A 72089-nucleotide genomic window follows, 5' to 3' on the forward strand; every position below is an offset into this window, starting at 1 on the left:
ACCAGCGAGTTGCAAACTTTGTACTGCACGAGGTGCTGAGCAGGTAGTGAACTGAAAACAGCTGCACCTAGAAACTATGTTAATGAGAGCAGTGAGAATGAATCAAAGCAATGGAATTTTGGGGTCTTACATAAAGACGCTGAGTTAAAAGATGCTGAAATGCTCCATAAAGCTGAAAGGAAACAAAAACTTGGGGTGATAATACTTTGTTGTCTAATATTGACGACCACTTCCACATAGACATAGTCTTTTGATCCAATGTTAATATGAAAATATTGGTTGTAGCAGATTTAATTTGCGAAGAATTGAGTTCTAGTCCACTAAGGTCAACCTACTTCATATTCATCTCCTCTTACACTACATCAAAGTACAAAATTCTTCTTAAATAACAATTTCAGACAAGCCATAGCGTTAAAATAATAGCTACAGGCTGGTGGCCTCTTTGAGAATATCCATGCACTCATAAGTCCTACTTCATATAACTCAAACATCTTCTCCTTCAATATTATAATTCATCACTGGCTGTGCTTTTATTCTCCCTTTAGCAGAAACAGCTCCAGAAAATTAATCCTAACAAAACTTCAGCTTTGACACTGTATGTCTGTCTGTATGTGGTCATTACACAACACAGAGGAAAAAAAAAAACATCTCAGTGTGCTGTACTTATCAGGATCAGATATAAAATGTCTACAGAAACAACAACTGAACCAGTTTCAAATCAAATGAAAGAGAAAGCGAAAGGTTTTAATATCTGGTGTTAACCTTTCTTCGCAAAACATCTGCCAAAAACCTACCTGAGCATTAGACCAACCAAAAAAGAAAATACCAAAACCTGTTATGTGATACAATACTGCCGGTTTAATCAAGTTATAGCACTGGATTTACTGACTATAATCAAACCAATAAAAAAAGGCTTGTGTCTTTCACTGGACTGGAGGACAGGTTGGCATTTCTGAGTTGCAAGACGGGTAACACGAAAACATACGCTGACACAAACTTCAAGACTCAAAGCATGCAGCTCTCGCACACTGACCATCACCACATTTCACACAGTTACCATGGACACAGGAGGAGTAAGCTCCAACAGCAGGCTTTTACCTCCCTCTCTGATCATACAGTGATCACAAATTTGGAAACGTTTATGACCTGAACTATGCAGAAATACATGTTTTTATTAATGTGTTTTAAAATCATTAACATCTCAAATATAAAAACTGAACTGTCTATGTAACTACAGTGATTGGTTTTGGTAGATTATTAAGGATTCAAGCATCCAGATAAAATCTAGGGAGAACAGTGCAGCTGGCCCTTCTGTTTTTATTCCTTATCTGTGTCACTCAAATTTACATAGCACCGCGCCGACTTTAAATTCAAACACTGTCAGCACCAATGTCATCCTTGTGAGGGCTTTCAACACATGTTTGTCTTTCAGCATGAGGCCAACAGAGATTTAGCGTGCAGATTTTTGCAGAATATAAATGATGGAAGGGGTTGAGATTCATCCCTAATGAAATGCACATGCTGTAAAGTAGTAAGTCCAAGGTTGTAATGCGCCATGTTTTGGATCCATAAATGTGTCATATTACATTTTGGTGGACAGCGAAATAAATATATAAATAAAGAAGACACTGTGGGTTTGTCCCTGTCAACTTAACATCAGAATTCATGACAAATATTGGCCATGAGCCCGTTTGACACACTCAAGGTTGTATTTGATGGATGATCAGAAATAGTGTTTGCATGCATACATCTTAGTCTCTGTGTCCACACACTACGTGAGATTACACACATTAATCAGATTCTCTTCCCATGCAAAAAGCAAAGTTCTCCACATTTTTAAGACACTCTGGGTTCATTATCGCCTTTAATTTATGTTATGTTTAAACAGCAGAGACTAGTCAGTGTGCAATGGTCCCAATTATCACAAACTACATGTTGTTTGTCAGGGAAAAGTTGGCCTTGCTGTGTCTTGCTGAACAGTACAATACCATTATTTTTCCCACCCTCAGATTCTATATCTAAAGCCATTCTCCTTCTCCATCAATTACAAGGTGCCAGAGCAGCAGCAGGGAGGTATTTGCCAGTGAGCCTCTAACCTGTCACTCTGGGCACTGATGTCCAATTAATGAGAATTCAGCTGGGGATTTTCTCCCTATAAGAGATTATGGAGAGAGGCAGGAGCCATCACTCTCCTACCTTGGGTGTTCTTCACTGAGAAAGACAGCTATTGTCACAACATGCCTGCCTCAAGCTGCTCTGCTCCACAGCCTGATAAGCGGCTGTTTGATCCTCCTGCATCAGACCATAGCAGGTGTTTTAATGCAGACATTCTGGCTGTTTCAGACAGCAAGCCTGAGAAACCATTTCATGCTTTAATAAATGCTGACCGTGTCTAAGTCACTTCTAAACTACAGTACATTCATTCTGTATGTAGTGGCACAGATCACTCCAGTAGTCACTTGAGGAACAACAGGGGCCATAATTATTTGTTAATGGAACATTTATCAGTTTATCAAAAATATGTCACAGAACATAGCAAAGCAAGAGAAGGAAAAAGCAAAAGTTTAAGCTAAAATTGTATTGTGCTTTCTTGACAAGTGACCTCTTATGGTTGGGAAAGTATTGATTATTCCTTAAACCTTATTCTGAAGGTTTATGGTAATTTATTAGTTTAGGGTAGCCTATAGTTAATTTTTGTTTGCTGAGCTACATACAGTACTGGGCACACTACTTCCTGCATTGTCACTGAACAGTGACATTGGATATAGATTGTAACTTACATGCAATGTGGAGTCATAAGATATATACAAAATGTCTGGGAATAGTAGGCTGATCTTCGCCCAACTTTGACTATGTGGTTTTAGTTTCCTAAACTTTAATAAACCTTAACCTTAAAACAGGTTTCCATCTACCTGATTTTCTGTGCACGCGTGGAAAAGTGCAGCAAACAAGCTCAGCAAACTCATCATATAAATCCACTGAAGCTTCACTGAGGGGGTGAAAACCATCAGATCTGTGTGGAAGCACTGACTGTAACATTTCTCAAGTTTATACCCAAAGAAAATATATAGACCATCTTCCCCATAATGTTTTCACATCTTTATCTTTTGTTTGATGTTCAATTGATGCCCTTTTATTTATGTCATCTGGTTGTCTCTCTTTTGACAATGGTTTAATGGCACCCGACTGGAGAATTAGCTCCACCAGCTCTAAATCTCAAGCCGCCCCAACTCCTAATATTTGCAGAACAGTAGTGGATGGACACGCGCATTAACTCACATTTTGTTTTGCTAGTTTTATTGAAATTAGGGTAAAATTTGCATAGATCAGATGACGTTAATATGAATTGTGTTTGCAAAGGTTACAAGGGTTTGTGGTTGCCGCAATGCTCCTGCCAAAGAATCTCAGGCTGAAACTTGGCTCAAAAAGATTTGACCATAGAAATGTAACCAGGATACAGTTTCTGTTACGCCTAAGTTTATTTTCAGTGTTGAAATTCACTCTAAAGTGCACTGGCACTAGTGGGAACAGGGAGTGATGAACGCTTGGATGCCTTTGTTGAAAAAAGACTGCAGTGCTTGTATTCTGACTTTTGCAAAAGTTGATGAAATGAACAGTGCCATGGAAAAACAGCCAAATCTGTCACATGTTCGTCTTTAAATAGCAATGAACAAACAGGAAGAAGCTAAACATGCCAAGTAACACTCCTACAATGTAGCCCTGTCTACAGAGGCATCACAGCTACAGTCTAGTCAGAAACATGACTCCGAGAGTTGCAGTTGTTTTAAGGTGTGAAGGAAGGGCGGATATTTCATGTGGTAAACTCTTACAGTACTCTTGGCTGCCTCCCTCTCACCCCTCCTTCCGTTTCCTCCCTCCTCCTTCCCAGACAGTTGAGGATGAGTGTAGTCTAGATGTGGAGTGGGTGGGCGATCAGCGAACGCTTGCCAAGCTGGCGAAAGATTGTGCCAGCCGAGCATGGAGTATTCCAGCCTCGAGCTGTCCACCCACTCCAGAGCCTGTTCTTCTGTGACTAGCCTGCAGCCTCAGCCGCCTCCTTTACCCTTTATTCAGATGCTCTCTCCGACTCAGGTGCAAAGTCTGATTTCCATACAACTTTTTTTTCTCTATGTGATGTCCATCCACATTAGCTGTGTGTAATGAACCAATGCATTTCATTTGGGCAGCATCCAGGCGGGGCACCAGGCTAGTTAAGGGATTATCATCTTTGCTTTAGTTTGTCTTGCCTCAGGTTGATGAAATGTCAGAAGCTGTACTTATTAGTTGTGCGAATGCTCCGTGGAATCCCCACTCTTTATGAGTAAATCTTTTAAGCCCAAGGCGAGACATTTCTCATAACTCCACGTGCTTCCTAAATGCCAGAGACAACATGTGTTGAAACTTTTGTCTTTTTTTTCCAATTTAACTTAAAGAAAAATCTTCTTAGCTAAAGAAAATATGGTTTTAATCAGTTTGACTCCTGGCTTTGGGCTTTGCTATTGTCTTCTTCTCCATCAGCTGCTGTAGTCATGTCTGTGAGAGAGAAAGGGAGAGAGAGAGAGAATGAGAGAGAGAATAAGGGAGAGAAAAAGCTTCATGAGGAACAGACAGTGCTGATGTGATGAGCTGTGACATACGGGGCAGCGCTCCATCCCTGTGTTGGAACATGCCTGGATGCTCCACAGAGAGTTTTTTCGGTTAAATTTCAGACTCGCTTGTTAATGTGTAAATTACGGCAAAGTCCAAAGAGGTCTTGGCTAAAACAAAAATAGCCTCAGAAAATGTGGCAGCTTGAAGAGGAGCAACAAGTTAATTATCTTTCCCTAGTAAAGGGAAATCATGTGGTATTATAATAAGTGCACTTTTACTGAAAGCTGTGCATCCAGTGATCTACAGCTCAAACTGAAAAGGTTCAGATCACAGCCTGTGGTTTTGTGCACACTTTCTGCACAACCCATACATGGATCAGGAGTCTTGCCTCTGCTTCTCCTCTGGATACAAAGAATTGTAAGCTGGTTAGGAGCTGTTTAAGTCCCCGTGTTGATTCCCCCGCAGGAAAGAGGAAACTTTCCTCTGGTTAGAGCAGCGCTTGCCCCAGACAGAGTGGGAGGAGATGGAGATGAAAGCAGATCCTCAATGTGTCAATGCATGTTTCCCAGAGAGGTTTCTATCCCTGTTTCACTTCTGCCCACACCAATAAAATCACTGCAATGTGTCAGCAGCGTGGAGTTGTTTGAATCAAAAAGAGATCATGAAAAAAGGTTTCTTTTTGAGTCACCTGCCTGCATCTAAAGGAGAGAAGTCAATCTGTCTCCCTGCCTCTTCCCTCTCCCTCATCTCCTGCTCTCTGTGCTTCTCCCTCCCTCACTGCATTTTTCCCAGGCTGAGGCGTCCATGGACCCTCTGGCTCCACTGCTTTCGTCAGTGACTTGGAGCGCTCTGAGAACTTTGTGAACTCTCTGTGTTGGAGTGGGAAGGGAGAGGAAGGGGAGCAGTTGATGGGACGCAGCCCGGCAGCAGCAGCAGGCTCCTCTGGAGACAGCATCAGGACTCTCTGCTGGAGATAATCCCCCGGGTCATGACAAGACAGCGCCTCAGCCTCCTAACCCCCCTGGCTCTGCTGGGACTCCTTGTGGGGCTTGCAGACCTCAGCTATGGGTCTACTGGGGAGGATGAGGATTACTACATGCAGGAGCTGCTGACAAGAGAACAGTACAACCGGGTCCAAATGCTGGAGAAGCCTGTGGCCTCGATACCTGACAGGCATGAGCACCCTGCCCATAACCCTGCCAAGAAAGTGCCCAAGGTGAAGGCAGACAGGCAGATGGACAAAACCACAGCTGATGCAAAATCAGGTAAAAGCTTTTCCATCTCTTTGCAGCACAACTTTACAGTTGAAGCCTCAAACCTTCTTGTGCATTCAGTCATAAAACTCCATATCATCATTACCCAGTGCAATCAATGAGCAATATTGTTTCACCTAGATTGACAGTTTTTTTTCTTTTTCGCAGAACAGGAAACGTTTAAGTTAGAAAACTCAAGTTCCGCTTAAACTTTTAAATGAAGTAGATAAAAGTAAATTTAATTTCAGTCATTGTTGCCACTAGATGAGTCGTCTCAGCTTAAGGCAAGTTTTGGGTTAAGCTTTCAATAAAATAAACATGACGGTATTGCGTGTATAGATAAAAAAGGGTTTGGTATTAGGTAACAACAACAACTACATTCAAAATATCACATGGTTTGGTTTTATTTTGCAGTAGTTGAAGTTTTTCATGTGAAAAGCTGAAATTATTTTTCAGAAGTTGTTGCTCAGAAAGCTACTGTTTAATTACCTTCTCCTAACAAATGTGCCTCAGACACAATTTGATCAATTTAAATGGAAAATTTGAGAGTCCAGATTGAACCTTGCTGTCCTCTGGGACTTCAGAGGAGCAGCTGAATACAATTCACATGGTGATGGAAGTGCAGAGAAAAAAACCCCCCACAACAACAACCATGAGCTCCTCAGGTAGTCCTCCTCCTCACTCTCTCGTATGCATAGATCTGAGCCATGTGTCTGTGTGTGGCTCCTGCAGAACAGCAGGATTAACAACCTCACGCACAGCAGAGGTCAGGACTGCATTTCATGTCAGAGCCAGAACACATGTGAAATCCACGTTTTCCCAAAAGCAGTGAGACCCAGCAGTGCTGTCCTCTTATAGTCCGCGTGGAAATGTCTGTGGGACTTTCAGCACATGCAGTGGCAGGTGTGTAGGTAGGTTTAAAATCCCAGCCAGGTGATTGGAGGACTAGGAAGCATGAGGGTTTCTATTGGTTGGTGGCAGATAATTTACAGCAGCTGCGTTGACAGTGACCTCATGTTTCAGGCATCTGGCTTCACATGTCTGAGCAGAGATACCTGCTGCAGGTGGAACTCGAGGAGGAATAGTAACAGTGAAACACACTGAAGTTGCTGCTTCCTTTCGACGAGAGTTGTTTGTTTTACATCACACTGCATCCTATTAACAAAATAAATTGTTGTTTTTATGCACCTACAAGAACTGACTGCCGATGCTTTCAAGTAAAATTAGTGACAGCATTTTAGCCTAATAAAAAGTGGAGAATCTTAAGGGAGCTATTTGTAAGTTTTGCAATTGCTGCAAAGCTAACATTAGCATTAAAAGCTGTTTACTTACCAGTCTAAAAAAACGTTGCAAATTCAGCACCAAACTTCATTACTTTACTCACCAAGCGCTGGCACCAGCGGTGGGAGGAAATGCCAATTTTAACTCCATCACGTCTTTTCTTCTACTGAAGTTAGCATGCTAACCAGCTAGCCGCGGCCAAACTCATCACTTTCTGATAGGGACTCTGTGTGGCCTCCAATCTGCTCTGAAAACGTAGCAATGCCCAGAGGGCGTGTTATGAACTCTTGCCTTGTAGACGCAAAGATGGCGGAAAGCTCTTGTCATGCGACAATCACAACCACTGCCCTCATACTGTAAATCTCTCCAATTCCATGCAAGCAAATATGAGTAAAAGTGCATGTTTATTGTGTTATTACTCATTGCAATGAGCACTTTACTACAACAACGTCTAAATGATCGTATCTCTGTGCTCTCTAAATCCGTTGTGCTGAACCACATTCCCAGCCCGGAGCATTGTAGAGGATTTAACCTGTCCCCTGAATGAGACGCGGATAAAGACTTTCAGATGTGAGAAGGATTGTTATCACGTGGGGCCTATCCTGACCTGACACCCGGTCAGATAAAAAGCACACGCCTCACTTCCATCCTCAGTCCCTGGAATGTGACTCCCCGCCCCCACCCTGCTTCTTGTACAGGGTATTTTCATGATTGATTTCAACCTTAAGGCTATTATCTCATAAATATTATCAGTGTATTAAATGAGAGGGCAAATTAAATTGCGTCATCGACTTAGCTACTGTGAGTGGGTCATACTGTACACTGTAAGTGAATGTAAGAGTTAAACGTTTTTAAATCCTGTGCCTAGGGATCATCTCTTGGTTCAGTCCCCAGTCCTGAATCCATCCATATGTGTAGGCTTGAATCCAGCCAATGTTTTTTTTTTTTCCTTTCTGTGTCAACACTGGTGCTTTCCCTCTCTATGTTGACAACAGTGAATCAGCAATTTTGAATGTGATTCAACCTTTTACAGTTCCCCTTTTAAAAAAGGCAAAATATATATGTTTCTCTTCCTGTATTCATGTAATTCCTTCCTCAGTGAAAACACCCAACAAAAAGGCAGAGAAGAACAAGAAGAACACCCTGAAGAGCCCAAACAGCATCACAGAAGGAAGACAATACACAGCAATAAAAGAAGGTGAGTGATGAACCAATGACACTCATTTGTTATGCGAAATTCATGATCTCATAAAAATCCATCGTCCCTCCAATGCGCAGGGATCGTCTCTCCGCTTTCACAGGAGCTGTTAGGATGGGAAAAAGGAAACAAACTCTCTCAGAGATGACAAATATTTTGGAGAGGTAAAGAGTTTTCAGAAAGCAATATTTTTTTTCCCTGAGAGGAAAAGTCTGGCAATATAAGATGATGCTCTCAGAAGTGGAGTCAGGCCACAGAGGCACTGATGTCCTCTTTGCCTATGAAGCATTGTGTTTGGTTTCCATGGATCACAGTATATTTGCTAAACTGAACCCAAGATGCCCCAGTAGCCTTCCTGTCACGTCAGATGACAGATTAAACTTGCTTGACTAAAAGCGTGATTTAGGGCAAAGTGTGTGTACTTCGACCTCAGACTTTCCACTGCTCTGAGCATGCTAATGTTGCCCATATTATTTCGCACAGTATGAGACATTTGGCAGAACTGGAAACTGTATTTAATAATGCTCGGAGGTTAAGATTGGGGCGTGGGGGCCAATTGATAATTGATGTGTTTATGTTGAAACTATTGTAAGGAACCTACTGAGGCAGACAGCGAGGCTGCCATCTTTCATTTGCCACTGGGGGAAAGGAAGCAGAAAGTTGGCTATACTTGCATGTAGGAAACTGGGAACTCCATGCCGACATGCCTGGCACAAAGAAGCCCACACAGTTGAGATCTGGATGGCTCAGACTCCCAAAATCATGTTTTCATGGTTAAAACTGTGACTCAACACCAATCTGTATTCCGAATTTGTTCCAGCGTCTCCTGGTAGCAGCTGATTTATCAAGGTCGCACTGTGGGCGCCTCAACAATGTACAAATCACACACTCTCTATACATCAAGGGCTCCTTTATTGAGCTTAAGAAATTATTAAGCCTTAAAAATTGTAATTATTTGGCCATTGTTGAAGGTGTAGCAGAGGCGCAGTGCCTGCCACATCCACACATACCAACACAATAGGGAATTCATTAAACAGGATTCTAAGACAAGCAGGGATTTTCAAAGTCTGATTCAGCGGATGTTTCAGCAGCTCATTTATTATTCCCATCAGACGTGACAGAAATGTGTTGAAACAAGATGTTTCCGCTGAGATATGACAGACAGTTTGTCTCGTGGACAGTCAAGCAACAAAGGCTGAGGCTGACAAAATGCTATTGAGGTTTTTGAAAGATTGGTCTGTTGCAAAGTAAAAATTGGATCAAGGGTTGTTGTGCAGCTGTCTGATGATTTGCAATGTGATTTGTCTCTTAAAGCAAGACTGTGTAACTTTTGAAAAAAAACAAAAAAACAATCTTCTTCCAAATGAAAAGCTGAACTCATAATCAATAAAATGCTCAATCACACACACTCAGGAAATCTGCTGTCACAGCCTTTTGGTTTGGTTTGACTGATTGCCCATTGAGGCTAATGTGAGCTGACGTTTTAAGCTTTAGTTAGTTCACTGCTCAGCAAAAGTTAAGTTGCTGTAATATTTAAGGTTTACAGAACACTTCTGTTTTGATTTTTGCGACAGTGTTCAAAGTGTAAAAAAAAAAGTTCAAGAGCTCTTTGTTTGGGAGCTTACAGTACATAAACCCTTGCTGTAATATGAATAAATTACACACCACCAGATGTGAAATAAGAATTCAGTCTGACTAAACTTTGATCCCAGAATTGGTTTTGGCCTTTAACAGCAACACATGACTGCCTGTTTTATCATTCCTATTATACATTTTTGTTGAATCCAGATGCTGTGTTCCTGTGTGGGTCCTCTTGCAAAGGATTGCATGCAGATGGTGATAATGATTTAGGGCTTTGCAACATGGCAAACACCCATTTTTTATTTTTTATTTTTTTTTGTGTGTCCTGCTAACCTTGATCCTTTGGCTGCTTCAAGGGCTGGGTTGCATGTTGTGATCGCTCCACTCAGAAAGCCTCTGGACTTACAGTATGTGGCTAATTTTAAATATAGACATACAGAGTCACAAGTAAAGCAGCACATATTTTATTGCTATATAGAGTTACTGTGATTACTCCACTAGCTGGTCCTACCAGTGGCTTTGCCTGTGGCTTGTTAATCAACTTTAACACCTCAGTTTTAAAGGCGGAGTTAATTTTGGTCTCAGGCAATGTTTTCTTTATGCACCACGCATAAATTCCCTCATGCATGTTTGGATTTTGGAAGCTGATCTTCTTTGTCTGTGGCGTCTCTAAAAATCTTTGTGCACGTGATTGATGATCTTCAGTGCCTCAGACATATCAGGGTGATGGAACAGTTATAAAATGAAAAGACAGCTTCCTCTATGGACATAAATATTTACTGCCAACTTCACATGCATATATGCAGTAAAAGCCAATGTCCAGCTCTACAGTATTCTTAAGGAAAATTCCTTTGTCCTCTTTGTGCCTGTTACACCTCTGAGTGTTCATTGTGAAGCCAGTCCTGGCTGTACGACAGCGACATGGGAAGCATATGTCCAAACAGACCGGTGCCCAGTCGGAAATTCTTGCTCTGAAATTCCATTGCTGTGGTCCAGGGAAGTCTGCACACCGCTTGATCTGACCCAAAGAGCCACTGGGCAGCAGGGATTTCACACGTCAGCCTTGATTTGCCCATCTGGCTCTCGCTGGGCAATATCCATTGTGGTGTGAAAGATGGGCCAATCTCACACAAAGAGCTCTATTTAGTGACCACCATCTCAGTTACTGCAATCACTTAAAGGCAGGCATTTGTTCAGATGAACTGCAAACTCCCTCCAGCAGCAAATGAAAACATTCTTAAGTGATGTGCAGCTTTCTCTCTTTTAAAGTCTGTGTTTTTCCAAAATAAAGGCAGAGTGCCTTGAATAAAGCTGCCCGCCTGACAAACCACTGCTGTCACATCAGTGGCTGTTGCTTGACAATTGGCACGCTTGAGGAGTTAATTGCATTATGATTATATATATTGATGACGCTAAGTGCCATCATCAGTATGGCCAGTAAAGATATGAGCCATGGGTGTTACATTTTGGCAAGCAGAGGACCCACATGCAGACAAAAGCAGAAGTCTGGAAAAAGGGTGTTTTAATGAGAAAAAAAAGGTGAACTTACAAACAGGTGAAAACTCAGGGAACTTAAAACCCAGACAAAACTGAAAACAGGAAACATCCAGGGAACACTGGGGAAAAAACAGGCACAAGAATCCCTGGAGCAAAACCAAAGAAAAACTGGAGCGAGAGACACTGGGGCATGACTCAGGGAAAAAGAACAAATGAACTGATGAAGACAAAGGCGAGGACAGAGACTTAAATACATGAGGAAGGCAAGGGCAACTGAACACAGGTGTAACACACTGGGGCGGGGTCGACAATCAGCAACAGGGAAACAGGACAAAGACAGGACGTAAATAAACTTGAAACACAAGGGAAGATCCTACAAAATAAATCAGGAAATAACAAAAAAGTCCAACTCAAGAGTCCAAACATAAAGAGTTCTACAGGGCAGACCATGACAATGGGACTCATTGCATTGATCGCTCAAGTTCATATGGTTCTGATTTAGAATTAAAATTCAGCTCTAAAACAAAAAGTCAAGATCATTTAACCTTTTAACAACAGTTTTGTAAGAGCGTGGCAACATAGGACAAATCACACAGCTTCACTACTTGAAACAACTTGATTCTGAGTGTCATTTGAAAAAGGTTGATTATGATCTTATGCTGCTGGCTAAATCTTTCAAAACAAACATACGGCAAAGCAAGGCTAAAAAAAACAAACTATCATTCAATGACATATCCCATGATAAGACGAGTATTGTTTGCATTGCAGCATTTCTGCACGACTAAGCACAACATGCCTACAGGAAGACATCAAGGTCACACACACTGCAGTCTGAAACACAGCTCCCAGGCATCACATACAGTGGCTGTCCCCACTTTAGGTGTCCCCAGCTAACTCCACATCACAATAACTTACACATCACAGTCAGTTTACTCGTCATGGGGAGTACTACCCAGCCAGTCGAAACAGGTCTGAGGCTGTGTCTGAAAGCACTCTCTTTTTATTTACTATATCATGCGCTACATCCCACCTTTTTATCTGGGTGTCTGAATCCTGAGCGTGTAAATTCATCCACCATATAATAGTGCGTATCATGTAGACTGCCTTCTGCTACCAATCCCACTTGGCAATGCACCACATTTTACACTATAGATGCAACTTACTGTTGCGCAGCTCAACAGCTCGAGATTTAGTGTCGATTCGGTAGGGAATGGTGAATGAGTGAGTGCAGGAATGATTTCAGACTCAGCATGAGAGTCAAGTCTGAGAAAATAACCCAATTACCCAGATGAGGTCACAATTATGTCGTCAGGGTTATATCAGCTCAGGCGTGGAGACTTTAAAAAGCAGGTTATAGCAGGAGACATGGAGTTAGGACAACACGGGCGTTTATGACAGTGAGAGTCAGACAAAAAGACATTATTAGGTTGCATTATGGGAACTGTAGAATCCACCATCCACTTGACCCTCACAAGAAAGTAAAGGTCAGGATTTTTCTACCTCTGCTCTAATCTTTCTGCCTTTCAACCATATGGGAGTGCAGGTCAAAATCGCTGTGATTGTTCTAAAGGAGCTACAGATTGTCTGGCTTAGATCTCACAGGAATTTGTGCAAAAACTCTTGCAGGATCACACAACTTTTTTGTGTTTTTGACCTGTTTGTCACCTTATGTGTTGCTACAACAGCACCAGTGTTTGAGAATACAATGACCTGTGTTAAGTAAATGTATGGCGATGTATGACAATCAACCTTTTAGTAATCTAACCTTTCTATTTCTTTATTTTATGTATAAAATTCATAATAATAATACAATCTGTGGATTACTAACTTCTGAAAAACAAAATCAAAATCTTCGTCCATTATCTAATCACAGCTAAAAATAGTAATAGTACCTTTCTGACCTCTCATTTTATGGTTTAATCAAAACTTTTAAAAACACTCATAAAGTTCCCATTTTCTCTCTTTCAGAATAATGATATTGCTTTAGTCATTTTTAAACAATTTAATCATGTATTCAGGGTGCAGTTAGATGACTATGATAGGTGTGCATTCCAAAATTACAAAAAAAAAGGAAGCGTTCATAGCGTATAGTCATTAATCACCCATGAAGCTTGTCACATTTTGAAATTCATAGCAGTTTAGACATCAAAGTCTCCGTCACACTTTTAAAGCTCCATCTCATTCATTCAGGCTCTCCTTTTGTTGTTTGATGTACTGGGTTTTTAGAGAATGAGTTATTCATACACAAAATTCAATTAATGTTGGATGCACATGCAGTGCAGTTTTGTTGCTTGTGTTTGTGTATTGTTGAGAGGCAGAACAAAGAAACATCAACACAGATGATGGTCGTTATGATAGCAATCACATTCTGCTTTAATTTGGGCGTTTTACATTATCACATAAAGCTGTTTACTGCTCGCTATGTGTTGACTGCATTAGCCTTTCTAAATAAAGCACATATTATTAGATCTTCTCAGTTACAAACAGAGTGCAGCTGCTGTCTTGTTTGCTTCACACATTTGAGCTCACTCTGAAAAGTCTAAATTGTTCATTACTGTTGAGTCATTTTATCAAGCTATTAACGAATGCATTGGCCCTGACTCAGGAGCTATATGCTGTGCAAAAAAGCAATGCTCCCGGAGCAATGCAACACATGATACATAACATTACCATCACATGCCACTTTATCATTCTCATTACCCAGAATGCCCTCCTATGGGATTGGAGACGCTGAAGATTGATGATTTCCAGCTTCATGCCTCAACTACGAAACGCTACGGCCTTGGGGCACACAGAGGTCGTCTCAACATCCAGGTAAGACGGGAATATTAAGTGCTGGCATGGCTTGAGCAAGCTTACCAGAAATATTGGGGCTCGTGTTACACCCTGGCCAATCTCACCTTTCCTTGGAAACCTACAGAAGAAATACGGCCGGGAGACAGTATCTTTTAATTTTAAGATGTGTTTAAGTTCATATTTATGCTCCTTGGAAATATGTCTGCTGTGATAACTTGCTTTTCCTCAGTTGAATGTGGATGACATTATCATTCTATTTCAGCTCACAGCATATTTTTAATACTTCAAAAGCTAACTCAACAGAGAAAGTAATAGTGTTGCCATCAAACCAGGGGCACATCCCCAAACCTAATAAAAAGGACTGGCATCTGAGAGAAGAGGTATTTCCTGTTAGTGCAAGCTGTGCTTTGAGGGTATTAGCCCGCGTACAGTCTACAGCGAGCCTCATCTTCTGCAGGCTGTACCACGCTGAATCCAACGGCACAATTAATGAAACATACACACACACATGCTGTTAATTCACTCAAGACAGCAGGGCATTATGTTTCAGGAAACCAGCAAAACAAAGGATTTATTGTTTGCTGTGCATGCACCCCCCGTGCATGTGGGGAATCATGGAGGGGCAGAGATAGTGTCCACTCTGGAGCACAATTATCTGTAAATCAGGAGAAGCACATCAAAAGCAGATGTTGCCTGTTGAATCAGGCCTGTGGCCAGTGAACTTGGTTTATTTCCACTTTTGTAGCAGCGACAGTTTGTTTAGATTCCAGACACCGACAGTACTGGGATGAATTGAACTTTCTCTTGACATCAGGAGATGCATACTTACAGGAAAGCATGAACAAGTTAAATATTAGAAAGTACAGTGATTGTATGTATCCTATAAAATTGTAATAATTGCAATAGAAATGGTAATGAAAGAAAGTTACCCCACAGCAAAATACATACATAGTAATAGAAAATGATGGGATACATGTGCCAGATTTTTTTCAGTTAAGCAAGTAGTTCTGGGTCTGCACCTGAATCTGGATTGGCACCAAACTGTAATCACTTGTTTCATGGCCAAACCTTTGTCCATATTTCACTGAAATCTGCTTTCAAAAAATGTTCGACATGTTCTGCTATAGTAACTGACAGCGTACGAGAACATAAAACAGACGCAATCATTTGCAACTCCTGTACATGATTCAACAATAAACTTAGTGTGTGCATTTTCGTTCTAGGAATCTGGTTCAGGGAAAGCTGAACACTGACGTCTTATAACTGGAACATGCATCTCCTAGCTGCAGGTTAATGAAAAGAACAGGATTTTTCATGTGACATATTTTTTCCTTTTCCATTTTCCATTTCTTTGACACACAGAGCTACGCAACATGTTAAGATTTGGAGGGTGTGTGTGTGTCAGCCTTTGGGACCTACGAGAGGTTTATGTTGAAGTCTGCAGAAGTGTAATTACAGCCTTAGTTACAATTATCCAAAAGTCCTTCAAAATCCAAAATTGAATTCATTAACTTTTTTAATTCATACAGCACGTAGGACCAATTTCAGTGGAGGAATGCCTTAATCAACTCCTAACACATTTAAAAAAAGAATGTACAATTAATTAAACACAATACAATGATGTTAAATATTAACCTAATATAGTTTACAAAACCTCAGATGTGTTAGAGCATCAGTTTGGACATGCAGTAATTGTACAATGATTTCACCCCAATTCCAATCTTAATTTACATAATGTACCCTGAACTCATCTTTGAAGTGATGATATGTAAATCTAGATGTAATGTAGGCATAATAGGAGAGGTGTACTTCAAAGAGACTTGGTAGTTATGCTAAAGAGGCAGCGACATTATACAATCAGCATGTACAGAACTGTATGTCAACAGAATGTTTAAGTTTGAATGAATTAGACGAACAATGTGGCCTGTCAGCATCCAGCATGTGCGTGACGGTTCACACCATCTCGCTCTGAGCCAACATCGTCAACTGGTGCAGCACAAGGCTTTACGGATGAAGGAGCATTTAATGCATTATAATTAGTTTAACATTTTCAGCTGTTGAACCCAGCGAGCGTCAAGAAAACGTGTCCTCACATTACATCAGTAAAAGGCACACTAAAACTGTTGCAGAAAATTGAGGAATGCTTGGGGTTTGGAAAAAGGCAGCCCTGTCTCACAGATGTGTCCAGAGTTCATTTCTGTAATTCAGCTTCACTGGGTTTGTTTTGCAAACTCCCTTTAGCCTAGTATGAGTTATGTAGGCTGCACCTGTTTTATAGCCTTTACAGTCAATATACTGTCTTCAACATCATGTTAGAAAACACATTTATCTAGCCTTGCTGATTCTTATCTAGACAGCATATTTTAGGATCAAATCTAAACATGTCGACCTTTTTGCATACTTCACCCTCTCCACTGTCAAACACTTGAATAGTAATGTTTCATAAATTTGCAACAAAGCCAAATAGAGGCTGCCAGGATTACTAGTCAGTGTGCTGTACCATGTATAGACTGTGTGTGTTTGTGTGTGTGAGTCAACATGTACATCTGGAATAAAAGTGTGCTCCATGCGGCTGTCTTTGGCCTGCAGGCAGGCCTTTATGAAGATGACCTCTATGACGGGGCCTGGTGCGCGGGGAGAGATGACCCTCTCCAGTGGTTCGAAGTGGATGCCAGGAGGCTGACAAAGTTCACAGGGGTCATCACACAAGGCAGGAGCTCCCTCTGGTCGTGAGTAGGAACCCTGCAGACATGCACAGAGAGTTGCAGATGGTTAGCACTGTGAGGATGAGGATTTTCTTGTTGTCCAAGCTGACTTGAAAGGATAATTGTGGGGGATGGGTTTTGTGGCAGTTTTCCAAAGTTGCCTCAAATCCTGGTGATGTGTGCCTTGAAGTTGTTTTTACATATTTGTAGAACCAGGAAAGCAATTTCCACAGAGCCAAATAATCCAAGATATTTAATATGATTCTCCTTTTAAGCTTTGTCTTTTTTTTTTTTTTTTTGCTGTGCAAAGGTTGGTCAGTGCAGGAATTATGCTCCATACATTGACTCAACTTATTTTTGACCAACACCATAGTGCATATGAGAAGAATAAAAGAGAAGAAAGATAAAATATTATAATAAAATATGCAAAAAATATACAGATTATTATTATTTAGATATTATTTTATGCTTATTGTCTGACAAGTCACTTTGAATTTGCAAGAAAAAATTGAAGTTCCCACATGGAAATAGACTGGCTTCCTGTCTTTTTATTAGTAGCAGATTTAGATTAGCAGTTAATCTTGTCAAGTTTGTAGGATTCATCTTCTCTGGCATAACTGTCTGAACAAAATGGACCAACTGACAAACCATCATTGTCATCCATAGAGTCAAACCAGTACAGCCACTTGGCTAATTCCAACTCCAAAACATGTACATGGCCAAATTAAATATGGCATAGGTTTCATAATGACTATGGGAAATGAAAACTGGAAGTAGACAGGCAGCAATAATTGCTCCAAAGCTCCAAATGTCTCTTGGATTTTCCATTAAACCCAACTGGAAAGTTTGACTCCACAAATATAAACAAAACAAGCTTTTCAATCTCGTCCACATGACGCCGATCCTTCACTGGTGTTTGCCCTTTTCACAAGTCCTTTCTGATCCCCTCACTGTGGGATTAAGGATTTATTGATTGGAGTGCAGCCTCATTCTTTCATGTCTCTTAAAAGGTCACCACATTATAAAAATAACACTGGAGAAAATAGATTTTACCGAACTGTAAGCTGGTTCACCACACTCAGATGAAGGGTAAAAAAAGGGGGATATGACAAGTAGGGATTATTTTTGAAGTATCTTGAAGACTTTCATTATATTTGCAGGAAATCTTAAGTGAGCATGGATTGAGTTATACAGCTGTGTGCCACTGACAGTGTCTGGAAAGCTTGTTAAGAGAAATTTTCTTTAACATATAAATTTGGAAATCACCTACATATCCTTGTCACTTCAATAGGTGTGCCAGAGTGTAATTAATAATTTAGGAAAAATTTAACTTAAGGAAAAATTAGGTTGAGTCAACTCAATTTCAGTACGTAATTTATTTTTCCCAAAAAATTACGTTGAGTCAACTCAATTTCGGGAAAATATTTTGTTTCGGCGAAAAATTAAGTCGTGTCAACCCAATTTCGGGGTACAATTTTTTTCCCCAAAAAATTTAGTTGAGTCAACTCAATTTCGGGAAAATATTTTCGACCAAAAATTAAGTTGAGTCAACTCAATTTCGGTACATAAATTATTTTTGCCAAAAATTTTATTTAAGTCAACTCAATTTCAGTACATAAATTATTTCCAAGGAAAAATTAAGTTGAGTCACCTACATTTTGGGAAAATATTTATTTTCAGTGAAAAATTAAATTGAGTCAACTCAATTTCGGGGTAATATTTTTTTTCAAAGGAAAATTAAGTTGAGTCAACTCAATTTTGGGAAATTATTTATTTTTCCCAAAAATTTAGTTGAGTCAACTCAATTTCAGTACATAAATTATTTTCAAGGAAAAACTCAATTTTGGGAAATTAATAATTTTTGACAAAAAATTTAATTTAGTCAACTCAATTTAGGGAAAATATTTATTTTCAGAGAAAAATGAAGTTGAGTCAACTCAATTTCGGTACATAAATTATTTTCAAGGAAAAATGAAGTTCAGTCAACTCAATTTCGGGTTATTAATACTTTTCATCTGAAAATGAAGTTGAGTCAACTCAATTTCGGGAAAATATTTTTGACCAAAAATTAAGTTGAGTAAACTCCATTTTGGGAATATTATGTATTTTCGGCAAAAAATTATGTTGAGTCAACTCAATGTTGGGGAAATATTTATTTTCAGAGAAAAATTTAGTAGAGTCAACTCAATTTCGGGAAATGAATAGTTTTCCACAAAAAATTAAGCTGAGTCAACTCAATTTTGGGAAATTCATAATTTTCCACTGAAAATTAAGTTGAGTCAACACAAGTTGGGGAAAATATTCATTTCTGACAAAAAATTTAGTTCGGTCAACTCAATTTTGGGAAATTATTTATCTTCAGAGAAAAATAAATTATATTTATAAGTATTATATCAATTTTCCCCTGCTGTTAGAGTCTGTTAGAGGTGTGTTTTTCACTCAAAATAAAATATAGTTATTTTGGCCCAATGACTGCTGCCACTACACTCTCATAGGTGGTATGAGAGGGAGGCGACAAATGTGGGATTGGTTATTTAGGTTGAAGGTGAATAACAATAACACTGGGTTAAAACATTCTTGGCTACTTTTGGTGACACAATGGTTTTCTGCCTAATATACACAGAGAAAGTATTATGTTGATGCTTGATGGAATTTTTGTCAATTCTGTGCTTACATGCACACAGATAACACATGCTGTACAGTACATATTTGAGCTCTTCATGAGCTCTGTAGAAATCCACTCTAGGTTCACAAAGGATTAGGTGTGCGTGTATTGTTATGGAGAAAGGTACCTGTCGTCATAGTACTTCACCTTGAATTAATCAGCCCACACTTTTCAGCAAGACTGGATTCTCCATTATGCTCCTTCGACCTGGCTGTAAGCTCCTATTGTGTCAGGGAACAATACAGAAGCCAATATTTTGAATAAGGACTGTTGTCTATTGTTTTATAGGTTAGTGGAGGAGTAATGGATTTAATCATGTTCATAAAGTAATTTACCTTTGCTTAAGAAATTTGTGATAATTCACTAACAACAACAACGTAAGGGTTGCCAGGATGTACAGTATGCATTTGGCTGGAGACCAAAACATGGCATTAAATTAGTTCTTGGTTCTGCAGTTACATGTCAACCACTCATCAATAAAAGGTTATTCCACTACAATAATGGATTTTGATGTTACACACCCAACTTTAACAAAATATTTAAAAAAGCATAATAAAATAGTTGATTTATAGCATCTTTCATACAGATCAGAGCTATGTAAATAGAAGTCATTAATGTGACCTTAATTATATCAATCCATTTTTCAGAACCTGGCAGCCCAAATGTTTTTTTAACAACATCTTCTTTTTGATCTTTTATTAACCGATAATAAAGCCGTTAGGAACGGGTATAAAACACCTTTTTAGAGAGGGTACAGGCTATGCTAATAGGAAATAGTCATACTTTTTTCTTTTTTTACAATACAAGAACGAAGTGTTAAACTGAGGGGAAAGGTTGTACTTGGATTTAAGCCGGTCCTCTGTTCACAAAAGAAACGAAACCTAACAACTCCTTCTGTTCACATTTTTCTGCACCATCTACCTATTCTGACTTTGCTCTGTAATAATATTTGACAACTTTTGGCCTTTGTACTTCTTAATTGGGAAGGGTGGCACAGGCTTCTGGAAACTGCTGCGTAGTTACAGAGCACAGGGAGATACTTTATCAGCCTGAATTTTCCTTCATGGCCAGCATGATCTAAGGGCGCAAGAAGACATTGATTCCTGAGACAGAATTTCTCCTCAATTAGCTCTGTAGGGCATGTAGCTGTCTGTGGTGCCAGCTCGGGGGCTTCTGTGTATAACAGTGCTTTAATTAGCAGAACTGGGAATTCTTGCCAGACTGTACCAGCTCAGCACTGATGTCTTTATCCAAAAGCATTGGAGTCACTGCCAGCCTATACACTGCAGACTCTGGGTAGAGCTCAGTCCGGCATGATGGGACATTAAGTCATCAGTAAACTCCCTTGGCACATAGACATAAAAAGCACTGTTAATGTTTTGATGTATCACCTCTCTGTGCTCTACATATGCAACTTCTAACCATACCAGTGTGTTTGTAAGTTGTAGCTCCTTAACTGCAACTCCTGTACCCTTAACATTTGTGGTAACAGCCCCCCCCCCTCCCAATTTTTGCTAAAACATCAAACTTTCTAGGAAACTGTCCTCAATGCTGATATATGATAGCCACATATGTGCTACACTATAACTTTAATATTTACTGAATGTGATAATACATCAATGCTGGTTTGAGGCAATGCCCATATTTCTGATTTGTTCAGCCATTCAAACGACTGAATGAAGTGAAACAAAATGGTGAATCATTCTGATTATTGTCAGACTGAAGTTTCCTGAATCTAGAGGAAAACTCCAACTAGTTAAGATAAAAAGCATCTGCATGACAAACTTCACTTTTGCTCTGATTCCAAAACTGAAAATGATAAAAGGCTGAAGTGACACTTCTAATATAAATTCTTTGACCTCTTCTCCAATTTTCCTACTTTTAAAATGGACTTCCACCCTGTGAGATTTAATGTCTGGATGTGCGCTGAGCGACTTCCTCACAGTCACCTCTGTGCTCCATTTGCATTGAATTCAGCCTGACAGGATATTTCTTTCCCCCCTCTCATATCAGAAGTGACTGGGTGACCTCATACAAGGTCATGGTGAGCAACGACAGCCACACCTGGATAACTCTGAAGAACGGCTCGGGAGACTTGGTGAGTAACAGCCATGACATTTAAAAATGAGCAATTCCTGACATACAACATCTACAAAGTAGGCTATTCTTATCGCTCTGTAAAGCTTTTGAGCTCAAACATTATTATTCTTGCTCTCTGTAAACTAGCTTCATGAGGAGTCTTGTTTTGTGTGTCCCTGACTGACTGGAAGCAGATAGAAAAATTAATTCTTGCTTGAGAGCAATTACAGAGGGAGCTTTGGGTGTCTGCTTATTTCCAAGCTTAATGAGCTGAGAGGGAATAGTAAATACTGATGATCCTCAAGCAGATGGGGACCTCATCTTGTGTTTCTTTTCTACTTGAAGTAACTGAGTAGACAGAAACCAAACACAGTGACGCCCTTAAAACAAACTACAGCAATGTAAAATAACAATGATATTAATAATCCCATCATCAATGAACAGATCTGATTAAGTTGATATTTTTCAGGAGAATCTTATCTCTGTTGCTCCCCACCGTGGTTCACATCCCCACAAATTCAATTTTGGTGTAACTGTAGACTCCCTTGGCTGGTGATGTCATCAATGTGGGAGATAATGCCCCTACAGTAATTTAGTCTCAGCTGAGCTTCTCGTTCAATTCCCCCCCCCCCCCCCCACCCACCCACCCGTTTTCATTTCAAAATGCCAGAAGGTGCAGAGTGGAACTCCAACTGCGGTCGTTGGAATTTACAATAAACTCCCAGTGGTATCAAAGTTTAATGGCACCGAACAGGTGCATGAATGTGTATTTGTTTATTATATGGACCAAGCCATGCACACAAATTTCTCTTTTCTTTGTCCTGTGCATGCTTGAAGTGAATTCATTCTGTTTCCAAAAGCGTCTTTAAAGTTTTCTGTATGTTTTATTATGTATGCATGGTGACTTTGTTATTATGTCAGATTTTTAGGCTGCGTTTTAACATCTAGGATAATTGGTAACAATTAGCATTCTAGGCTACATTTGGCCCATTTACAGCTGTTGATCAAAAGCCATTGCATTCTGAGAAATAAGCTAATAGATTAAATTAAATAGAATTTAAAAAAAAATCTATTCTTCAGTGTTTATTCACCATTGGGCTGACTGTGTTTGCCTCAGTAGATCTTCACTGCCAACAGGGAAAAGGAGATCCCGGTCCGGAACATCTTCCCAGCACCAGTGGTTGCCCGGTACATCCGAGTGAACCCCCGCTCTTGGTTCCACAGCGGCAGCATCTGTATGAGAGTGGAGATTCTTGGCTGTCCTATGCCAGGTGACGGGTTTGTATGGACAAAGGAGACACAGGAATTATTCCAAATGAATGAAAGAACAAAATGAAACCAGATTATTTATTTGAACAAGGCCACTACATTGACACAGTGAGGCTGAGGGCTCTGGAAAAAAAAAAAACAAGAATCTGACAAAAATCTGGTTCAACTTAAGCAATATAAGGTCATCTGGCAAAGCACTGCATTGTTTTGGCCATTTAAATAAACTGAAGCTCAGGTAGATTACTTTGTGAGGTAAAAAGCAAAATCCTGAAGTTTACCTTGTGATCAATGTGAAATGTAAAATGATCATCCAACAAGTCTTCCGAATAAAACAACAAAATAGGTGTTTGGTCCGGGGTCTCCAGAACGTCAGTGTTTGAAAAATAAAACCATCGTCTGATCTTACACTGCTATGGTTAATGTTTGGGTAGGTTCAGGCAGAAAAACGACTTGGTTAGGTTTAGAGAAGAATGATGGCTTAGATTAAAATAATAACTTAGGGTAGGGGACCTTTGTCGTCATGGTAACAATAATAAAAAACAGTCAGGGAAAGACTGCTGTGTACTGCTGAGGAAACTGTAAATGAACAGCTGTTTCCTGTGCTAAAGTCTTACGTTTTGTTGACCCAACCATCCACTCTGACCCGCGTGGACTTTGCAGCTCTATAACAACATCAAATTATTTACTTTCCTGTTTCATAGTATTATAAACTCCTGTGCCATGTTTTGGCTCTAGACCTCTTGGATTTCAGTGACTCACCAGTGCCTGAAGCCACACGCCCTCGCTAACGAAACCACTTTTTTTTTTTTTTTTAACTGCAGGGCTGTTTTCAGTCTGAAAGCCCACATAGACATGTGATCCATTTAAAAAGCATACCTTTTTAATTGACTTAAATGTTTGCACTGGTTTGCACTGAAGATTTCCTACTTAACTCTACTGACATTAATCAATGCAGTTTTTTCTTTTATGAGGTGCAGGTTTTGAAACAGTTTTCACTGAAACATTTTCCTCTGAAAAAATAGTCCCTCTGAAAACTTGGCACAACAACGTGTGTCGAGATTATCCAAGGTAACTGGGACATTGTTTCTATAAAGCCAGGTTGCTGTTGAGTTATTAATGTGTAACTTTTGAGCGCTGGGAGCACAGCACATTAAATTAAATTTAACTTCCTTTGTGTTGGATTGCCGGCAGAAACCTCAAAGGCAGTTATCCTGAAACCTTGGCACAACATACCAAAACTTTATGCAAGGTTAGACACCACTATGGGTAATAGAGAAAATATGTTTCCTAGTAATATGGCGCTCAGTTGCTCAGCACACACTTGGTATGACTGATCATTCCTTTTCTTAGATATCATCACAAACTAATCATCCTTCTTTCATTTCTAAATATCAATAACTATTTTCTGATTCCCTGCAGACCCAAATAATTATTACCACAGACGCAATGAAGTCATAACAACAGATGACTTGGATTTCAGACACCACAGCTACAAAGAGATGAGGCAGGTGAGTCACAGTAAACAGGAAACAACAGCCTACTCAGGGAGGCCCAGCTCTTATTTCTTATTCAGCAAAGAGACCAGAGCATGGAGCAATAAAACATCCTGCGTAACTGCGAGCCAACACCAGGCATGTTGTGTCCTTTGCAAGAACAAAGTGTGCAACAGCAACAAATGAACCCAGCGCCGCCAGCCACGTGAAAATGCATACAGCATCTCCTCAGTTGTGCCATTACTTATTCATATAGTTGTCATGAACAGTAGCCCGTTTGTACCAACAAGGACAGCTGTATTTGTCACTGTGTACCCTGTGACTGAGTGATAGTGAAGGTACAAGTGCTGTGAATTGTAATCGTTTCTAATATAGCAGCCCATCTGTGCCGAACAGTTAACTAGCCTACTGGTGTCCTAACCTGCTGTTATGACCCACAGTAAGACTCCAGGTCCAATTAATGCTCACTCTGTATAGCTCACTGTAACACAATGGCCTACTCCGGCTGTATAAAAATGAATTAAAAAGACTTGTCTTTTCTTTCTATTTTTTTGTTACCTTTGAGGCTAATGTGTGTCACACAGGGTGTCCAGCCTCTATAGGCCTTCACAAAGAAAGGAAGGACTATTTTTAAAACTCAGCTTCTAAAGCCTTTTCACCCTTGGCATTTCTTTTCTCCATCCATGTACCTGGTACCATATCTCCCTCTTGTCCACAGCCGTTTAAATAGTGGAAAGGACCTCAGAGTGGAAATAGCCCATTGTGGCTTTTCAAATAAAGTACATATCCCATGAGAGGAGTGAGAAAGATATCTCTTAAGGACTGTCTTTTCACAGATCACAATTGATTGTAATGTAGTAGCCTTGGGAATTCTGATATTGCCAGAGCATGGACCGTTGAAATCCATTTTAAAGGAGGTGAAAAGAAAGAACATTTTCCACATTCTTCAAAGAGGGAGATGGCACATTACCTCGCCATTACCGTGGCACATCCCAGCCAAGAAGCCTCCTTTAATGACAGCATTAGCTTAAGTATATAGCTGCTATAAGCAGATTAAAACACTGTCAGCACCATTCAGTTTCATAAGAAAAAATAAAAACTGACTAGGTTGTGTGATGTTAAAAGACCTTTAAGACAGAATCTTCTAAAATGATTCTGCTAAATACGATCTAGATACATTTATCAAGGGAATACTGCGCCTTAGTAAACCAGATGTAATCTTTTGTTTAATGAACAAAAGCAGATGTTTGCGTACTTGGTTAGAATAGTCAAGATTCAACCCAGACTTAATTAAAACCCCATCCCTGCTGACTGGTTAATGTCTTCTGCAGCAGCTGGAAGAGTGAGTAAACACAGATTTCTGACATTAATGCAGTCGCTCTACTTAACAGCTTGTTAGTCTTTTTCCTGCTGCACTTCTTCTTCTTTGTGTCTCCACTCATGCCCATATGGGTAAATGATAGTCGCTGCTATTTTAATCAGCTCCTCTACAAGCCTGTCTTCATAATTACCTTGACTGCTTCTCACACAGCCTCCCTCACTTGCTAGAGTGATATTGAATTATATTAAAGGTCTGTGTCACAGCACTTTCCAATAACATGGAGATTATTTTGTACTATTTTGAGGCTACAAATACCCAGAATTTAAAGTAGCAATACCTACAGCTTCTGAAAATTTGGCATCAAATTTTAAGTATTTATTTTATTCATGACTAAATAAAAAACAGTAAGTAAAAAAAAAAATCTATATACATATTTAGGTATTATTTATTCTCTCAAAAACTAAGCTTTTCATGTTCATCAGGATTGTGACATGTGCTCTCATGAAGAATAGACACTTTTCAGATTAAATTATTTATTGATTAACTGGTAAAATGCATAAAATAATGAATCAGTTCATTTTTGACTGACGAGCTCATCCATCTTAAATCCATCTTTATGACCTCTTGTCCACATGGTGACAACCTCATCGGCTGGTGAAGCCCATGAAATATGGTAAAAGGTCCCAGAACAAGTGAGAAAGTATACAATTTATATAGTGTTAAGTACCTTAATTTGCCACAACTTGCTATAGTCTTTGAGCTTATCATAATTTTGGCTCAAAAAATGTAGTCATGCACAATATTTTCCTTTTATATATAGGTTGCAGTGCAGAGGTTGCAAAACATGAAAATATCTCAAATTGAATCTCTTAATGTTTGAATAAATGTACGTTGTGATTTTCTACCTCTGGAAGCTGAGGTAATGTAAATGCTGCAGGAAATTAACACCGTAGGTAAAATTTTATATAATCTATCACAAGCTAATGCTTCATTGATTGCCTTCCACAGCTTATGAAGGTGGTAAATGAGATGTGCCCCAACATCACCCGGATCTATAACATAGGAAAGAGCCACAGTGGCCTCAAGCTGTATGCGATAGAGATTTCTGACAACCCAGGAGAGCATGAAGTTGGTGAGTGTATTAAAGGCAACAATGAGTTTTGATGCAACAGGACGTGATTGCTCAATTTAATGTACAATAATAACAACATCAGAGACATCACACTGTGTTCCTCAGAGTGTTTTTCTCCGTGTGGCTGTACATGTAGTCACAGTGATTGCATATTTAATCCTCCTCTACCCCCCCACCCCCTTCCCCCATCTCTCCCTTTGTATGAACCTGTTGACCAGGTGAACCAGAGTTTCGTTACACAGCAGGTTCCCATGGTAACGAGGTGCTGGGACGGGAGCTGCTCCTCCTGCTGATGCAGTTCATGTGTCTGGAGTATCTGTCTGGCAACCAGCGGATACGTCACCTGGTGGAAGAGACCAGAATCCATCTGCTGCCATCTGTCAACCCCGATGGGTACGAGAAAGCCTTTGAAGTGGTAGGTCTGCAAGACGGCCATTAGTGACCTCATATCACGCACTGGCCTCGGGTGAAAACGGCACCATATCTGCTTGGCAGGTCTTCTCCCGATAACCGCACATGTGGTGCAGGTGCATGCTAGAAAATTGGTTAGAATGATCTGGTGTCCTGATGAACCATAGAGTGAGGTCCTAAAGTCTGTTTATGTGGTATACGTCTGAACAGAAGTGGACGTGGGCCGCCTGTTCTGCTGGAAAGTACCGCTGAAGCACATGTTGTCGGGTATCGGTCTTAAATCAGCTGCAGGCCTGTGAGATTCAAAGCCCAGTATTAATGAAAAGCAAATACATGAAGACAAGCAAGGGAGGACATAAGCAAGTCTGACAGTGCTTGGCTTCAGCACAGTCAATGACATCATGTCATTTGGTGACCTGAGTGCGTAGTATGTCCTGTAATGCTCTGTTTCACAAGCGCTAATGGTGCTAATCTCATACATACACAGTTAAAAGAGATAAGGCTGTTCAAAACTATGAGGCCTATGAAAGGGCAGCTCAAACAATCACATTTTATCATGGCTGATAAAATGATTAGAGCTTTATTAAGCTATATTACATAGAATCAAAAGACTATGTGTAATGAAAAAGGGTCATCGGTAGTGTTGCACCCACTCAGAATAAAAGCATCACTACACAGTTTAGCAGCTTTTAGCCCGTTTTGGCTCATTGTTTGAGTTCCCCAGCTGCGCATAGCTTTTAATGCTGAGTTGGCTCTCACCGTCCCTGCATATGAAACCACGGCCAGTTCCAGCAAACACGCTAGGCGCCACAGACACAGTTAATGAGTGGCTGGCTCGAAAAAGCATAAGATTTTTTTTTTTGCAAAACAGTACTGAAAGAATATTGGATGTATGCATGTGACCAAAAACACTGTGACGTCTGTGTGAGCACATAAGCAGTGTTTTGCTAAAAGTTAGCCATAGCAACTTGTTAAGTCAACAGTGCATCCAGGCTGTGTTTATGTGGGTTTGTCCTAAAGTGTTTCTGCCCCCTCATGATCCCAAATTACTCCAAAATGGAGCTTTAAAGGTACCACCTGTAAGTTTTTGCTGTTGCTACATTGTTAGCATTAACAGCTGTTTACTTTCCAGTCTAGAAAAAAAAAAAAAAACGTTACCAGTTCAGCATCAAGCTTCATACTTCATCATCGAGAGCTGTCTCCAGCAGTGGAAAGCAAGGCCCATGCTAAGTCTTACTGCTTCTATTTCTATCGCTCCTTTTCATCTACTGACGTTAGCATGCTCACCAGCTAGCCCCGCATGTTTTTTAAAGAGTCAGCGGTGCTACGCCAGGTGTTGAGGGTGCTATCATTAGCACCATTAATCCGAGCTGTTGAAAGCTCCATGTATATGACGTCCAAAAAAGAGAGAATCCAAGACTGGGTAGTCAGAGAATGAGGTGGCTTCCAGCGAGTTGCAATCATTTTCTTGGCTGCCGTCAGTCCAGCAGAGATGACTCGCTTTTTGAGTTTAGAAATACTGAGGATTGACAGATTATTTAGAATCAACACACATATAGTTACAGGCACTGTATCATCTATCAAATCAGACAATTTGGATGCAGTATTGCCCCAAAAGGGAGGATAGCAGTGTTATTGATTTGTTTAAATATTGCCCCTGAATGAGCTGTGATGTGATGATGGGGGTGTGATGTCCCCCCACGATCTGATAACACTGCTGGACATCTTAAAGGATGAATACAACTCCACGCTCCCCCACCAAGCCATCTGAACCATGCCGCATCATTTTCTCTGAATTTCCTGTTCCTGTTTCTTCTCCTGTTACCCAGGGTTCAGAGCTCAGTGGCTGGTCTCTGGGTAGGTGGAGCAATGATGGAATAGACATTCATCATAACTTCCCTGATCTCAACTCCATACTGTGGGAGGCCGAGGCCAAGAAGTGGATCCCTCGCAAAATGTTCAACCACCACGTGCCCATCCCAGAGTGGTACCAGTCCAAAAATGCCTCTGTGAGTGTGATTGACTCTGTTAAATAGACTGTTTTGTTTATTAAACTCAGTATGTATATTTCAGCATCCCTGCAATTAACAGCATCAAATTTGTATCTTTCTGCTGCATCTTTAATAATGTGATTTCCGATTAGTTTCTATACTAATTGTCACCTAAATTATGATCATGTTCTGCCTCTTCCAGTTAAAAAACAAATCCCACAGTGAAGACCATCCGCCTCTTGAAAAGGGTAAAACAGCCACGTGGGCATATCAGCGCTGTCTATTTTGGTCGAAGCGGATGCATTTGCTATTTGTGACGAAGAGGCTGTGAGCGAAAATATACCCAGCGATCTATTAAAAGCTCATCCTCACGAGTGTTTTGATGTTACTGTGAGCCATGAGTGAGTCACACATAGCCTCTAGAATAGCTGCAGCAGCTGCAGCGCTGGGATCCCCATCTGTGCTCAGGAAGCTGTGAAAACTGTCCTCGCTCGCCTCACCGCCCGGCCCGACCAGTGCTTAGAGATGGCATGGCCAGTTTAATTATATGAGCCCAACAGACATAATTTGATTAATTTCCTGATTGTAACAAGCCACTGGAGCCACCTAGGAACATTTGTTCACTTTTCAGAATAAATTAGTGAAATTACTTACAGTGTGTGTACAACCTTTCTGATGACTTTATCACTCCCGCTTGAGAGCACATTGCAGTGAAATAGTTTTCAGCGTGAGGGAGTTCATTTAGCAATCACGGCGCTGAGATGATTGGATGAATTACATTATCCTCCCCTCTCCTGTGTCCCCACTGTAGGTTGCCGTGGAGACACGGGCTCTGATAGCATGGATGGAGAAGATGCCCTTTGTGCTGGGCGGGAACCTCCAGGGAGGGGAGCTGGTGGTGACCTTCCCGTATGACAAAACTCGCTCCCAGGGGGTGACCAGGGAGCAGACCCCTACCCCGGATGACCACGTCTTCCGCTGGCTGGCCTTCTCCTACGCATCCACCCACCGCCTGATGACTGATGCCAACCGACGGGTCTGCCACACAGAAGACTTCGCCAAGGAGGACGGCACCGTCAACGGAGCGTCCTGGCACACTGCGGCTGGCAGTTAGTGTCCATAGCTGTTTTCTCACTGAGCCTAACGCTGTGTTGTGCAGGATTTCTCTGCTCAGATCTGAGCCTTTGAGCTGTGGCTTTGTTTAGCACCCACATCTGCATATTCAGTACTGAACCCCTTTGGCTGCTTTTGGCTCAAAGTATCATGTAAGCATTCAAAGGCAAACAAACAAAGACAAGCAAAAGTGAGAGGGCTTCAGACCCCATTTCACTATTAATTATCACCACAAATTCTGGCCAATGACCTGACAAAATGCTGACCTCAGCTGGTGCTGCTGATCCTGTACAAATGTGTTTTTGTCTTTCTTGGCAGGTATGAATGATTTCAGCTACTTGCACACCAACTGCTTTGAGTTGTCGATGTATGTGGGTTGTGACAAATTCCCTCATGAGAGTGAACTGCCTGAGGAGTGGGAGAACAATCGCGAGTCTCTTCTTGTCTTCATGGAGCAGGTACAGAGGCAAAGTAGCCCCCGCAGCTCACACATGCACCCAAGAAAACCTGAGCACAATCAAACAACCTACACAAACACATGCTTTTTTATTACTTTGGAGTTATTTCAGGGATGTGGTTGTCCATATTTGACTGTTAATTTACTCCTGTTAGCCTTTCTCTTTATAGTGCTTACTCAGTGCTGTATAGATGCCACATGAACTGATCACATACTCTGAACATGCTGAAGAGTATTTAACTGTCAAACACTTAGATGGAAAAACTGGCTTTCTGAAATGTGCAGTAAAGGCCAATAGGAAACCAAAATCAATCACTGGATCCTCTGAAGGCCACGGCCCATAAAGTTCAGCCTGTGAAAAACCTAAAGACTGGCGTAGAGGCAAAAAAAAAATCCAGACTTTATTAGCTGATGAAAATTACCTGAATGATTTATTAAATAACTGAGCAGTGCACAGTAGATTGTAGGATCCTGAGGGATGCAAAGGTTTCGTCCTCCAAACTGAGGCGAAATGAGGCTGCATTCTCAGCTGCACTTTGAGAAGAAATGTGACAGACTTGTCGGCCTGTTATGTTGTATTCTGTCTAGTGATGTGGACTTCAGAGGATCCGCCCCCCCCCCTGCAGGGCCAGCCTTTATTGAAATATTGATGCTGGATGAGGAGGAAAGACATTACAACATGTTTAACTGTTACGTTAAACTGAAGTTCAAACATCATGCATCATACATTATATATCACATCATCACTTTGTGTGACATACACTGTATTAAATTATGCAGGAGATGTTGATGGGGTAAACTTAGGGCAGGATTGACACATGGCTGCATGGGTCGTGCTTTTCATATGCAGGTGCATCGTGGGATAAAAGGTGTAGTGAGGGACCTGCAAGGTCGCGGAATAGCTAACGCCATCGTCTCTGTGGAAGGCATCAGCCACGACGTTCGCACAGGTAAAATATCACATTTCCCCTGATTTTTATGTGTAATTTCAGCCATTAATGGTTCCTTTGAGCCAGACACCATTACTAAACAAACACCTCAGAGATGTGGCCAGTGTCAGTTTGTCTGGATAGACGCAGATGTCAGCAAGTGGATGTGTTTTCCCTTCATCTCTGAATTTTTATGTGAGTAAGCTCAGATTTTGCACTCAAAGCAGCAGAGGCTACCTCGGGGCGCACTGACTCGACTGTCTCTACACTTCAGCTTATTCCTCAGGAATGAGTCACTCTTACAGTAAGTTAGTCTCCTGGTGTAAAGATGGAATAAAAGGGTAAACAAAAGCAGCTGATGTATTTTAGTTGGAGTCTGACTCAATTCGCAGTCGTAGCCAGTGTCGTCCAGGCCTTCCGTTCTGAATTTGACTATCGATTTGTGCATCCTCAAGGCAGTCTCTGCTGATGCCTAAAAAATGCAGCCTTCAAAGCCAAAGTAGTTTTGTACTTAGAGCGTGAAATCGAATGTCCAAAAGGACATTAGCCATTATTATTCCTGGAACTAAATATAAGTCACCGCTTCCTCTCAGAAACCCTGCTATTCTCAGTTGCACTCAGGAAAGATTTTAGGCTTTTTATTTTTGAAAAATGTACCTTTTCAGCTGCTTTGAAATCGCTTTGGAACAGTATGAGCCTTTATAAACAGAAAGCAGTTTTCCTTTAATCGGGATACGTGGACTGTAGATCAGACAGACAGACAGACAGCCTGGGAGCTACTGATGCACATCAATGAAAGATGCTTTGCCAAACAAAGAATTCATTAGCTCATTACCATTTTATAGTGATGCATATCAGGAAACAATTAGATTCCCTTCTGCCATCTCAGTGTGAGTAATGTGAGCGCAGATGTCCCTGTGTAACTGTTTGGGTTGACTGTAGATCAGCAGCAGAGACAGACCTGCTATCACATTTCATTTGTCTCTGCGACCGTTCAGACGTGTCAGGTGGGTGTTTGGATGACTGCGAGGAAGCAACACTGTCGTTCTTATGAGTGAGTCAAGGGCTGAAAATACACCACAAGCTCACTCGTGTTCCTAGGTCACATAAAGGCAGCGTTCAGCATGGTGAGACCAAGAAAATCCAGCATGAGAAAGCAGAGCTATTTTTAAGGATCTAGACAGGAATACAGAGCACCTCCTTTTCCAGAAGTAGAGCACAAAGAACTCTAACTTTTATTTGAGGTTTTAGATGAAGGCTTTTGTGATGTTTGCTCTTTGCCACTGCTTAGTAGGCTGTTCAAATTCAGCTTTCTAGGGCAAGATTTGCATACTGCTGCTGTTGCACAAATAATGTGTAACTGTTGTGCTTGTTGTGATTTAACTTAAATATCATGTTAACGTGATACATTATTGATAAAACCTTTGAGGATGAAGCATCCATAGCAAAAAAAAAAGTTTCAGAGAGAAAATTGGGTCTTGCTAATGATTGTGTCAACAGTATTAGATCAGATTCTCTGCTAATGTTTTGTTTTGTGTTGTATTGTTACATGCTCAATGTGCAGCTCTTATTTCTGTGATATTAACCTTCTTTTTCACTGGTCTGTCAAGAGAAGAAAAACGAAAAGAAACAATAAAAAAATCAAGCATATTCTTTACTTCACCATCAAATTTATGGAAGTGCAACGTTGAATTTCTGAAATACAATAGCCAGCATGAAGCTACATTTCCTTATTTCTCAGATTACACTGGATCAGTCTTCATGGATGTCAACAGTGAACTGATTGATTTGAATTAATGCAATTTTAAGCTGCCCCATACAGTTATGGTTAGTGGGCCAAAACTTTGATTCAGCATCATGATGTCAGATGAACCATGAGGCCCATTAGGTTTTAACCCCCCCTTTGTTTGACTTCAGTTTTACCACTGCAACAGTTTGTGCTGCTGAAGATATATGTATGTATGTAGTAGATTACTGCCATCGAACTGACATACTGTGTAAAAACACAAGTTTAAAAATTCAAAATGCCCTTTCCTGCTTTTTGGAGTGCAGTGCGGCAAACTGGAAAGGTTTGAGCATGCAACAGTCAGTGAAACCAAACACAAAATATTTATTTGCTGTGTGTGTGTGTGTGTGTGTGTGTATTTTCAGCTGCTGATGGTGATTACTGGCGCTTGCTGAACCCCGGAGAGTATAGAGTGACAGCCAGGGCTGAGGGATACAGCCTCAGCAGTAAGAAGTGCGAGGTGGGCTACGAGATGGGCGCCACCAGGTGCGACTTCACCATCGGCCGCACCAACCTGTCACGAATCAAAGAAATTATGGAAAAATTCAACAAGCAGCCCATCAGGCAGCCCATCAGGCAGCTCCAAGCTCGCAGGTCCAGAGAAAGACGTATGGGAACATAATGACTGGATGAGGAACAGGAGGAAGAATCGAAAACAAACATCTGCTCTGATCAGACTGGGGTGAAATCCAGGGCTGGGTTTGGACCTCTGTCAGATTCCTCCACAGGGCTGCCAGGGGAATTAATGTTTGCAAATTGAAAATGTGGATTAATTTAAACGGGATGCTTTGTTTATTTTTTTGTTTAGTTTGGTTTCGTCCCCAGGCATAAGCTTCCTCTGTGGTCACTGTTTTCATCTCAACTTTTCTTGATATCCACTGTAAAAGTAAAAGTATTTAATTCTGTCAAGGGCCATGTTTGTTCACCCCCCCCCCCCCTTTTTTTTTTGTCTGTAACACATCTACCATCACTCCTTGTGACACAACTATAAATAGTGAAATGGCAGATAAGAGGATATAAACAATTTAGAACTTATTTTTTTAAATAAAAGAAAATTGATATACAAACTATAGATAAGGAATATATCTTAGCATCTTATTTTAGCCACTGAGAAATGGCCATGACTGTCATTATGTACATACTTATTAACTTATGTAACACAGTTATGTAAACCAGCTTTACTACCTGCAGTTGTACAATATTCAGTCCTTTAAAAACTTGTGTACTCAGTGACCTTCTGTGTATCACTGATTAGTTTTTTTTTATAAACTTTTTTTGGCAAGTCATTAAATAAAGACTACATTTGCACAAGCTGAACTTCTTTAGCTGCTCATGTGGTGGATTGTGGATTTTACTCATGGTAAACACTTCAGAAGAGTGTAATGTCCGAACAATTAGGGCTTTTAATTTATTATAGAGAAAACAGTAGTCAGTTGGTGCACATCACTGAATAAATTACAATTAATAGGGAAACTTAGAGAGTCTTTGGAACAGAGCACAGCTGAATATGTGAAAATGGGAATTACATAAGTGTTGGAAATGTTAACATTCATTTATGCATGTGCATGTGCAGCATGTGTGACAATATATTTCATCATGGTCATTTTTAATCATTTAGCTATTTTTTGCAGAAAATACAGATAAATATAAAATAATTCAGTACCCATGTATTTTAGAGGATGTCCCATCAAAAGGACAAGGAATTAATAAAGTCAAAACATTTGCAGTAATGAGTGATGTACTGTGATGTTGCAGGTTATTTCTAGGATTAATATCAAAATTATCTCTGATTTTACACTCACTCCTGCTTTGATTGAACCTCCCTAATGGAAAATAAACTCCATTACATTCCCATAACTTAGTTGTAATCACTGTGGTTAATTTTAAGCATCGTCTGATTTGATTTCTGCAGCAGTGTGATCATATCTTGGGAGTGTCGGGGTGGAAAGGCTCTAATTATCAGAGTTCTGCTGGGGTTTCCACAGATCACTGGCTTATTCTGACAACAACACTGACCCTCCTTCCCTCTGGCCAACATGCAATTAGAGGAAGACCTTAACCTCTTATCTCCTTCTCCTCCAAAGGTTATTGAATGGAGGCTCACACACCTGTCATCATCTCAGAACACTGAAGAACATAAGACATATCAGTGCTTGTTAATAATACCATGCTTCCTGCAGCTCTATACTATAGTCAGTGACTGAATTTGAGACAGAAAAAAATATATACAGTATGTAAATGGGATTTTACATATTAAAGGGATCATGCAGATGACATTTCAAGTTTTTATCAATTAAATACAAAAAGAAAATAAACCTTTACTTTACTTTAGTATGGAGGTGGTACAACAGGCATCATCAATTTTTGCATTCCTTACATAAAACCTTAATCTATTTCAGTCCTGTATAAACTTTCAAACTACCAAGGAAGAAAGAGGAATGGGAAAACTGCTGGATGTTCGCAAAATGAAATAAGGTTATCAAAATTCAATTGATCCAAATGTGAACCTGCTGGCGGCACTAGAGGAAAAGTCAGGAGATCATCAGTCTGTAGGATTCGGTATCTTGGCACCGTGAATATCTGTACAAAAGCTGCATGGAAATCCGTCCAATAGCTGATGAGATAACTTGATGAGAACTTGTAAGACAAACTTCTCCCATATGGACTGCAGACGATCCCTTTGAGTGATGGTGGGTGTGGATCAGGGTGGGATGGGGGAGGAGGTTGTACAGTGCACAGGGTGTGCAGTGCAGCCACTGTGGCTAGCAGCTGCGATACCGTGCAGATGTGTGGGAAGACACAGGCACCAGCTGACCTTGCCAGCAGTTGAAAGGCCAACGCTTCTTCAGAAGTCGTTCCAGCCTTTGAAGTGTTAGAGTGCCGCCCTGGATATCACAGGAGTGAGTCGCCATGCAGCGTTGGTAAACCAGCTCTTAACCTCTCTCCCCTCCGCTCCTCCAGAGCCCCGGAGACAGATTAGACTCTGTGGGCTCAATGCACATCAAAGATGACAACCAGATCATGAGAGGGAGGGTGGTCAGAAAATTTTGTGGTGTATGGATGAATTTACAAAGATGCATGATACACTTTGATTCCTTATGTGCAGAAGACAGAAGTACTTAAATGTGGTTTGATTCACTTGTTTTGATTAAAAGGAAATTCCATTTTCATGACACGTGTCTTGTACTTCTGACCACACTTAAATACCAATGATGATGCAAGATGGAAAAGTTTAGGGATCAACTGTGCAGGATTCATCCTCTGGGCACAAAAAAATTCATATACCAAATTTAATGGCAATCCATACAATTTTAGTATATTGACACACGTGTCAACTGCATGGTGGCGTTGGACAAAAAGTCAGGGTGATCACCAAAGTCATTAAACTTCATCCACCACGGAACAGTAATGTCTGTATTCAGTTTAACTGCAATCCACCCTAAAGATCCATAATAAAGTAGAATAATCTTTCAATGTGTGTGAAGCATAAGATATTAGTTTTTGAAACAACTACATATATGAACGTAGTATTTCATCATTAGTGTTTCCTTGCCATCTGGTATTCAGTGAAACTCTACAACAAATATTTCCTCCACTGATGACTATAACATGATAAACTACTGCCTGTTGCTGCCTGGCTCAAAGTGGGAGATCGGTAATCGTTAACCAAACTCAAACCATCTGGGTCAGTATTGTGTGTGTGTGTGTGTGTGTGTGTGTGTGGTACCAGTGAGTAAAGCTTTGGTGTTGAGTGGGAGGCTGCCAGGAATTATAAGAAAAGAGGGGACTATCCAGTGAAAGAGCCACAGCACAGATGTTAACCTACAGGTTTAGGTAACAAACAAATTAACCCCACACACCAGTAGCAGAGCACAAAGGAACAGACACACACTCACATACAGCTGGTCCATGCAGGAGGTCAGGGTTTGGAAAAATGTGATAATGGGAGGTTTTGTAGATACTATTTAGTTGGAGAAAAATAATTACAGTCCATGTCATTTTTTTTGCTATATTTGCATGAACTAACTATAGGACAATGTAAAAGATAGTGAAGTACATTAACTTCCACACACTCAAAATACATTCAAAGCCTTGCACACTCACACAGGTGTTGGCACTTATTGTAGCTCATTAACTGTCTGCTCAGGTTACAGCTGGGTGGAGCTATGCTGGAAACTACATGAGGTGGCCAAACTGCACTTAGTAGTAATATTGAGAAAAGATGCAACAAAAGTAACAGTGGAGTGAGATAGATTGCAGGAAAAGTACAAAAGCATGGTCTGTACCGATAAATTAATCTTGGAGCATAGTTATTCATAATAAAACAAGTTTTGCCTGCACACCCACACAAGTGTTTTGAATTATTATCACTAATTAGACCTTGGATCCTTCGAACAACCCATTGTAGACCATGAAGACCAAACTGAAATTAGATGGTCTGGTCTATTACTGGATTTTTGCTTTGCGAAAGGTGTCAGTTTTGTGTAATATTGCTGGTATGGATGATATAAGAACAGTTAGCATGGTCAGTATCTTTTGTCTGTGTATGCTGTTTGTTAGCTTGCAACTGGCAGTGGCTGACACAGTGTTAGTGGTTGTGCTAATGCAAACTCTGGCTCTCTGTACTGACAAGGTGTTGACAAGTCCCCACAAGTTGACAGGATTGGTTCTGTAGTATATGATGAATGACTCCCTTGCTGTCTGAATCTGTTTTTATGAGACTGTCATTGGTTTACTGCAGTTCCAAGGTGGAAATGCACAGTCACGGCATTGACTGCTTATTTTGCTCATGATAAGATGTACCTCTACTGATTCTCCGTAGAGGAAATTCAAGTAACATGTAACAGGTATAGAATTCAAGATTTGTCTTGTATTATATAAAAAAATATCATATGGACATGACATAACAGGGTTAACAGGGGGTCTTTAAAGTTAAATACAGAGCAATTTCAGAGAGAGGCCATGTCAACAATATACAGGATGGATTGTAGAAATGGGAAAGATTCCCATATCTGCAACTTGGGAGAATTCACTTCAGGTACAAACTGCAGGGAGGGAGCTGTCCATCAAGCACTGTCTGTACACTCCCACACAGTCCTTAGAAGTGGTCTGATCAGCCAGAATATATGAAAACACCTGTGTGGGTGTGGTGTGGATGTGTGGAGGCCTTAATGGGCATGTGGTTGCACTGCAGGAGCCTGATCTGCCCTTAACTGCACAAAACTAACAAGTACAAGTTTCTCCTGAATTTCATTAAAATGTTGTATTTAGATGTCCCAAGAAAGAATAAATAAAACCAAGCACATAAATCAGTGTTGAAACTGAGAAGCAGCCACGGCTATGATGTAACAGCATAGTGACAATATGCATCACATTTTCTCGTACACAAAGTCAAACAGAAAGCATACGGTGACATATAGGAGAGAAACAAGAGTACGAGCAGGGTAATAAGCGCCACATGCTCTTTGTTTAATGACATATGAAATAGATAGTCATGCTGGATTATACATGGGAGTTCTCACATATTCGCCAATATGTCATTCAGATGTGGAGGTGAAGTTTGTTGGGCTTTTTGGATTTTGGTTGAAACTCAAGGCAGCGTTTATAAACAAGAAGACTGGTTTGTCTTAGGGAAAGGCGCCCTTTGCTGAGTCTTGTGCACATTTTGATATTTAAGTCAACAAACACAACATTCCTTCTTTGCTATCGCTTTCATACGCTTTATTTTTCGTTTTGAGGCTTTCCAAGTAGCTGTCAAAAGAGATGTTATTGCACCCCCCTTTTTTTTTATTTTTTACATATTTAAAAACAAAATTATTCTTCACTGCACCCACTGCACTAAAACACTTGAAAGCATTACTGTAGCTTTACAGTCCAACAAAAAAAGATCATGGGCTTCATGACAAGTAACTTACAGAGCTCCTTTTTTAACCTCTTTTGATTTCTGGTCAAAGGGTTATAAAGAGAAAAACGACAAACATTCCTGTGTTTTACAGAGTGAGGTGTCCACTTTTCACTTTGAGTAGTGGCTTATTTCTCACTCATGGGGGTCAGCTGACTGAACAAGTCGAGGCCAACCATGATTAAGCCATGTGTTATGGTCAGTGCCACCCACCTGAAGATAATCACTGGCTCCTGGGGTGTGGATAAGTGTACACAGTCTCAAGTCATTTACAGCTGAGGCCATCTCAGTCAGCCGCTGATGTTGTTTCATTACCACCTGCACTGTGGTGTGAACTGAAAAATCGCTTCCCTATGGCTCAGACTGATTGCAGGGGGAGACAGTCCGAATTGCTGCAGATACAAAGGCTGAAAGTCATCAGTCTTGTCAAACCTGCGTGCTTTTTTTTCCCTCTTGCCCCACAGTGATCTGTTTGGAAAAATGCATTAAATGCATGCAAAAAATAAACATTTTATCTTGTTAAAATGACACATATTTCTGATTTAATGTGCCAGTACAGTAGCACCTGAGAAGTCTCTGAAACAAGCCTGTGACAAAATCAGAACCCAACATAGATTTTATAAAAAGAGACAGTAAAAGGAGCAGGCTCTCCTGGAGAATTGCACAATTTTTTTTTTTTTTTTTTAATCAAAACACCACCAGACCACTTTAGTAAAGTCTACAGTTTACTTTAATCATTATGGTCAAAATATGAAACAGTCATCTTCCTGATTTTCTCCAACATTGCAATTACAATCACCATCGACATCTTATCATCAGCAGCAGTCATCACTGTCATCGTCATCTGCATCATCTGTCATCACATCACCACCATCATCATCACTTTGTCATCTTATCCATCTTTAGCAGCAGCAGCAGCAGCAGCATTGAGCCAAGGTTTAATAAATTAGGAGGTACATAACAAAACACTTCAGGCTGTCAAGTCAGTGACAATAACAAAATGAGGTATATTACACTCACTTCACTGTCAACTATCAAAAACAGTTAAAACTTAACTTGCATTTGAAGCGGCACATTCTGTAACACTCAAACAAATACATTGTCGTCATAAATTACACGTATGTATATTAAAAAGACACAAAAATACTTTTCACTTTGTCATTTATCTAAACCTGTCGACACTTATCATTTCATGTTTAGCTTGTTTTTCACCAATAACCATAGTCATCGTTTATGAGTAAAATAACTACTCTACATCAGTGCAAAACATCAGCAAAAAATTACCATGGAAAGCTGAATTAGGGTCAGAAATACAGTGGCAGATTCTAGGTAATGTTAATGAATAGAAGTGAATAAGGCAATGATTTATTCTGTCTATATTGTTCAAGATATCCAAATGCCATTGTGAATGGAAAAACTCTAAACCACCTTATATTACAGAATTTAAGGCATCAGATGTTTTGAGTGCCATACAGTACTACATAATGCATCATGTATCCAAACAACCTAGGTCTCCTCTGTATTATCATAAATCCTTAAACTCATAGACACAAAATAAAAGTAACTATCTGTTACTTTTAATTTATCATCTCTTACGTGCAGCTACTAACACTTGGCTCACTGGGCATCACTGATAATTTTGGCACTGTGGGTTTTAACTGTAGATAAATACCACTTCTCACTAATGCCCCCCTCCCCCACACACATGCACCGTCTGAATCCAGACTTTCCAAATCCATTGAAAATCCCAATGGAAGAATGTAAACTGAAAATCAGATATCTGTATTATTCTGTATTCTCCTTTGTCTACAGTGTGTCACCTCTAAGCGGAGCCCAGTCAAAAGCCCTCTGATACAGAGCTGCCTGTCTTCTGATACAGAAAAAAGTGAACATAACCAAACATGTGGTGGATCAGACAATACTTTGTCAGTCGAGAGGGCTTGTGAGCTGTCTTCAGGAATTGCCAGGAAATAACTATATAATACAAGCGTGACTGAATTATTATACAGAACATGTATCCATTCAATGTGCATGTAAAAGTATGGTAACACCATCCTGATATAGCTATCCATCTCATTAAAAGGGGACTATGTTGATTATTGGTTGCCATGTATCTTTCTTATAAATACTATACAAAGCTGGAGATCTAATTATACAACTGTTTCATGCAGTTAAAGCTGCTCTGCAAGTAAAATAACTTAAATGGGAAAGATTCTGCCCTCAGCTCTAGTTCATTGAATTGTTTGACCTATAACCAACCTACAGTACCTTGCAGTTTCCACTCTGAAGTGTTTCACAGACTGAAGTGATATTTACTCCCTGATTTGCGTGTTAAGATACCACATTACACCACCCAGCATCAGTGCAAACAGGCGCAGATTCCTAGTTTTAAATATGTGATGCTGCCTAATTGTTTAAGGCAGAGATGCCCAAAAAATCCTGTGGTTCAGCTTCTTAAATGTTAGAATTTCATGTTTTTTAGTCTTCTGTGATAATAAACAGAAAATCTTTTGGCATTTTCTGACATTTTATGGACCAAACCAATAACAGCTTAATCAAAAAAAAAAAAAAAAAATAACAGTTGATTATTTGATAATGAAAATAAACATTTGTTGCAGTGCTTAAACGAATTTTGGCAAGAACTATATTTTCTTTGTTTTTTATTCTAGTAAATAATTTAATAGTGAAGAGAGGTTATTTCATGAGAAGTGTTTTCCCAGTGTGCTGAAGGCTTGCAGGTTACAGGTCTCTACCTAAGTTCATAAATGTGGTGTCTATATTTTATAAATGCTAATGGAAATATGAATGTTACAGGATGATTTTGAAACATAATCTATTGCTTTTTTTTTTAGTTTAAGACATTTACTGTTTTATGGAAAATCACACCTCTTGAGGTAGAAACTATTTGATCAGAGGAGACAGTAAATATTACGAAATCTAGTACAACAACAGTAACCTAAATACTGTCTTTAGCTTCACTGCCCCTCCACTTTTATATCGATCATACTAGCCTGTAGCTAATGGCAAGCGAATTTGCTACCCTGCTAACTTTCAAGAATACATAAATGCTATGATCAAAATGATAGACAAAATAATTTTAAGCAAGCCACTACAACAGCATAGTTTAGTTTAAAGTTGTCTGTTTTGCCCAGAAACAAGAAATTAATCATGACGTTTTCCTATACTGAGTCTGACTAGCAACCTAACTAGTGCTAGCATGTTCAATAACTGCAAACTGATTTTATTTTGGAAAAACAGACAGTGACAGAGTTGCCCAAACAAATATGAGGTTCTGCCTTCAAGATGCTGTCACAAATATCACAAAGGAAAATAAAGAAATCATTTCCCTTTCCTGTCCTTCGTGCCCAAGTGTGTGAGAAAGCATGAAGCAGTCTCTATGGATTACTCTGCTCTGTGAATAACAACCCGGGCAAGTACAGTCGGTCACGCTCCACTTGCCTCAACAACCTGAGGGGCACACGTCAGCCATGACAGCAAAGGCAGCCCTTTGCTGTCAAAGGCCCATTTTTCCCATTAAAACTCTGCTTGGCCTGGTCAGTAAGTCCTTCAAAATAGACACTGACAGCACAAACAGCGGCCTAAATGAGTGTTTCTACACATGAAACACATAATCCACTACAAAGCAGTGTAATACAAAATAAAAGTAGTCTAAGAAGTTTTTTAATTGGTTGTGTTTTACCTAATCATTTCTGAAAAACCTGAGGCGGACTGTGCAGCGGCACTATCTTCTGTCACTGTTTTCATCTTTTATACAATTAGGGGATAAAATATATAATTAATTTTGGTCAGGTTAGTTTTCAGTGCTACATACAGTATGGACGATATCAACTTGTCACTTGCAAACACTTTGCACAAACTAAAACAGACATATAGCCTTTCTCATCTTTTTAAAAAAATCATATGAATATATGCTTCAGTAATGTCGAAAAAAACATATACTGTAAAATCAATATATCTTATGTCAGGCCGAAAGCTACTCTAGTTAAAATAATGAGGCTATGAACTGGCCGTTCTTCTTGGGTGAGCACATCTGTCTCTCCAGGTGGATGTGAAATCTGCCATTGTTTAATGTCCTCACAGCAAGTTCACTGCACTGATCTGCTGTTCTGGGAACTCAGTATGCAAGCACAGTGGTATTCCTGTGCAGGGATTTGCCCTTGTCTGTCATGGCTCTTTTTTTTTTTTCTTTTTCTTTTTTTGGCATGTCAGACCAAATTCAAGCAGACGTGGACAGGAACAACCAATATTTGTCCTCTTCTTCACTGACGATAAATCAGCTTCATATTTCCCTGACAGTTGCCAGGTCAACCCTCAGACCAAATCCCATCAGTCCACTCTGTGGCCCTCCACCGTCGGTATGCTGTTGCCTTGGTTCTCGTGCCCGCGCCCGGATGTGTTCAAGGAGCTGCGCTTCAGCAGCCTGTTGATGATGTCAGTGCATGTCTTCTTGTACTGATGCCGAAGCAGGGAGTACACGAAGGGGTCGCAGGCTGCCTTGCTATAAGCTAAGCACTTGGAGACAATTCCCCAGTGAGGGTTGATAGGCACCGCTGGAAATAACTCCACGATCCTGCAGGCAAGCACAAAGAAGGGGGGTGAGAGCAGTGGAAAGGCAACTCAATACACTGGAAAAGACATGCATGCCCTAAGCTTATTATGCAGAAATAAAAAATACATTTTTTTTGGTTGGGAGCAGGGTGCTTCTTTACTGCTGTGTAACTGTGTAATTATGTAAAGAACCAGTATTTATTTCTCCAGAGGGTCACCTTAGAAATATTTTGTCTTAAGTTATTGTTTGCAGTCGCCCACATGATAAAATATAGGCAGCTGGCGAGTGAACCTACATGAAGAGCTCCCCCCTCTTTCTCTCATGTGTGTGGATTTATGGTGGGAGGCTACTTTTCACCTCATTTCTCATTTGCAGCCAGCAGCATTTCATGTCAGAAAAGGCAAAGGCAGAGTCCCCGGAAGAATAAAACAGACGTGTCTAAGCAGTAATGAGTGTCTGGAAACAGGCCAATTAATTTAATATAGTATCAGACTGAAAGCTAAGAAGAAAAACCTTAAATGACAGGGGATGGTGACTTCCAGCAAGTCTAGGGGGAAAAAATCCTCTTGTGTACTTAACATACAGTATATTTGATTTAAAGGGTCACCTAATGAACTTTCCAGTCTCGCTGTTGTCTGCATTTCAAACTTGCTCATCTCACTCTTGCCTATAAAGACATTAAATTGGTGCTTTCACACTAATTTTTGTCAAGTGTTGAAATATTTAACCGTATGTGGTGTCATAAAAGGTGTAAAAAAAATAAATAAGATAAATAAAAAAGAATCGCTGATCCTCTTCTCTTGCACTCTGTATGATTACTCTGTCCACGATCGAGCTCTGTCAGCACATTAACGCCGGCCCTACATGGGCCAGTAGCCATCACTGACATTTGCCCACACACTCCACAGCACCGGAGTGAACAGGAGGTTAAGTCAGCTGCCACACCACACAGCGGGGTTTTTATTATACACATGATGACCCTGACAACAAATGAGCACCAGAGAGGCAGCGGAGGAGCTTTTAGCGTAATATATTCAGATTGTAATTAGTAAACTGCCATTTGCAGAATGAGAGCAGAATGCACAGTGCTGCGATGGTCATTCATTACTGACAGTTTACTAATAGCACAACAAATTGTAGCTGCTTTATGGTGTGAGTGGCTGAAAAACTCTTTTTGACAACCTGGTTTGATTTCAAAAAGCATTCAGACTTTAATTAAAGATGTTAATGATAAATATTTAGAAGATGATATTCAGACAACAAAGTCCTCTGGACTATTTTTTCCCACCAGACAATCATCTGCTTCTCATCTTCATCACACCGACGTCTTACGTCTAGTAGAGATACACGTTACATAAGATATGGGGTACTAATATAGGATGTCTTAAAGGGCCAGTTCCTTACAGTATTGTCTTTGCAGTTAATATACGAGGAGTCAATATTCTTAACTGCATTACACAAACAGAGAATGACACTTTTGAGAGCAGATGTCAATCAAACTGTGAGCCAGTTACACTTAAAAAAGAAACGGGAAAATGTTTTTCTAGAATAGTTATTTTCTGTTTTCTGAGGTGGCCCTAGAGCGGTTTCACTGCCATCTGCAATTAGCTTCACTTTTTTTTCCAGCCGTGAGCAGCTGCTTTAAATTTACATGTTTTGAGTATATTTTATTTTGCCACTTTTCAGTCTGGTAATGGGGCACAGATATATTTTCTGACTTACTTAGTAACTCATTTATCGGTACCCAGTCTTACCCAGCAGATAGTTAATTTTGGTTTTCTGTGTCCAGGTTTTGAGATAGGCCGAACTATCTCTGGGATTAATGGACTGACAGGGATGCCAACAACACTGAAAAAAAGACTCTTCCTCAATAAACAGTGCCCCTGTTATTCTCCATAATAAACGAGGACTTTTTCTTTGTTGGAAAGTCACAAAACTCACAAAACAAGGTGAGAAAAATTAGGAGTTCGAAAAAAAAAAAAGTGATGATTTGATATTCTCATCTCCTTTCTACAAGTTTTAACATGTATAAATAAAGCTCTCATATCCACTTGCACATCACACACTTAGGCCTCATTTGACATCCTGTCTTTATCCAGTGATTGATGCAAGTGGATTCTACCTAACTAACTGAGATGCACCCATCGAACTTGAGGAGAAAAGTGCTAATGCAGCAGCAACAGCAGAGCAGAGGCATATTACTTATCACAAGGTCAGCCAATCTCATCTTCCAACTCTTGCTGGTGTGGAGAGGAAGCAGAGACGAGGCAGAGGGGAGGAAGTGGGGGCTAGCTGACAGGAGAGGAGGGAGGTTTGGGGGATACCAGCAAAACAAAAGGGCTGCGTACGCCGCAGTGTGTGCCAGGCCAGCATGGTTTCCCTCTCCTCTCTCTCTCTCTCTCTCTCTCTCTCTATCCAAGACTCACCTTGTGATCACATAGGGAGCGAAGCAGAGCATGAAGGTGCCGATGAAGGTGCTGATCTTCCTCGTTGCTCTCTGCCGTCGCCTCTTCTGCTCCTCCAGGCAACGCTGGCGAACGCTGGGAACACAGTGTTTATAATCAGTGGGACACACTCAGGGAAGACCTCAAAGTGTCTCTAGAAATCTCATAAAAGACAGCGAGGAGTGGGTGTAGGCTACTGCTATCCATCTCTGCTGTGCAGAGGCTGAGCTGAGGCAAAAATAATTGATTTTTGTAATACAAAGTGAGGAATCCCTGTTCCCCAGAATTATAATAAAACACTTTCAATGTGCCCATATGTGACTTAAGGTGTGAACCTGAATGCATCACGGTTAGGATGTCACACTGCTTTAAGTGATACTTTAGGAAATTGAGGTCATCAGTGTGAGCAAATGAAGCCAGCAGTTAAAACATCAGCTTACGCCCATTAGAAAGTAGCTGTGATCTACAGTCTACACACTCACACGCATAGGCTACACCACATGTCGTTCTTTTATTTGCCATACTGTATAGAGTCAGAGTAAAGCATTCACTGTATGACATTTCAAAGTAATCACATTTTGCATCCCCTCTGAATATTGAGGGCACAACTCAAATGTCAGTGCAGAGCATCAGTAACTGTACTGCTTCGTCCTGACACAGATACGGAGCAGTGTCATTTCAGGCTTTAAAATCCACATGAAGAGGACTGATGGCACCAACCACAGTTCTTGCCCCCAGTGACAGGAGATCCCCCCCGCCCCCCTTTTTGATTTTGAGTGCTGGTTTGTACAGTTTGTTCTTTTTCTTCCTCTTACTGAGGAATCTTAGGCTTTTCCAATACGAATCTACATCACAGGCTCTGAGCTCTAGGATCAGTGGTAAGAGGTGCTTTGTGGTGCAGGTGTAATTAAAAAGAAAAAGGAAGGAATAATAAGTAAAAGGAGCTCACCTGGGGTGTATATCCACCAGCAGCACCAAAGTTTGCATTGTAATAACATCGATCCTCTTACAGTGAAACCTTGCCACTTTAAGCACTTTGAGGTATGTGACACACAACACTATAAAAGACAGGAGAAAGGTGAAGGAGTGGAAAAAGACGGTGAAGATAACAAACTGTGTCCGATTGCTCGCCCTGGGGTTGGACAGGGTGCAGGACGCGTAAAGCCGGTGGTATCCGACCCAGGAGAGGCAGGTGGCCACCGTGGAGAAGGACATGGAGTGCGCCCATGTGTACCCGAGCACAAAAGCCGCGTCTTTATGGCGCATTTTGGAGTGATACCTCAGGGGGAACACCACCGCGATCCACCTGTCGATGCTCAGAGCTGCCATGCTCAGCATCGAGTTGGTGGACAGGAAGGTCTCCAGGAATCCCACGATCTGGCAGAAGCCGTCTCCTCCCGGCTGAGCCTTGCTGACAAGTCCCACCAAAGTGAGCGGCATGTTGGACACGGTCAGCAACAAGTTGCAGAAGGTGAGGTTGAGGTTGAACAGACCGGGGACCTGCTTGCGGATCTCCGGGTTGTACAGAAAGCAGATCAGCACCAGGACGTTGGACAGCAACGACACTATGATAATCACAACCACCAACACAGAGAGAATTACCTCCGCAGTGTCCATCCTGTGGGCCCCCAAACTCACTTATCCCCACTTTTTGTGCACATATCCATTCTTGCTTCGTCGCTTCAAAATGACATTAATCACCCATAACCGTGTCCATGCATCCCCAGATCTCTCCACCGGTGGAGATCCCCGTCCTCTCTCCACTACATTGTCTCTGTGCGCGAACCAGCAGAGATGATCAGGAGGACTCCGGCATGACAAGAAGTATGTTTGGAGATTCGTAGGGTCGATCTCCCCCCCTTCCCCCCCCCCCTGCACTAAACTACAGGAAAGAAGCTGTTGTGCCAAAGCTGCTCTACCCTGGCGCTGCGTCTTGCTGTGGGCTTTTGTCGTCCTGTGATGCGCTCTTGAGGCATCACCCCTCCGCACACGCTGCACAGTGTGTGGGCTACCTCATCTCTCCCTCGTCTCCTCTGAGAAACAGTCAAAGAAAAAAGGACATTAATAAGAGTGAAGTGGGGGATCCTTAGTCGAAACAGAAAATGGCATCATTCCCCTGAGAGTTTCCCTCCTTTCACGTAATCCAAACTTGTCTTCGATGAAAAAAAAATAATTGTGGAACAGATGTTAACAGTAAATGACACATCTGTTTATTTTGTTCATTTCCTGGACTATTTTGTTTCAAATAAATAATTTATTGTGAATTTCATTCAGCATTAAATTGTGTCATCCTTGTTTGATGTATTCAAGGTGTATTTTTTTTTCTTTTCAAGGGTGACCTGGCCAAGAAGACAGCAGTGTCATGGCAATAAATACATGACAGGTAAAGAAAACTGTCACACACAGCGCAGCAGAGCATAGACAACACTTTATTAAGAAGCACATATTTGACTTTTCAAAAATCATCAAAACACATGTCATTTTTTTCCCCACTCTGGCCCATTGAATCAAATCTTTGTCTGATGAGAGACAAATGAATTCATGTTAAGCTGGTCAAGTTTGGTGTCATTGCATTGAGGCACCATTGCATTCCTGCAGCATCCTCATCCTCCTCATGCTTTACTCAAATATCTTCACTAATTATGTCTGCCTCATCAGATTGATGAGGAGCAACATCTTCTATCCACTGGAAGCCGGATGACGCCCCCGCACTCTGCTGCTGCCCCTCTGGACTTGAGCGTGGAGAATTTTTCCTCTGAAGCGTGGGACTCATCGGAGTGTGCTGCAGCACGTGAGCCTCTGAAAGCACTGGAGCAGGGTGAGGTGGTGGTAGTGGTTGCAATGGGGGGAGGGTGCAGGGGTGAGAATGTGTGGGTGGAAAGAGTTATTGTTACTGCAACACACATTCACACGGTGTTGGGCTGTGGAGATCTGATACCACTGTGTTCTCTTCACTTTCTCCAGTGTGGCGAAAGGTGAGATAATAAAAAAAAGGGAGGGAAAGCCTTGGAAGTGAAGCTCATTAAAATGCCATCCTGTAATGGTGTCTGAGAAATACATGGGACGGATGTTTGCTCCTGATGCGAAGAGAAAGGCGGCTGCAGGGGAAGGACTAAACAACTCTCCCAACTGCTGGGTGTCATTAAGCTGAAATGCAGCCCCGTCTTGGTCCTGACTAAGGCTTTTGCTATGATGGAGGCATTTCTAGCATTATACTCTCACATGTCATGGGGGGAATCAGCCTTTGGAGAGATGGCACAATCGAGCGCTGTCATGCAAGCACTTCTGCAGCTCTCTCCTGCCGGTTGAGAGGCCTTATCAGCAGAGAGCCACCAGTTGATCTCAGGCACAAGTGCAGCTTTTTTGCAGGCCTGGCTTTAATTATTCTTTTCATAATTAAATGCCAGCGACACAGACAATAGTGCCTGGGGAAAAAAAGTCCTTCTAAAAATATAACTTAGAGGGAATTGACTGATATGGATGGATTTGTTGTTCTAGCTGGAAATGTTCCTTTGAGCATCATGCCACATTAGACAGATGTGTATGGAAATAGCTTTTAATAAATATGAAATACTAAATATCCTCTTTCATGCCACCTGAAAGGAGAGCATTATGTGTATGCAGATCCATGTAAATGAGGTGAACACAATTCAAGGTGGGCACATGGGCTTCGACGACTCCGGGCCTCAGGTAGTATCACCTTGAATGAATAGAGCACAGCGGCTCCTTTGTCCGACGTTGGTAGAGTGCGTCTCGCTGAGTCATCATGCCAAATACAGCCCCAATAAAAGTGCATAATATTACCGATCCATCATAAAACCTGAATGAGTTATAGAGGTATTTGTAAGCTATATTGATCAAGCAAGTTGTTCATATTGTGCATGTAAGTGTAGTAGCAGGTTTCAATGTGTTTATATTGTTAACTTTAGGGCTGCATTGGGTTTTTTTAACTAATATGTCATGTAGTAATCCAAAGATAGTGAAAATGGACCCATAATCTAAAATGATGTCTGTTTGACCAAGACAAAATTCAGTTTATACAGATAAAAAACAGAACAAAGCAGCGTTTGAGAAGCTGGAACCACTGGCTGAAACCTTTGGGTTTTACTGTGTTTGAGACAAGATCTCAAGTCTGCAGGTCCACACTTTGAAGATAATACCTCTTGTCAGAAGATTTAACAAATGCAGGACTTGGCTGTGAGAGATGGTAGGATGAGGGAGAGCCTGCAGCACTCCTCCTTTTTTGCTGTGACAGTGTGGATTTGAATTTGCTGCCAGTTCCAATTCCACACTTGAGTTCCCCCGGATTGGCAGGCCAGCATAAATTTTAAACCTAGATGTATGCTTTAGCTTCTACGTTTTCCTGACTCACCTTTTGAATAAAGACTTGTCACTTATATTTTTCAACATATCTCAACTAGTGATGCAGGATTTATAAACCTGAATTGAGAGGAATTTACTTAAGCAAAAAGTTTGGGGAATTCGTTTTAATCTGACAATTTAGAAAACTTGTAAAACCCAGACTTGAGACTACGTGTTATGTAACTCAGGAGAGTGCAGCTGCCTTATGGCTCAAAAGGTCTCATATGTGAAGACAGGAGGGACACTCACTCAGACAAGAAGCTTTATACAAACAGAGTGAAATGTCAACCTACAAATAAGGGGAAGGGAAGGTGTTGACAGTCCTAACGATAGTGCTGAGAAGCCAGCTTCATTTTACCCCCGACTTAGTCATCACCACTGCAGCCAGTCTGCAGCCAGTCTGCTATTGAACAGCTTGTTTGAGCTACATGTAAAACCCCAAAATGGCCAAAGTAATTGTCCAAAGTTTTAATTGACAATTTATTGGTGTATGGGTTTACATCACAGGAAAGGTGCAACATTTTCTGAAACACTTATTTGCTACAGAAAAAGTCAGCACACCGACACCTCCGTTTCATTAACCACCTGAACGACACAATTCACAGATAAAGTTTAATCACCAACAAATACAATCAGAAAATGAAGTTGCAACATCAATTGCTTTCATGAATGAAATGCACACAACATAGGACACAACAAGCTAAAATCAAAAACTCGTATTTGCTTTCTTTGGATAGAAGGTTCAGGAAACACTGAAGAACAAAGCAATAAATATATTATTGATAGTAACATCAGCCTATTACGCAGATTTTGAATTTGATATGACATTCTGGGGCTGCTTAGCCAACTGTCGCCCGAAAATCCTCCTACCTGAACGACCATATAGGTTGTTTGTCCCCTCTGATACGTCCCCCATATCCTGTCCCTCCCCTTTGGAAGCTCCCACGGTCTAATTGTTCAAGTCACATTCTGTTTCATTTAAACATATCAATTAATGACGACAAGCATCAACGCTCAGGGGAGCTCTTGTGATGAACCTGAACAGAGCTTTTGTCACATCGTACATCTTGCTCTACCTGTTCTCATCAGACAGGTCTATAATTAGTAAATGGTTCAGTCAATGAGAGATCATGACGGCTGCAGGCTTTATGAGGCTGTTGGAAACCAATTGAAGCTGGAAGGCTAAAAATAAACCCTTGTTCAGATCTCTTTATGTCTGTGATTACATCATATTATGGAGCCGCGTCTGCTTGTTTGAACAATGCAGGGATGCCTTTGATTGTGTAACGACAGGTTTATGCTTTGAAGAACAAGCCTGTTAACACTGACATAATTTGACTTTCTCTGGTTCACTGCATTTCCTTTAATACACACAAACACTGACTGCAGATATTTATGTCCATACTGCGTAATAGTAGTGGAAAGTATTCATTTCTGCCTTCAAGTATAATTTTGAGGCATATGAGCTTTTCCCTTTCATGCTTTTTTATCGCTCTACTCTGCTACATTTCAGTGGGAAATATTGTACTGTTTACTCCACAACATACAGAATATTTGGCAGCTACTTACTATTTACTTTACAGCTTTTTAGATTTTACATCAAAAGATATGATCTATGCTAGCAGCTTTGTGGGGCTGTAATGTTCATTGTATATTGTAAATCAAACTGGAACATAGATGGATAAATAAAAATGTAGATCTGATGAAACATCAGGGAATCACCAAAGTCAGTAGAATTCCTCCTCTGGGGCCCATAAATTTCTTGGCAGTCCATCAAATAGTTGCTGAGATATTTAAGTTTGGATGTAAGGGGTGAAGCAACTAACCAACCAGCTGAAACTGCCATCCCTGGAGCCAATGATAATAATCAAATAACATTATAAATAAGAATATACACCAGCAAGAAAGCACGTTTCTCACTTACAAATATTATTCATTTAAATAACATTTTGAATACAGGACTTTTACTTATAACATTTGTGATTTAACAACATTGACTTAAGTGAAGGATTTTAATTCTTCTTCCACCACTGGCTAGTTAGTTATTTTTGATACTTATGTGTATTATGTTGCTCATACTTATCCACTAAAAATTTAATGAAAATACCGTACTTTATACTCCGATTCATTTATCTGACAGACATAGATTAAAACTTTGCATACGAGACAAATCATTATCTTCAACACATTGCTGATGCATCATGATCCAGAAGCACTGAAAATACAGTACATAAAAACCTCAGCCAACTACAACATTAAAATACTGCTGATGTTAATGCATCGGTAACAATAATCCAATAATGTAATAACATATCACTGAGTGCTGCGAATGAATGATAGAAAAGCATCCTTGATAAGAGGCTTTTGTCCATGTCCTCCATCTGTATGTCTGGCTGTGCAGTGCACCATCCAAACCTTTCTGAACAATCTGAGGCCCCTGTCTTTTCACGTTAACTGTGGTGATGTCGAGGGAACCCAGCACCGAGCCTGAGCTCGCCATCAGCAATTTATAATCAGCGCACTGTTAATACAGGCCTTGGACTATGGAGTACAAGCTTATTTTTATTTTGGATCCAGGAGGGTTTTGGCCGTGTGACAACATGCTCACGGCTGCAAATAGGCAACAGTTAACAGGTACAAAACCAAAGGATTTTAGCTCCACATGGTGTTAGTGTTTTACAGTATGGTGCTGACAAATAGCCTCTTTGTTAATATTTGGATCATAAAACACTGGGCAGCAATTATTATCCTCAAGCTGGACACTTTCTGCAAATATTTTCTGTGCAGCTGCAGCATCATGGTGTCAGATTTATAGCATAATTATGTAAAACTGTTGAACCTTACAGAAAGGAGGAGGAATGAACTGTATTTTTGCCTAATGTTGACAGAGGAAAAAGTGAAGCTGAGTTTGATACCAGGGGGATTTTCACCACATTACAATATAAAAGACAGATGTTTTAGCACATTCACCCTTTACGGTGTCAAAGTGGGTCATACAGCAGCTCAAACAGGAGGCAATCTGTCTTTCATCTCTTTATTTCACAGATGAGTTCACGGTGTCATTATCAGCTCTTCTTTGAAGCTTCTGCTGCATCAAACAGCAAAAGCAAACACAATTTGCAATGTATTTATCTTCTTATTAGCAATGCTCAAGCAAAGTATCAGGTTTTTTTGGATTCAGTTACTTACAGATCAATATGCAACAGGGGGTTATATTTTGTCTTGTGTCGCAGGGTCCACAAATCCACAAACTCTATTTTTAGTTGATTTGAACCTACTTAGATGCATCTTCCACTTGGAAATATGCATTAAAATCTTGCTTCATGACATCAATGAAATCCGTTTGTCACATAATACTGCAGTAATTTGAATGGGAGTGGTCCTGTTTTCTTATAGACCTGTTGTGTTTATTACTATCTAAGGTGCAGTGATCAGTGTCAGTCAGCTAATGTAGAAATTAACAAGCAAATCTGACAAATAATCAGTCCACCCTGTGTGCCATCCATAAAGCCTGACTGGAAATCTTTGAACTTTGACCTTTATTTTTATTTAATAAAAATGAACTATCATATCTCCATGAAATATCACCTGTTTCTCTTGTTCTTACGCGACTTAATATCATGTGGTGAGAGAAAATCAATCAAGTTTTCATGATGGCTAGCAGCAATAGTTGGTTTACACTGCATGGGTCCAGTAAACAGTCCGTTGTCAAAGTATAAATCTGCAAAAAAATATCTGATAATCTGAATACCAATGTTGGATCAGCCTAAAAGGGGGATTTATTTGTATGGCCCACTAAACTGAATTAATATTTTTCAATATTAAGCTAGAAACCACTGAAGGCATAAAAAAAAAAAAAAATCTATTGCTGTCTTACTACGGGTGACATTTTGGGAAAGATGCTTATTCACTTTAGGATGTGGTTAGTTTAGCTTAGCTTAAGGACTGGAAACAGGGGAAAGCAAGTAGCCTGGATCTGTCTGAAACTACAAAATCTGCCAAAGTAACATTTTAGAGGGAATTAGTGTGGTATAGGCTAACAGCTAGCACAGCAACAATGTACAGTGATGACAAAGAGTACATAGCTCCCAGTAAAACCACAATTTGTTGTTTTTCATTACTGTTTAAGAACAATTTAAATAACCAAGATATAACATAGTAGGCTTAGTTAGTGATTTCTAGAGAGATCCAAGCTAGCTGTTTTCCCTGCCTTCTAGTCTTAATGCTAAGCTAAGCTAATTACCTCCTAGCTCCATACTTAGGTATCAATCTTATCATTTATTCTGCAATAAAATGAATAAGTTTATTTCCCAAAAAGTCAATCTATTCCTTCACAATGCGAGCTCTAGTATACATGTGCACATCATTTATTATTTGCCTTAAAGCAAATTTACATCTTTACCATCGTCATTCTCAAGCTCAGTGTATGTAACTTTGGTGCACTCAGGAAAATGTCATTTTTCTGGGATGCATACCCACTTGGGAACCAATGTAAAACCAGAGAGTTCCTGAGTGCATTGTGGTAATGCCTGTAACATACAGAGAAGAGAGGCAAGACCGTCAGTGTGCAGTATGTCACCAAGATGATAAATCAAGGAGTAGGAGTGTCAAGGAAAATCCAAGTGCACTGAGGAGCCAAGGGCACTTATCTTAGCTTGCTGAGATAAAAAAAAAAAAAAAATGAAATTGAGTCTCTTGCTCTTCTGGATGTTTTCTGGATGCTCCACCCCCTTACATGTTAATGTGGCCTATGTGAACATTCTTCTGTCAAACAAAAGCTGCTCCCATCCATTCTTGATAATCACCTGAGCTCAGAAACCTGCGCAGTGTCTGTGTTCTACACCAATCCAGCCTTCTCATCCCCTGCTTTGTGATGAAAAGTCAATTTTCTCATCCACTGATCTAATTCACTGCAAGGATTAATTTGCTCCCCTAATTTGATTTCACAGTAATTTAATAAATCCCCCCAAAAAATTCCATCAGTGTTCAATTCACCTTTGAGAGAAACCTTAATTAGAAACGCTAATGCGTAATTATTCTTTTATTTCTGGCATAACGTAGCCAGCATGAATAGAATGCAACGAGGGGATGACAGCAGATTTGGGCTTCAGAAAATTAATTTCATATCAGCATGATTGCACGAATATGAGAGTGTAATTTGCTTTTTTTCTCCCCTGTTTGCATGGAGCCGTCGTAACCAGCTTACAGGAGGCTGCAATTAACCTCTGGTGTACCCTCTCCAGCATGCAGCTCTCACACAGTAATGTAACCATTACTGCATCAATAAGGTAACTTTCTTTTAGTGATACACAGATGGAAACTTGATCAGATCGCAAACATACTTGGGATTTAGCATCAAACAATGCAACTGGTAACTACCTTTTTAATAAGCCTCAGCAATCACTGTTGACCAGACTGAGGAGCAAAATCTATAACTCTCCTGTTTGTTCAGGCAGTTGGTTTATAAAAGAGATTATCTTTGAAGCTCATTGTCATGATGACACAAGCGCAGTCATTAAATCATGCACTCCTGCCATCTAGTGAAGCGCTGCGGTATTACAAACAGACTCAACGCCTCCGTTGAGCTCATATTCAGCAAAGGAGCAACGAACTACAAGTGCAGCAAAATTTAATCACTGGTTCCTCCTTGTGGTAAAGCAAGGTCAGTGCTGTTTTTATCTTTGTCATTTTCATGTTATTTATAGACCATATCTTACCCAATTGCATTTGTAAATTGCCTGCTTGTCTTCTCATAGATATATGAATTATTTGACACATTTGAAAGAAAGTAAAGAGGTGACCTACAGGATGGGCTTTCAGCCAAGAGGCTGTTTAACAAGCTGAAATGTTATTATAAAGTTTAATTCTACAAGACATAATAAGGTGTGATGTCAGGTTGTGTCCAGATATATAGGGTTAGGGTTGGTAGTTAGGTGGACAAAGATTTTGCTTCCTTTATAAACTAAAAGAGTTGCTCATACTAAAAACCAATTTAAAAGAGAACAATATTCATGATTTCATGAATATGGCAAGTAAAGGTGAGCACATTGTTTCAACCTATTTAAATGTCAAAGGTCTAAGTAAAGGGCCCAAGACAAAACTCCATTTAATCGCTGCAGTATTTTGGGGGCCGTTGTCCTGCGCCTGCAGCTGAGATTGGGCCCACTTCACTCCTTGTTGAGATTAATAGCAGGCACACATAGGGGGCCATTAATGTTGAAAAGCCACTGCCCCACCTCTCTCCCAGTGCTGCCCTGGGAACTACAACCTCCAGAATGGCTCCACTCTCTGAATTAATGGTGCTCACCAGCCGTATGAAAAAAAACGTGATTTTAATTATAGGATTTGGTGATACCAGAGATGAGAAGTGAAAGAGGGCAGCAGGGAAACCTTTTGTCCCTTCAGAGGCAGCACAGCTGAGCTAATTTAGGCTTTCATTGGATCCCACACTACAGCATAAGGGTTTTACTAAGAGTGAATAAAAATAGGAAATTATGAAACACAGTTAATGTGAGTCACTTTGACTTGTCCCTTTAAAGTCTCACTTTTTCTAAAAAGGATAAGATAGCAATTTTCAACAGACAAATAGAGGTTATTGAATGTGTTTCTTTATGCAGATGAAATAGAGACAAACATTGGCCAGTCCAGACTTTTCCGTCTTTGCTTCTGAGGCACCGCTGGCCTTATTTTTCTTTCCTTTTTTTTCACACTTCCACCGCCCTCTAGCCATTTGTCAGACTATACTGACAGCAGACTGCTTCTGCGGGCCCCACACTGGGCTCAGGCTGTTTGCCTGCCAGTTCTGTAACAGTATCCAAGTGGAGATGGTCGGGTAGAGTCAGCACCTCCAGTAAATGTCTATAATCCACTGTCAGCAGCCAGCAGAGGTAAACTACTGAGCAGTAGCCAAAAGATTCCAGTGTACAAATAAAACAGACCATCATTCAGATTAGGCTTCAAAATGCAAAGATGACTGATTGGTAAGTGCTACTCTGTGCTAAATATGGCAGAAGTGGTTTGTGCTTACTCTAAGAGCAACAAGAACAAAACAAGAAACATACATGTTAGTACTAATATTAATATGACAATATTAAGTTACTCTTTTCATTGATATTATTGACATTTTCACTGATGTTTTCTTTGAGTCATTTAGTGATCAGACAAACCACCTTGTGTGTTAGTCATCCCAGACAGATAAGTAATGTCTAGCACAAATTATGAAGGGGTATTAAAGGTCCTTATCCTGCTGTATAAATAGGACATTCAGCGCCCACTGAGTCCTGCAGAGGGCAGGGGAGACAGCCAGTCCAATGATGATCCCTTCCACCTGAAACCCAAGAAGCACCTCTTAAAGAGAGTCACTTGCAATCAGAAAGCCTCCATTTAATTACAACACACAGGAAATTACTGAGTGAATGGGTCAGGCGCTGATAAGAGGCTGAGCCCCGGGGATGACAGCTCCTGAAACCCAAGGAGCCGCCCCAATCTCAAAGCTGACTTATCACAAAGGCCAAGTCTGGAAGCCTGACAATCAGATTGTACTGTCATCTAGATTCATAATTAATATATTTATCAAATTAATCGCTGAAAAGAGCCCTGGCCTCCCGAACAGTGGGCAGATTCATTTGCCACTGGCTCAGCTTACAGCTAATAACAGTGTTGTCAGTGAAATAGGCCTGGAGCGGGCTGATGCCCCAGACCTCATGACAGACAAATTGCTCATCTGTGTAGAGATGATATGGGGAATTTAGAGAGTGAAAGAAAGAAAAAATGTCATTGTTTGGTGACAACCACAATTGCACCCTTGTTTCAGATTGTGAGTACCAAGTTGGAGGAACATGAAAGGGGCATTTTCTGTTTGGGGAGAGCTGAAAATACCTGTTGTTATACCTCTGGTTTTACAAATCACTCATCAAAGGGACTGTGTTTGTCGCTGCTGCATGTTGTTCAAGTAAAGAAGAATGTTTATGGTATTTCATTACCTAAATGAAAATGAAATGTCGCATAAGACCCCCTAAAGGTGTTTTTTAATAAAGAAGAAAATATGTAGAAATATTTTTTTTGGGGCTGTTAAATGTAACAATTTGCAAATTTTGTTCACCTCATGTGAAATACTTTTTGTCCTTTCACTTTGTCCCTAACTTCCACCAAACACACAGTCTTCAAATGTGAACACTGTTGTGTTACTTGTCTAAATGTTGAGCTATTCCAGCTGTGCCAAAATTAGGGATTCTTCAATGTTGAATAATAAGTCACCTGAGCCACACAGCACCTGCATTAGCTCCATGAGGGTTCAGCATAAGCAGAGACTGACAAAAACATCTGAACTGTTCCCTCAGATAGTTTCCTCTGTCCAAAGGAAGATTTGTGTAAACTAAAATAGGAGGGGTTCATGTCCTTTGTTCGGTTAAAATTGTTCAGTGAGTGGTTTTTGACATAGAGTGAAATACTGCAACCTCTGCGTATATGTGTAAATCTTCAAGCATCTGTCCTACTATTGCAATTTTCTATTAATTATTGATTATCTTAAAGACAACCTTTAATTTTCCATAAGTTGAGATGACTTGACTTCACAGTTGTGTCCATATCCATCTATAAAAACAGCCAAAATGATATCACTCTTCCTCATAGAATAGACCTCAAAGACGTCACCTCTTATTCTATAGCAACTAATTACAAATTGGACACATATGGTTCAATTTAGAGCACTAATGAGAATCTTGAAAAGCTGCTGGGTGAAAATGATGGGCCGTCTTTTGTCTCCTGGATTCCCATCTGGGCCCCTGGAAAGCATGAAATGGATCAGTAATCAGTGGTCATCATCTCAGGTCATCAGTCATGTAATGTGTGTAACTGTAACAACAGTATAAATGTCTGTATCACACATGCTTCCAAAGAAAATCAAAAGAAACACACTTTAACTTTATATTTATATGAATATTTAATTATTTCTTCCTACAGAAACTAATCTACATATGAAACTGATCAAATCCAATTCAGTTTTCCACACAATATCTGTACCTCTTCAATAGTATATATTTTTCTTTGTGTTGCTATTGTGATCTTCACATGTTTTACACTGCTATATATGAACCAGTAGAGTTCTGTTGGCTTTGTGGTTCTCTTGATTGTAAATTGATTGTCTTGTTTAATGACAGCCTGTAGATGGCAACACTAGGCTTCTTCATTCTTAAAAAAAATAATAATAATAATTGATTTAACAAAATAGTAATTGCTACAGAGCATTCTTAAAAACAATATCTAAAATGAAGAGGTAATACTTTTTTCAAAGTAACAATACAATTATTTTTACTTTCATGGGCCTTCATTGAAAGGTCATGATAAAAGATTTTGATGCACTCAGAGGATGTAAGCATGCAAAACTTCCCAGGGTGAAATGCAAAGTCAGGAACTACACAACTAAAATGCTGAAAAATGCAGACGATCTTTGTTCAAGTCAACCTATTTCACCGTCTGTTTCTAACCTGAAGGTGACAACAAGGAACGCTGAACCCATCTTGTCTTGTTTACTCTGTGATAATGTTGTTTTAACATGTTGTCCCTCAGCAGTACTTGTGTAGTTGGTGTTTATGCTGTCTGTCAGCAGCTAGTTAAGGCCCTTTTCCACAGTGAGAGCTTGGCCAGTTCAGCTCTGCCGCCTGAATGGACCCACTCTTCGCTGCCAGCGACTGCGCCAGGCAGGTAGCAGAGGCTTTTCAGCGAGGCCAGCCTGCATCAGTCAACTTAGTGAGAGGGCTCTCTCTGTAATTGCCAGCTATTACAATATGTGGCATGAGGAGTTCAACACTATTTTCAAACATGATGAAATGGCATCAAGGCCTCCTCTCACATCCAGTGATAATTGAACAATTAAACTTTAGCATACAAATTACCTCTTCATATGGCATAACTAATTACTGAGGCAGGCCAGTCACAAAGAAGGTTCTCTGGGGTCGATACCAAAACTGTTTTTCACACTTTCACGCTTCATTTTTGAGCCCAGGTTTAACTAGGTTTATTATATCACGGGGGATTATAAGTTGTCTGTTTTGTTAGTAATTTAGCATTCTGCACATTAGCCAAAAAACACCCCTAAAGGGTCATTTCACCTCATTTCTACGGTCTCATTTTTGCAAACCTCTTTTTAGTGCCCAGGCTTTTTCAGGTGAAATGGTCCTAATTATACAGGTGATTGAGACCCAGGAACATTTTGAGACCATTTACTTCAGGTCATTGAGCTGCAACCCCTATTAAACATCTCGATTAGACAGGGTTTAAATCACACCGTTTGATTGGGGCAGTTAAGCTCTTTATACTCTTCACTCTAAAATGCAAATTCTCTCCAAAACGAATGGACAAGAATCCTCGGAGAGCATATGGAGAATCTCTCATATTAATAATTAAAAGGAAATGAGCAAAAATTAGTGAGCAGAGCGTCAGCGATGTCCTGTAGCCATTACTTCTGCAAATGAGATATTTGATTTGAAAGACTGAAAATGGAAATATCGTCAGCGTGAAAAATGATCTCCCCCCTTTTTTTTTCAGTACTAGAAACCATGATATTCAGATAGTCACAAATACATGAAATTCATACCATTATCATTCTCCAGATTAGGCTCGTCGCTTTCCAGTATGGTCACTAAACCTTCTATACAATCGTAGCTAAGCCCCCAAGTGTGAACTCTGATGCCTAATTAGTCTTTAGAGGGGACATGAAAACCCTCTGCAACTCCTCACGCACACAGTGGAGCTCTTCAGGTGCATTAGGTGAAAATGACATTAACGCCAACAATAGTAGACGCAAGGCTTCAGGACCCACTTGAAGCATGCAGTGGACCTGAAGAGGGCCTGTATTTCAGTCCGCGACAAAAGGCTGAACGCAACATGGGTCTCGTGGCAGCAGTGTGTTTAGTGACGCCGGAATAACCAGTTGCTAATTCTTCAGCTAAATACTTCTTCTTCAGGCTATTTGGTGGCTAAAAGGAAATAAAATGTAGCAGGGTAAAGTTTGTGCAAGAAAAAACGTGCACTCATGACCATGTTTGACACCTGAACTCCTTCTTGGTGGACAGTCAGAGATGAGACAGATTATGAATTTGATATTAGCTCCAACCGAAGAGGCCAAACTCGGAGCATGAAGCACATTTAATATATAAACATGGCTGCTCACACACAAGTCATTTGCAAGTTCCAATACAAGATGATTATATGTGTTGATACGTGAAGGCAAGAGATGAAAACGATTGGAAATGTATCATGAGGTGGTGATTGTAGACAATATTAAACTGCACAAAGAAGCTTTTGTTCTCAAATTCCTGCGGCAGTTCAGCCAGTATTGCCTCTGCTTTAATTTAATATCTATTTATTTTACTCCATTGTATGGGTTTTATTGAGGTTGCGCCTGCTTTATCGCCCCGATCTAAACCAGAAGTGAAGGTCAGGAGGGACCGAGTGCCTCTGTTTATTGGCTTCCATTGAGCCCATATGAGCTGATTTGACTATCTGCTCTTGATATTAAGCTCTTTCATAGTATTTTGTGCTATCCGGATATTGTTTATCAGCACATTGAGATTTTCTATGTGTATTTACTGCTGAATTAAATATTCTTCATCACTTTTGTAATATCCTCTCTGTAGGCTCATGCAGGATGTGAGAATCCTGTTGAATGTGCAAAAAATTCCTTAGTGGACTATCTATGACTTCAAGGGGAAAAAAAGCCGATATGGGCAAAACAGAATTAGAAGTGGTCTCAGACTTTTGGACCCCACTGTATAGTTCATCATTTTCCTCCCGTATGCTACGAAATATAAAATCTTAAAAGTTTCAGCCAACTCTAGGTTAAACATCTCAACTGTGATACATTTGTTTTTATTTTCTCAAGTATCACCTGTAATCATGGATGTTAAATTTAATTTATTTAATTCACCTTAATCTTGTACAGTTATATCATTAAATTAATCATAGTATGCCTTAGAATTAATGAATTACACATATAATATAATCAAAACTCATACTTGAACCAGCGTTATTGCTCTCTGAATCATTCAATATTTCTCTTTTATGGCCAGACTGAAAAATATCAATACAATCGCATATCTACTTATCAGTCCCAGTCCTAGCTGTTTGCAGCAGCCCATATTGATCAGATATAAAGAAGGTGATCAGATATGTAGCTCCTGGCACTGACCTGAGAATATATAACTTGTATTATGTTTCTCAATGACTCATATTCCTCTAGTGTTAATGGCTGCAGTAATTCTAGGAGAACCCAGAACCAAGATAAGCTCGACGGTATCACATATTCCAAAGACAAGGGAAAAAATAAATAATGAAAAATAAAAACAACAAATCAGGCTAATTTTGCACCTTCATAGCACAAAAACTGCTGCACCTGCATGATAGGGACAGAGCTCCAAAACACCCACTGCATGGACCTCATGGTGGGACTGTTTTTCTCAGCTGGAAATACATGTTTTTCATCCCTTAGCACTAAAAAGACACTCATCCTTATCACAGTGAGTACTTTTGATACTAGCTGAGTCCATTTTATTGCAAATACTTATTTACATTCACTTAAATACACATTTAATGCATGTACTTGTACTAATTTAGTATTTTCATATGTGGTGTTGACATGGATAAATTACTGAACAGGCTAATTGGGCACAGACCCACAAAAAAAACACAGAGAGAGTCAAGACATCTACAAAGAGGAGCGAAACAAACAAACAGAGATTGCATATCACTACAAACAGAAGCAAAATGAACAAGAGACACAAAGCAACTACAATTTGAGAGGCTGCAATGCAAAACCGCCACAAAGACACATAAAACATCTACAAAATGACACAAAGACACAAAATAACCATGAGACACTGAATGACCACAAAGAGACACAAAACATCTACAAAGAGATGTAAAATGTCCTCAAAGAAAAAAATGATAATAATAATAATAATAATAAAAAAAAACACAAATCACAGAGGTGCAAAATGTCCAAGAGACACAAAATGACTTCAGACCCCAAATTATCACAAAAAAATAGAAAGAATAGAACATAGAGATGCAAAAACAACTTCAAAAATACAAAAAGAAACAAAACAAACACAAAGAGAGACGAAAATCAACGCAAAAACCACCGCAAACCGGTGCAAGACAGCTTCAGAAAACACAGAAATAACCACAGACACAAGCATGTGTCGAGGTTCGTGTGTCCAGCGTCCAGCGACAGTTGTTGAGCAGACTCTCGGTCCAAAAGCTTCAGATAAACATCACATGAAAATAGTTTCCTGAACGCGTCACTCAAACACGGCAGGGCCGAGTGACGTGCTCTGACGTCACGTCTCGGCGGGGCAGGTGGCCTCTTGTTTACTTCTTCTAGGAAAACTGGAAGTGCAGCAGGAGGGGAGGGGGGCGGGGCGGGGAAATTGTGAAACAGCCTCCCTGGATAGAGTTACCCTGCTCGGTATTTTGGAAAAGAAAAAAAAAAAAAAAAAAGACCCGTGGTGCGACATTAACGCCGGGGAAAATGTCGAAGTGAATTCCCCTCATTTTCTCCCTCTTCAGAGGCTCCTCACGCTCCTCACCTCGACAGTAGGTGTTGTTTTGTTTGGCGCTTGTGTGAGTCCGGCATGTGGTCTTGTCTCTGCTCTTTGTTCTCTTCACAGGGGTCCTGCAGTTCAAGTTCAGGCGTGTTGTCAACAGAGCTGCTCACCCTGGATGCAGCAGTTAGCATTTAGCTTCCAGGATGCTTTTAAAGCTCATAAGAGTGCCAGAGCTATTTGTTTAGCTAAACCCAGTGTGTGACATATAACTTTTAGCTGAACTTGAACATGTGTAATAGAATTTAAGCAGCAGCATCAGTTTGACTCTATTGCAGGAGCAAAGCCAAACATCTGTATCTATTATTGTTTTTACTTTAATCTGCCTTGTCATTTGGATGTTGATCTATTCTTTTTTTTTTTTTTTTTTGCAGACAAAGACTATAATGCTTCAGCTTGGAAGCCTGTTTACCCACTTTCAGATCAGCTCCAAAGCTTCAGAAAGTGCCCAAGGCAAAAGCCAACCGCTCTCACAAACACTACCTGAATTTTTACAACATGTCAGGTAAGTACTGAGTTTACTTAAAGCTGTGTTAATGAATAAATAGAGTGAAAGGATTTGCTTGTAGCGACGATCCCACAGAGAATCAGCAGTTTACCCTTATGTGTGTGGGGCATTTTAGTGTCTGTAAGCTCATTGTTTTGGATTTACGGCCTGACACTTTGCTGTTTCAGTTCACACTCACCACTCTCACACTGTTTTCACTGAAAAGGCTGTGATAAAGCCACTGTGCGCTATATGCCTAGCACCAAACAGCAGATAGGCAAAGACAGCAATTAGCTGGTGAACATAGTGGAGCAGATATTTTCCTCTGGAGCTGGTGGAGACTAAAACACAACTAGAAGAAGTGTGACTGTTAGAATTACATTTGTCAGGTGGCAGATGAACTCAAATGCTGCTCTGTGTCTGCTGGACACGTAGATAGGGAGTTGTTTGTCGACACATTCACTTCATCAACTTTTTAGGGTCATACTATGCCTGAGTTGTGTTTACAGGTTGTTCCACTGCCCCCAGGTGGCCAAAAAAAATCAATGAAGGCATCTTTAATTTCTGTTTCTGCTCATGATCGGTACTTTAAAAAGAAATCTGTACATAAAATGAAACCTAATATTTCATTTTCACTGTAGGAAATTCACCGGGCTGAGAAAGGAAGACGTTTACTCCAATCTGCGTATCCCCAACCAGTTTCAGACTACCAAAGATGACATCAACATTGTTATCCTCACAGGTTGGTGTCTGTAATGAAATGGTATTTCATGACAGCACTGGGCAATAAATCAATATGACATTCATACTGTGATTTGGAATTCAATATGGTCTGCACATAATATAATATATCAAGATATATCTTAAATGTTGCATTTTCCAGGTCTTTGTAGCTGAGTTACTATACATTTAAGTGAGGAGTGAATCATTTCATGGTCATGGTCATCAGCACCACATTATATTCCTTATGTATTGATATTCCTATCCAATTATTTTATCTATAGTTTCCCAAATGAATTTCCAGAAGTTGTTGAGTTATATCACATTATGATAGAAGATTTGTTATCCCTATCACCCATTCCTGTGTCATACCGCTAATCTTGTTATTTTGTTGTATGAACTGTAAGTTAAAGTAGTAAATTAACATGAAACTTTAACTTAGATTAATGTTTTGTTTTTTGTGTTTCTTTTTTAAAATTTTTTACGTAGGCCAGGGGATCTTCTGCATTGATGTAAAACTCTGGAGTGGCACAGTGTCTGCACACAACCAAAACTGGCATGTGAAAGTGAAAGAAGAGGACCAAAACTTTACCAATACCTGCATTGAGCAGACTGAAGATCCCATCAAAGCTATCATGGTAAAAAAAAAATACACGCGTAGCTTGAAACATTAACACAGCATCATAAAAACCTAAATGTCAAACTGTCTGGCACATTTAAGCCCAAGGTCCAATCAGTTGTCCAGTACATTGTTTTCATCCAAACCCCAGTCGTGTTAAGAGATTATGAGTCACCATAACAATTTATATGGAAATTTCAAACACTACACTGGGGCTTCCTAAACTTCCCAAGTGGGTGCTCTTCATTTGAAAGGCCATAATTATGTTCATGGGGGGGTGAAAGCAGGCAGGTGCCTAAACACAGCTGTCACCTTATGTGCCTGGGTCTGTGAGGAGTCATTCATTTCCATCTCTATAGATGCTCAATTTGGACTGGGAGCTTGACAGAAGAGTCTGATGGCAAACACACACTGCATTATTGAAATAGTTCTGCTTGAATTGGATCTATTAACTTCATTAATTTACACAAAGCAGATACAGCTCGACCGTCTGTGCCAATTTGAGGATGTATAATTTCTTAAAATGGGTCCAATTAGAGATTAAAAAGGGGGTGTCTGAAATTTGGTGTCTCTAATATAATCATCATATAACAGAACTGGTAATTACTGAGATATCATGTTTTTTTTCTTCAAAACCAGCTTTTAATTTAACAAGAGAATCGAAACTCAATGAAAATAATCACTTCCATCCCTAGATGTAACTCTCTTCTCCTCTAGACCAAGATGGCTAACTTATGTGGCCATTTGAAGAGGAGTGGAGTGTCCGTGCGTCAAAGCCTTTTCTTCCCCAGGGTCATCTTCCCCTCCCCAGACTGCGAGCTGGAGGAGGAGCTGACGAAGAGGAGGGAGCTGGTCTCCCACAGCCAGATAGACGACTTCCTCAGATCTTTCAGGGAGGGCTACATGGCCTGGATCTCAGATGCACTGACTCCCTCCTGGCTCTCTGGTGAGTGGGTCCATAAAAGAGACGTTAATACTTAAGGAATTCAATCAGTGATCTATTAAACCAGAAGAATCTCCATCTTATCATGTTGATTCTCGTGAGTGTCCTGTAAAAAACGAGCCCATAGGTCATCTGCGCAGCAGGTGATGTTGACCCATAGTTACATTTTGTTGTTAGGCGACACCTAGTGGTCGTAGTAATCATGACAGGAGCAAAGGGAAAAGTGCAGTAACGTAGTTCACAGAGCGACAAAGTCCACGTCAGGAGGTGGTTGTGGTGGATGGATGGGTCAACGAAACACATGAGAAGGGCGTTCGATTCCCATGTGAAAGTTAACCATGTTGTTAGTATTGTAGCCATGACAACAAAGATCGTGTAATGATAAGAAAGTACTAGTTTTGTTTTGTGCCAAAAGCTAACAAAGCCATGATTGTTGTTATAGTAACCATGGTAATGAAGGTAGGTATGCCGCTGTCGGTACAGTCCGTGTGTTTATTTTTGTAACCATGACAACCAACATCTGGTATGCCTGCCGCCATAGGCGCTTTCTGGACACACTCCTATGGGTTGTATCATAGGGTTGAAAAAAAATCGACCTATGGTTGGAGGACTGGTTGTATTTCTCTCTTATCAGTGAGTCTGAAAACATGTTAGAGAATCAGTCTGTGCTGACGGATCATTTTTAATCTGTTTCCAAATGAGCTTGTTTCAGAAACCGACAGAATAAAACAAACAGTGCTGTAGGAATCAAGAAAAATGACACGTCAGGATTTAAAAATAAAATCAACTTGTTTCCTTAATGAATCCACTTGTTTTAAGGATGTTTTTCCCTGTTTTGGTGCAGTGGTTCTCTTTATTCTGTTCGTAGTCTTGTTTTATGATAATGACATATATTTCATGAATTTTGAAACAGTTGATTAAGTTTTGGAAATGAGGCGATAATTAATCGAAATGTCCCCAGTTTGAATTTTGCAGGGTACTGTTCTTGCATGTCATCCCCTCCTTCTCTTCTCTCCTCTCATTTCCTTTCATCTTTCATCTGATGACATGAAAAAAGAGACAAACGACAAACAACTTGCCTTTTTTTTTTTTTTACTGTGCAATAAATACCACCATATAATATAATTTTTTTAAACAGGCTTTTGACAGAAATGCTGCCAGGTCAAGTTGTGTTTTTTGTTCTGCAGGTCATCTGTCGTACAGGCAGATGGAGTCAGTGCGGGAGGTCCTGAGGAGGGTGGGAACATGGGATCTGGTGCGGCTGCACTGTGGCGGGCAGCTGAAAGGAGACTACCAAGGCTGCAAGTACATCGCTCTCAACAGACAGGAGATGGACACGCTTGAGTTTTCCAGAGTCAAGACCCTGTCAGCTGACTCACTGTGGGCCCTGCTGGGACACGCTCCTCAGGTCAGTCCACTGCACTGGCTCTGATGAGCTACCAGGACCAGGTACTGCCTGTAAATGAGGGTTGGAAGCTGTGTCAGTGGCTCTAAATAATAATATGAAGCAGAGCCTAACATGAGCCAGAGGACCAGCAGGTGGCAGTAGTACTTTATGGCTCTCAGTCAATTTTCAGTCATTCCTCTCATGATCGGGGAGCTCGGAAAACACAGGTTTGATTCAGGCGGAAGACTGCAGAACATCACAGCAATTTTACAGTTATTTGATAACAATTAGGGCCATTTAAAAATGTTAGGCTATTACTGTATAAACATCACATTAAGTGATTATCATATAATTTTTGCCAAGAGCCATTCATACAATAAAAAAAATACCACACCACAGAGAGATCATTTATGATTATTAAGCAAAGTTCAACTAATTACAGCCGTTATTTATTTAGAAATAAAGCAATTATGGTGCTTTCCAAAAATCTTAATTCACAGCTGAATGGAGCTTCTTTTAAACCTCTACGGCTGCCTTCACTCTAGTTTGCTCCCAGATCATTGCAATTAGCACTCCTAGTGTTAATTTCTGCTTTAACTCTTCAGTTTTATATTAAGGTAAGTCATTCTGCCTGCCTGCAAGGCATTCATTAGCTGGTGATTGAATGAAAAATCATGGCAAGTGCACAGTCTGAAACCATCATCTAAACCTATTCACATTCTCAGATCTGTTAATATTTTGGATTATTATTGTTTATTTTATTGCATGAATTTGTCTAATGAATTACCAATTCTCTCCAGATGTTATTAATGGAGATATTAACTGTCACTATGGCAGTGAATATAAAGGTTGAATCCAAGCGATTTACACAAAATAATGTGACATTTTTACCTGAAAACATCCACAGACATACAGCTGTTTTTGTTTGTGTCACTGTGCTTCAGTCCTGCTCGTTAAATGAATTTGTTGATTAAACTACAAGTAAAACAGACAAAGGTCAGAGCTCTTAAGGTGCAGCGCGTGTGACCCCTGCTCAGCAGCCATTACAGATTCTCACCCACTGTCAGCACCCAAACACTCAGACGGGGCTTTCCTTACAGACTCCACTCAGGCTTCAGTTTGCCCTCCCACACCCCAACCCTCCACCACCCCAAACACCCAGACTGTATGTACTCTCCCCTCTTGCCTCCAGCTGCTGTGCATTTGATACATGACCCAACAATCATTAGACAGTCTTCAGTGGGCCCTTTTTCTAGCCCAAGGGGACACACACGACGACAAGGAAATAGATTATTTTCAAAGAAATATTTGTAAATGGAGGCAGTGTGAGGTGCATGATGCCCCCATATTCCAGAGAGATATGTCACTTTGAAAATGGATAGTAAATATCCTGCTTTTATATCTGTTTCACCTGACTTAATCTGTTCAAATACACACCTACATATATATATGTTTCCCATTATCAGATTTCAAGTATTCAGCTGCAATAACCACCAGGAAAAAATAGATTTAACCCCCGGATTTAAACATTTTAAGGTTTTGCTCCTTTGGACTTGATGACTGTGTCACCCTCTCTTCTTTAGAAAAAAAGAAAAAGATCCTTCCTTGTGTGTAGCAGCTGCGTGGGGAAGCTTGGGGCGGGGGGCGGCAAAGAAACCTGATAGCTCCCCCAGGCGTATTTTCAGAGCCCAGAAATAATGCATGCTTTTGATTTGTTACTTGTAAACACACAGGCTGGAAGATCTGCGATATGACCTACAGTTTCACTCAGGCATCTGTTTGGTTCTAAGAAGTGGCACCAGATGCATCCATGAAGCCACCGTGGAGACACTAGGTGTGTTTTCTGTGGGCTCGGTCAATTACTCTGCGGAGAATGGGATGTCTACATGTCCCCAAAGTGGAGAATGATTGAGTAGAGTGGCTGTAATTTATTAATTATGGTCTATATTCTTAGACCACGGTTCTGGCTTCATTCAATTTGTATGGATTGAGGGGTAATTACAGTGTGTGTGTGGACGTGTGTGTGTGTGTGTTAGGGAGAAAGAGAAAGAGCTTAAGATCTATTCATGTCATAATTTAAAGTGCAGGTTACTTATGTTGTTCATCTTCATGTCGTCTCCTACTCTGAAATTTGACTGTTTCATGAAGCTTTTGTACCAGTTTATATAATCCAGCCTATTCAGGAGGTGCAGAAATGGAGCCCCTGTGTTTAAGAAAAGTCTCCTAATTCGCAGTCAGCATATAGAATGTCTACTAATTGCATAGCTGAGAAACAACAATCGAGTTCCTTCGACCGTAACTTGACTACGCCACCCTGTCAGCTGATTAATAGAAGCAAAGCCACCAAGCGAAAAGCTGTGAATTCACCAGCAACATCTCGGCTAACAAATAATCAGGCCTCGTTTGCTGCAGCTACATCTCGTGTCTGTGACTGGCCACAGATTCCAAACAGATGTAGCTTGTTAATTTAACTCCACGCTGACATTCCTCTCTGTTTGGCCATCTCCCGGGCTGCACGCGTCACAGGACTGTAATGGACAGGCTGGTGCACTCCATGCTTAGCACAGAAAAGGCAGAGAGGGGAGACATCAACCGCTTTGTGGTGATAATGAATGGAGGCACACAAAAGGCCAGGAGCTGGCCATTTACAAAGCCTGCAAATTCTGCTGCCTAAATAGATAATATTGGCAAACGCTGTGGCTTTTTGGTCTCTTTATGTAGGGAGGAAAAAAGAAAATTCAGCCATTTGAAGAAAACATATGCAGTATCTATTACTATTAATTATAAATTATTTACAAGAGTCATTTTCAAATATGGCAAAACCTTATGTTTGCTGTGTAAACGCAAAAAAAATATGGAACATGGCTATGCCTGTGATTTCTCTGTCTTGTAAATGGAAGTTTTTTTTACCACAGAAACAACTCAGATGTATATTTTCTGTTACCAGAGAAGAATCACAAAAGTTGTTTCACAAAAAGTGCAATTTATCAGATTGTCAGTCCCGTAGAGTTCACTGCTCATCGGGTTCGTCAAGTACTGGACTAAGCTCGGTGGAAGGATGATGTCTGCGAGTTTAAAAGGAAAGTTTTTTTGAAGAATTTCTCAGAGAAAAAGATCTATTAGGTGCACAGCATTTCACGACAAAAATGAAAATTGTGGGGAAATTACCAGGATGTTCAGGTTTCTGTAATTGCAGCATCGCTCTCGAAAGGAAACTGGAATTGGAAATAATTTCAACCAGAGTGTGTGTAGGAAGCTACAGAGGAAAGCTAACCATGCAATTACACATGAGAAGGGTGCTGCAGAATCACAAGTGTCTGTAATGAACTAGTGAAGACACCAGCACTTACACGGTGGAAGGCAATGATAAAAGCTGCCTTGTAATAGCGTGTGATTAAACTTGGCAAAATCTATTTTTTCACTCGAGCACTAAACCGCAGTGAAGAGTCCCGTGGAGAGATTCTGCATCTGTCAGTTTGAAGATGACTCAATGTGTTTCCTCCAAAT

At 40.3% G+C, this 72089-nt stretch overlaps 3 protein-coding genes across 9 annotated transcripts in view; 2 read left to right on the plus strand and 1 right to left on the minus strand.

Moving 5' to 3' along the window:
* Positions 1-5421: 5421 nt before the first annotated feature.
* cpxm2 (carboxypeptidase X (M14 family), member 2) lies at positions 5422-34864 on the plus strand. The gene is made up of 14 exons (XM_071462423.1): positions 5422-5855; positions 8224-8322; positions 14105-14214; positions 16786-16925; positions 21580-21664; positions 22766-22916; positions 24334-24422; positions 26737-26860; positions 27079-27275; positions 29101-29280; positions 30074-30371; positions 30694-30833; positions 31683-31782; positions 33913-34864. Exons 1-14 carry the CDS (start codon positions 5579-5581, stop codon positions 34167-34169), a joined length of 2247 nt encoding a protein of 748 aa, XP_071318524.1. The 5' UTR covers positions 5422-5578; the 3' UTR covers positions 34170-34864.
* A 7099-nt stretch (positions 34865-41963) lies between these two features.
* On the minus strand, positions 41964-48650 carry LOC139609071 (G-protein coupled receptor 26-like). Its single transcript, XM_071463319.1, has 3 exons — positions 47413-48650; positions 46446-46559; positions 41964-44040 (listed from the first exon to the last, which is right to left on the minus strand). Exons 1-3 carry the CDS (start codon positions 48078-48080, stop codon positions 43797-43799), a joined length of 1026 nt encoding a protein of 341 aa, XP_071319420.1. The 5' UTR covers positions 48081-48650; the 3' UTR covers positions 41964-43796.
* A 15581-nt stretch (positions 48651-64231) lies between these two features.
* Positions 64232-72089, plus strand: part of LOC139608682 (uncharacterized) — a 16377-nt gene continuing 8519 nt past the window's right edge. For 3 of the 7 annotated variants that reach the window (XR_011685073.1, XR_011685074.1, XM_071462659.1), the window contains exons 1-6: positions 64233-64418; positions 64801-64931; positions 65555-65655; positions 66123-66271; positions 66970-67198; positions 68383-68603. Coding sequence is in view for 5 of the 7 variants with exons in the window: in XM_071462659.1 (XP_071318760.1) it covers positions 64813-64931; positions 65555-65655; positions 66123-66271; positions 66970-67198; positions 68383-68603 (819 nt within the window). In the remaining 2 variants the exon portion in view is untranslated. Of the gene's footprint in view, positions 64428-64800; positions 64932-65554; positions 65656-66122; positions 66272-66969; positions 67199-68382; positions 68604-70315 lie in introns of all 7 variants that reach the window. The other 4 variants (XM_071462658.1, XM_071462656.1, XM_071462655.1 and 1 more) reach the window with 4 other exon arrangements.

The sequence above is a fragment of the Trachinotus anak genome, unplaced genomic scaffold (assembly GCF_046630095.1).
Source record: "Trachinotus anak isolate AG129_WGS33_773 ecotype Australia unplaced genomic scaffold, CSIRO_AGI_Tana_v1 ptg000025l, whole genome shotgun sequence".
Classification (NCBI taxonomy): domain Eukaryota; kingdom Metazoa; phylum Chordata; class Actinopteri; order Carangiformes; family Carangidae; genus Trachinotus; species Trachinotus anak.

What these genes read in the sequence shown, in the direction of transcription:
- cpxm2 (XM_071462423.1), top strand. Translation starts at nt 5,579, where the DNA reads ATGACAAGACAGCGCCTCAGCCTCCTAACCCCCCTGGCTCTGCTGGGA. An exon ending in GAGGTCGTCTCAACATCCAG is followed by an intron (nt 14,215 to 16,785) that starts GTAAGACGGGAA and finishes TTTGGCCTGCAG; the next exon opens with GCAGGCCTTTATGAAGATGA. An exon ending in CCCAGGAGAGCATGAAGTTG is followed by an intron (nt 26,861 to 27,078) that starts GTGAGTGTATTA and finishes CCTGTTGACCAG; the next exon opens with GTGAACCAGAGTTTCGTTAC.
- LOC139609071 (XM_071463319.1), bottom strand. Translation starts at nt 48,080, where the DNA reads ATGGACACTGCGGAGGTAATTCTCTCTGTGTTGGTGGTTGTGATTATC. An exon ending in CTGGTGGATATACACCCCAG is followed by an intron (nt 46,560 to 47,412) that starts GTGAGCTCCTTT and finishes CTGTGTTCCCAG; the next exon opens with CGTTCGCCAGCGTTGCCTGG. An exon ending in GCTCCCTATGTGATCACAAG is followed by an intron (nt 44,041 to 46,445) that starts GTGAGTCTTGGA and finishes GCTTGCCTGCAG; the next exon opens with GATCGTGGAGTTATTTCCAG.